General features: G+C 41.4%; 1 long non-coding RNA gene across 1 annotated transcript; it reads right to left on the bottom strand.

Annotated features, from left to right (window-relative positions):
• Positions 1–41,921: 41,921 nt before the first annotated feature.
• Positions 41,922–61,413, bottom strand: LOC119565208. The gene is made up of 3 exons (XR_005223848.1): positions 61,195–61,413; positions 43,147–43,321; positions 41,922–41,965 (listed from the first exon to the last, which is right to left on the bottom strand). It is a non-coding gene; the product is annotated as an uncharacterized LOC119565208 (long non-coding RNA).
• Positions 61,414–72,089: the final 10,676 nt, after the last annotated feature.

Below are 72,089 nucleotides of genomic sequence, written 5' to 3'. Positions count from 1 at the left end.
CCCTGTTGTGCTGGGCACTGTACAAACATGTAAATAAGAAGCCAGTCCTTGCTCTAAAGAGCTCTCAGTCTATATGTCAGACAAAATGCAGCAGGTGGATGAAACAGACAGATGGGTAGGTTAGGAGGATGGGGGAACAATAAAGTGAATAGAATAGTGCAGAAAAGCAGAACTCACATCTCACCGCTTGCCTAACCAATGTTAGATGGCAGTCATTTGTAGGTATTTGTGCAAGAGAAAGGTTTTAAGGAGGGAATTAAAAGTGGCATCTTTATGTGTTGTGACAGGAAGCTTTTCTCCCATAGAGAGAGAGTAGCATGGGAGATAGTACAGAGAGAGAAGTGGACCAATAGCTGGCTGAGGCTGGTATCATTAGCAGGGAGGCAATGGCTTACTAAGCTAATAGATCTGATAGGGTGGGGCTAAGCAGTAAAGTTCTAAAAGATTTTTCTCCTCCTGATATATATATATATATATATATATATATATATATATATATATATATATATATATATATATCAGTATATCATTACTTTTTTAGAGCAACGTGCATACATGAGCATTGATGTAGGATGATTTTGGCCTTAAATGAAGGGGAAAAAACTATTATTGAAATTAAACCCTACTGAGTAAGGTTCAACCAGCACTGATATAAACATATTGACTGACAATGAAAATTATACTAATAGCTACCCATTGTATTGATTAATTAAATGATTGGTGGATGGCGAATGGAGATTAGAGTGCTGTGCTAGACGTCTTTTGGGAATAATCCTGAAATGGCAGGAGGTGAGGTAATAATGCTGAAATGATATACTTACAATTCTGTAAGAATTTGACTTGGTACCACAGATTTTGAAAAAACCCACAAAAAACAGAGAGATATAAAATTAATGTGGCACACATTGACTGGATTAAAAACTGACTAACTGACAGGCCTAAAAATGTAACTGTAAATGGGGAATCGCTATCAGCAGGTGTGTTCCCAGTGTGGTCCAGAAGCAATGGGTTCTTGTCCCTGTTTTACATTTTGATCAATGACCAAGAAGAAAACATAAAATCATCACTGATAACGTTTGTCACAAATTGAAGGAGTGGTAAATAATGAAGAGGACAGGTTACTGATACGGAGTTATCAGGATCATTTAGTAAACTTAGCACAAGCAAGCAATATGTGTTTTAATGAGGCTAAATGTAAATGTATACATCTGGGACAAAGACTGTAGGCAATACTTACAGGATGGGGAACTCTAGCCTGTGAAGCAGTGACTCTGAAAAAGATTTAGGGGATGTGATGAATAATCAACTCAATATGAGATCCCACTATGATGCTGTGAACAAAAGATCTAATGAGATCCTGGGATGCATAAACTGGGGCATCTCGAGTAGGAGTGTTAAGATTGTTTCACCTCTGTATTTGGCACTGGCGTGACCACTTCTGAGATACAGTGTCCAGTTCTGGTGCCCACAATTCAAGAAGGCTGTTGATAAATTGGAGAGGGTTCAGCAAAGAGCCATAAGAATTATTAAAGGACTAGAAAAACATGGCTTATGGTGATAGACTCAAATAGACTCAATCTATTAAACATAACAAAGAGTAGGTTAAAGAGTCACTTGATTGTTGTTTGTAAGTATCTACATGGGGAACACGTATTTAATAATGGGCTCTTCAATCTAGCAGAGGAAGGTATAACATGATCCAATGGCTGGAAGTTGAAGGTAGACAAAATTCAGTCTGGAAATAAGGTATACACTTTTAATGGTGAGAGTTATTAACCATTGGAACAATTTACCAAGTGTCATGGATTGTCCATCACTGACAATTTTTAAATCACTATCGGATGTCTTTTCTAAAAGATCTGGTCTCAGAATTATTCTGGGGATGTTCTATGATCTGTGTTATAGAGGAGGTCAGAGTACATGATCATCGTGTTCCCTTCTGGCCTTGGAATCTATGAATCTGTAAGCACTGGTTAGGATAAATAAGTTCATTGTGACTACTCAGACGCATAAATGTATGCATGTATTTGCAGAATCAGGGGCTTTCATTCTTTTACTAAAATCCCATTCTTCCCTCCAGTATTAACTAAAGATGTGTTGAAAGTTATGAAGCAGATGGAAAGGAACAAAAGGCCAAGTTGCTTGAACTCCACTACCGTGAAAGCTGTGGTTACCGGTTATGAAATAGATGCAGAGGAACAAAAGACTAGGTGCTTGAAGTCACTCAGACAAGAACACGGAAGTACCTGCATAGCTAGATAGAATTCTGGCTATATTTTTAACATTCAGAGTTCTTAAAGGAAAATGGTGCAAAAATGTTAAGTAGACTTAACTATATAAGAATTGTAGGAAAAGCACTAAAGATATGAAACCAATAACTTTATAGAAATAAATGACTGAAATGTGACTGCCTGAAGAGAAAAAAGAAAAGGAGTACTTGTGGTACCTTAGAGACTAACAAATTTATTTCAGCATAAGCTTTCGTGAGCTACAGCTCACTTCATCGGATGTATGCAGTAGAAAATACAGTGGGGAGAATTTATATACACAGAGAACATGAAAGAATGGGTGTTACCATACACACTGTAATGAGAGTGATCAGGTAAGGTGAGCTATTACCAGCAGGAGAGAAAAAAAACCTTTTGTAGTGATAATCAAGGTGGGCCATTTCCAGCAGTTGACAAGAAAGTGTGAGGAACAGTGAGGGGGAGGAGGAATAAACATGGGGAAATAGTTTGACTTTGTGTAATGACACATCCACTCACAGTCTTTATTTAAGCCTAAGTTAATTGTGTCCAGTTTGCAAATTAATTACAATTCAGCAGTCTCTCACTGGAGTCTGTTTTTGAAGTTTTTTTGTTGAAGAGTTGCCACTTTTAGGTCTGTAATCGAGTGACCAAAGAGACTGAAGTGTTCTCCAACTGGTTTTTGAATGTTATAATTCTTGATGTCGGATTTGTGTTCATTTATTTTTTTACGTAGGGACTGTCCAGTTTGACCAATATACATGGCAGAGGGGCATTGCTGGCTCATGATGGCATATATCACATTGGTAGATGTGCAGGTGAACGAGCCTCTGATAGAGTGGCTGATGTGATTACGCCCTGTGATGGTGTCCCCTGAATAGATATGTGGACACAGTTGGCAACGGGCTTTGTTGCAAGGATAGGTTAGTGTTTTTGTTAGGGTTAGTGTTTTTGTTGTGTGGTGTGTGGTTGCTGGGGAGTATTTGCTTCAGGTTGGGGGGGTTGTCTGTAAGCAAGGACTGGCCTGTCTCCAAAGATCTGTGAGAGTGATGGGTCGTCTTTCAGGATAGGTTGTAGATCCTTGATGATGTGTTGGAGAGGTTTTAGTTGGGGACTGAAGGTGATGGCTAGTGGGGTTCTGTTATTTTCTTTGTTGGACCTGTCCTGTAGTAGGTAACTTCTGGGTACTGTTCTGGCTCTGTCAATCTGTTTCTTCACTTCAGCAGGTGGGTATTGTAGTTGTAAGAATGCTTGATAGAGATCTTGTAGGTGTTTGTCTCTGTCTGAGGGGTTGGAGCAAATGTGGTTGTATCATAGAGCTTGGCTGTAGACAATGGATCATGTGGTGTGCTCTGGATGAAAGCTGGAGGCATTTAGGTAAGCATAGCAGTCAGTAGGTTTCTGGTATAGGGTGGTGTTTATGTGACCATCGCTGATTAGCACCATAGTGTCCAGGAAGTGGATCCCTTGTGTGGACTGATCAAGGCTGAGGTTGATGGTGGGATGGAAATTGTTGAAATCATGGTGGAATTCCTCAAGGGCTTCTTTTCCATGGGTCCAGATGATGAAGATGTCATCAGTGTAGCGCAAGTAGAGTAGGGACAGTATTCCCAGTAATGTCACGGCAAACCTGGTGGCTGAACTTTGTGACTTTGTCCTCACCCATAACTATTTCACATTTGGGGACAAAGTATACCTTCAATCAGAGGCACTGCTGTGGGTACCCGCATGGCCCCGCAGTATGCCAACATTTTTATGGCGGACTTAGAACAACGCTTCCTCAGCTCTCGTCCCCTAATGCCCCTACTCTACTTGCACTATATTGATCGCATCTTCATCATCTGGACCCATGGAAAAAAATGCCCCTGTGCCATGTACATTGGCCAAACTGGACAGTCTCTACGTAAAAGAATAAATTGACATAAATCAGACTTCAAGAATTATAACATTCAAAAACCAGTTGGAGAACAGTTCAATCTCTCTGGTCACTCGATTACAGACCTGAAACTGGCAATTCTTCTACAAAAAAAATTCAAAAACAGACTCCAACGAGAGACTGCTGAATTGGAATTAATTTGCAAACGAGACACAATAAACTTAGGCTTGAAACACCCATTGTTTCATGTTCTCTGTGTATATAAAATCTGTGTATTTTCTACTGCATGCATCCGATGAAGTGAGCTGTAGCTCACGAAAGCTTATGCTCAAATAAATTTTTTAGTCTCTAAGGTGCCACAAGTACTCCTTTTCTTTTTGCAGATAGAGACTAACACAGCTGCTACTTTGAAACCTGCCTACAGTGTTTGAGTCATTTCAGAAGATCTTCCTGATTAGCCCACCAGGATGGGGTAACATATCAAGGCCAAAGTCAGTCCTTGTGTAACTCCACATCAAGGCTGAATTTTTTCTTTGGTGAAACAAGCTGACCTTGCAGATGAAAGCTATAGTCTTGTACGATCTGTGCAGAGTCAGACCACTATACATTATCTGATTTCAATAAATGTTACAAACCTAAAAATAAAAAGATGAGATTTTTTTGAAGATACAACATCCGACATGTGGATAGATTTCCCTGACACTGTAGAAGTACTCTTCAAATATTGCTATAGTTTGCAATATTAAAAAAAAAACGTTTATTCCACCACAAGATGACTTAATGTCCAAAAATAATTGTCCAATAAGTAACAAATCTGTTGAAACAGAAGAAATGGACCACCTCACATATGTTTTATTAACCCCCCAGAAAATTCCTTTTTATTTTAATTTTGTATCACAAGCAATACATATTTAACAGCTTTTTGGAAGACATGCCTTTATTCCCATTATTAATTATGTTATAAATATTTCTGTTTGGAAACAATATTAATCCTCATCAATAAGTGTTGGTATCAACTCCACTTCTGAATTAGGACATTCATCCAGATTCCCCATGTAATACTCGGTTTCTACTGTTCAGTTGGTGCCATTTGGGAAGATTTAACATGGAAATGGTGAGTAGAGAATACCCCTTGCAGAGGTCTCATTGAGGTGTAAAGTTGGCATGATGCAAGGTGCTGCAGAGCAGAGCTCCCTTGCACCCATTCTCCACTGGTGGATGGTGACATATAGGGTATGTCTACACACAAAAAATGTATACAGGGGCTAGTCTTCCTGAACTAGTTTGAATCTGGTGAGTGCAGGTAACAATAGCAGAGAAGACAGTGCAGTATGAGCTTCAGGACACGCTCAGGAGCCAAATATATACCTGGGGTCAGTGCTGGGCTTGTACTACCTATGCTGACGCCATGCTGCAGTGTTTTTACTGCTGTCGTTACCCACTCTAGCTTGATTCAGGCAAGCTCAGGTAGGCTAGCTCATGCACATATTTTGCTGTGCAGATGTAAAGATAAATTATAGCAGCTCCATAGCGTCACTAATTCTGGGATCAGACTGGTGCTGAATGAGGGAATCAGGAGACTGTAACCTGAAACCATCCACCTCTATCCTGTGTCAGCTGGATGCAGGGGAGAATTTGAGCCTGTTTGTGTTCAAGGATATTTATTTTTCTAAGGAGGCTCTAATTGTGTGGACCAGACAGAATCCATTAACATAAAGATGTCTCTAATATTAACTATGGATATAACTGCTTTTTAAGATGGAGTAGAATTACTGGGCCAAATACTATAAGAGTGAAGCCAATAATAGTATTTTTTAAAGAAGTTTCCACTTTAGGATATGAGCTGTTAAACCACTGTTTATGGAGAATGATTTAATTATACCCATGCTGTGAAAGTGTGTTGTTTGTAAATTGTATGGGGGAAAAGGAAGTGTTTAATATCTCTCTAATTCATTATTTCTCAAAACATTCAAGATGCTAGTAAGTTACAATGAATCACTGACCTGGGGACATGAGAGGGCTATAGAAAAGACATCCCAGAGGAGCAGCTATTGCAAATGTTTGTCCAATTAACATAAGAACATAAGAATGGCCATACTGGGTCAGACCAAAGGTCCATCCAGCCAAGTGTCCTGTCTCCGACAGTGGCCAATGCCAGGTGCCCCAGAGGGAGTGAACCTAGGTAATGATCAAGTGATCTCCCTCCTGCCATCCATCTTCACAATCTGACAAACAGAGACTAGGGACACCATTTGTTACCCATCCTGGCTAATCGCCATTAATGGACTTAACCTCCAGGAATTTATCCAGTTCTCTTTTAAACCCTGTTATAGTCCTAGCCTTCACAACCTCCTCAGTCAAGGAGTTCCACAGGTTAACTGTGCGCTGAGTGAAGAACAACTTCCTTTTATTTGTTTTAAACCTGCTGCCCATTAATTTCATTTGGTGGCCCCTAGTTCTTATATTATGGGAACAAGTAAATAACTTTTCCTTATATATACCTCTATCATATCTCCCCTTAGTCTCCTCTTTTCCAAGCTGAAAAGTCCTAGCCTCTTTAATCTCTCCTCATATGGGACCCGTTCTGAACCCCTAATCATTTTAATTGCCTTTCTCTGAACCTTTTCTAATGCCAGTATATCTTTTTTGAGATGAGGAGACCACATCCGTACTCAGTATTCAAGATGTGGGCGTACCATGGATTTATATAAGGGAAATAAGATATTATCTGTCTTATTCTCTATCCCTTTTTTAATGATTCCTAACATCCTGTTTGCTTTTTTGACTGCCGCTGCACACTGCGTGGACATCTTCAGAGAACTATCCATGATGACTCCAAGATCTCTTTCCTGATTAATTGTATCTACATTAGCCCCCATCATATTGTATGTATAGTTGGGGTTATTTTTTTCCGATGTGCATTACTTTACAGTTATCCACATTAAATTTCATTTGCCATTTGGTTGCCCAATCACTTAGTTTTGTGAGATCTTTTTGAAGTTCTTCACAGTAAGCAGTTTAGTATCATCTGCAAACTTTGCCACCTCACTGTTTACCCCTTTCTCCAGATCATTTATGAATAAGTTGAATAGGATTGGTCCTAGGACTGACCCTTGGGGAACACCTCTAGTTACCCCTCTCCATTTTGAACATTTACCATTTATGCCTAACCTTTGTTCCCTGTCTTTTAACCAGTTCTCAGTCCTTGAAAGGATCTTCCCTCTTATCCCATGACAACTTAATTTACATACGAGCCTTTGATGAAGGACCTTGCCAAAGACTTTCTGGAAATGTAAGTACACTATGTCCACTGGATCCCCTTTGTCCACACGTTTGACCCCTTCAAAGAACTCTAAAAGATTGTTGGCTTTTGCCCAACAATTTATGTTGTTCTATGTGTCTGACAATTTTATACTTTACTATTGTTTCAACTAATTTGCCCGGTACTGACGTTAGACTTACCAGTGTGTAATTGGTGGGATCACCTCTAGAGCCCTTTTTAAATATTGGTGTTACATTAGCTATCTTCCAGTCATTGGGTACAGAAGCTGATTTAAAGGACCGGTTACAAACCATAGTTAATAGTTCCGCAATTTCACATTTGAGTTCTTTCAGAACACTTGGGTGAATGTCATCTGGTCCCGGTGACTTGTTACTGTTAAGTTTATCAATTAATTCCAAAACATCCTCTAGTGACACTTCAATCCGTGACAATTCCTCAGATTTGTCACCTACAAAAGATGGCTCATGTTTGGGAATCTCCCTAACATCCTCAGCCGTGAAGACTGAAGCAAAGAAATCATTTAGTTTCTCCGCAACAACTTTATCGTCTTTAAGTGCTCCTTTTGTATCTCAATCGTCCAGGGGCCCAATTGGTTGTTTTGCAGGCTTCCTGCTTCTGATGTACTTAAAAACATTTTTTATTACCTATTACATGTATGGACAGGCTTCTTACTCATCCTGATTTAAAACAACATCCACACATTGTATAGAGTTGAAAACTCCCCCCTTCCAGGGGTTTGGCTTTATTAACAAAGAAATTAACCATAACATAACATTCAGCTCAGTCCTTGTCTCCAACTCCAGTGCTTGGCTCCTGCCTCAAGACTGCTTATCTCACACCATAGATATTGCAGAGAGACACTCCCACCTTTTTTATATCTAACTGAGATAATGATCCACTTACTTCAGAGTGTCAGAAGAACATACTTAACACATTCCTAGAATAATCAATACTGCCTCACATAATTTGGTGTTTCAGGCAAACACTACAAGCCTGCAACAATGTGCTAATTCTTAAAAAAAAAATATTGAGAATTTAATTATACAGCTGTAAAACTCCAAGAGCCTTCAGGCTACCACTATTTTTACAGATAACAGATAGTATGTCACAGGAAACCTAAACATAATTGTTAAATGGATTTCAATGTTCTTCTATAGATAAATAATGTTTTCATAATAACGTTTTCAAAATAATGTTCTGTGGGGAACAGTCTGGTCATACAGGGCTAAATCTAACAATGGTATTGACCTCATTAATGTTTGATTGAGCCCATGGTGCACGCTTCTTCTTATTCCAGATGCTAAATTAAATTAGGAGACAGCTTAAAAAAATTAAATAATTACTTAACATTACTTTTCCATGTAATCAAATATAGTAATTGCTACAAATCTGTCACACAACCCCAGTTGGAAGGATATGGTTCATGTGGTTGTGACTAAGAGAGGGGGAACGTGGTTCACAATATGAAAACAGTTGAGATCTGGTGGAATATGACATATCATTTAGTCTGACAAAAGATTTCTAGTATGATCAAAAAGATGCAAATTGTAATCAATGCTATTGTAACACTAACAGCTTTCCATTGATTGATATGACAAAACAAATTATCAACAGAATAATTAGTTCTGTTCATTGTCAGTTATTCATTTTCTTTCTCTCCTTAATTGTACTTTCTTAATTGTACAATAAACTTCATAAAAAAATCCAAACAAACTAATCCAGTTATAGGTTTGAAATAAAATGGAAGCAAATTAATGCATCATCAGCTGACTGCTAATGAAACAATACTAAATGATAAATTTTGCTTTAGAATACTGATTCTGGTGTAGTGTTATGAATATGCTCATCTTAACATACTGGGACTTGACCTGGTAACTTCCACTTGTGCCAGTGGAATTTATCGATGACTGTAGGGAAACTCATCCATGGAAAAACATATTACATCACTGGAAAGGACCCATTCTGAGTTTCTCAGCCAACTAGAACTTCATTTATAGAAGCAAATGGAGAAAGTAAAAGTTGTGAAGGATAATTGGACAATCAGTGGGTGCTATGGACATTTACCAATTACATTTGTTGAAATTTTAAACCTGGTTTACGTAGATTAAACCACCAAGTTCACTGCAGTTACATTCACCTACTCTATTTTGGAATTTGGCCCATAGCTCAGAAACATGATTTGGAGATTATTGCAAGATGTGGTTGAAAATGTATTGTAAAAAAAAATAGTCAAATTGCCATACTTTTACAGTTGAGGAAAACATGTTTTTTGGCCTATGAAGTCAAAGGGATATTGTAGTATGGTGGTGGTTGTCCCTCCCTGTCTGGGTTGGAGGGAGGCCACATCACCTTACTACATCACCAGATTCACTCTCTGGTATCAGGTGAATTAGCTAATTAGGTACTAGTGCCCCAACTCTCTTGGCTGGGCAGAGCACCAGCCAGTTTACAGGCTGAGGCCCTGATGCAAGGCAGAGCTAATGAGCAGTCTATGGGCTCTGGCCCTCAAGCATGGCAGGGTTAGCACCAAACAGCCTGTTGTCCTAGCTCTGGCAGATGGCAGACCAACTTAGGCCTTTTTGGCCTATGGTGGGGTTGGCAGCAAGGGGTAGGGGAAGCTGGGCCCATCCTACTCCACCAAGTCCCAGTCCAGGGCCCGAACTGTTCCAGAATGTTCAGGTCAGAGGGGAACCACCTGAAACACACTGACTTGGTTTCTTGCAACCGCTAGTGTCCCTTGGCTACTTCCTACTACCCATTTGTCTGGTACCTCAGCTCTATGGGTATCCTCCGTCTCCCCCGGGTAGACAGCCAGTGACAATTCCAGTAGTTCCTTCATGGACTCGGTCTCCTCTGGGTTCAGGGCACTGCCTGGTTTGGCAGCAGAGTCAGAGGCCTGCAGTGATCAAGGTTTGTCTGTCTCCTTCCCTAGCTTGGCTCCAACCAAGCTGGAAGGCTCCAACTGAGCCTTTTGTACTTCCTGTCCCATCTCTCAACTTCCAGGTGGGAGGAGCGAGCCCGGCCAGGTTCTGCCCACCCAGGCGCAGAGTGTGGTCCCTCCCCTTCTTGCTTGGAGGGAGGCCACACCACCTCACTACTGTTATATATTGATTTTTTCCCCTCTCAGCATGAATACATGACTCTCAATAGGGGTTACGACTGTGCATGGGTTAGATTTAGGGCTAGATTTTAAAACTCAGATGAGAAGATCAATATATAAGCAAAAAGACTGTATATAACCAACAACAGCATACAAATCCAAACATAAAGTTGAAATTCACAGAAGACAGTTCCTAATGTTTTAAAAGTGTTCTGGTCTCTGTTTTAGAGAACATGGATCAAAACTTAATATTAGAAAATGAGTGTTCTCTAGACTCAGGCTTACAGCTCTAGAAGGTAACTGCCTCCATTTTTCACAAAAAAGCTGCCACATATTGTAAAATCAATATACAGAAGAAAACACTTCAAAACTTCAGTGTGAGATATAGCAGGATGGGAGCGTGGCAGATAATTTTCTTCCCTAGAGATTTATGTATCTTAGAAAACTGTCCCTGCCCATGTAAGATGACAACCGTTACCTCATGGTTGCTTTGTTTCTGCCACTGTACTCTTAGGGCTTATATTGACACCATTATACATGTACTAGTAAAGGCTGGTAAGCTATCATATACTTATAGAATAGTGTATCTTTGCTCACTTAGGGCATGTATATACTATAAGCTTAAGTTGACCTATGTTTGCTTGCCTTACAGCACAGTGGTTCATGTCCATACTGACCTCCTTCTGTTGGTGTGCATCCTCTCCAGGAGCGCTTTCTCTGATTTAAGAGGGGAAAAGTGGGGGGCTAAGAGACTGAGCTCTCAGCTCCATATGCAGCCCCCTGCTGGGACCCAAGCTTCCCCCCAAACTTCCAGCTTTCCACTTCCCTCCGGGAGCATGGCAGCCACTTGGGCTCTTGGTTCCCTGACAGAAGCACAGCTGCCCAGTGGTCTCTTAGCCCTGCACAGCTCCCCAGCCTTCTGGCTCCCCATCCCCCTTTGGGAGTATGGCAGCCCCGTGGGCTCTTGGCTCTGCATTCCCTGCCAGGAGCATGGCAACCACCCAGGCTCTCAGTTTCCCTCTGGGAGCATAGCTGCTCCCTGGGTTCTCAGATCCATGCTGCGCCTTAGGCTCCTAGCTCCCCACCCCCTGTTGGGAACATGGCTGCACCCTGGGCTCTTACTTCCCTGTTCTGTTGAAGCAAAGTTCCTAGGCAGCAGCCCAGCTGGAAGTATGTAACTGAGAGCCTGGAGGCAGCCCACCTGCAACCAGAAAGGACTTTCTTGTCAATTTCATAGCTCCAGCATGACAAGAATGACATCCAGCAGTCAATGTAAATAAAATAGTGTCTACATGGACCCTGTGTTGCCTTAACTACACCGACATAAGCCCTACCCCTCTTGAGGAGGTGGAGTTATTATGTCATTGTAGTAGGGCACTTACATCAGTGGGAGCAAGGCCGTAGTGTGTACACTGACATAATTAGGTTGACGTAAGCTGCCTTACGATGACCTAACTGTGTAGTGTAGACAAGGAATTAGAGCAGGTCTACGCTAGAAGCTCTACAGTGCTTCAAGTCTGGTGAAGATGCCCTATGCTTACAGAGAGTGCTCTCCCATCAGCATAATTACTTTACCTCCACAAGAGGCAAAAGTTATGCAGTGTGGACAGTTCTTAGGTTGCTGTAACTTGCATCACTCATGACAGTGACTTTTTCATAACCCTGAGCGATGTAAATTAGATTGACTTAAGTCTTAAGCGGTAGAATAGACCTGTCCTTAGTGTATTTATATCTGTTAGCACTTTATTTCAGCAAACTGAGATAATGATGTGATTAGTCAACTCTAAGATCAAAGGGCTTGCAGTGCTGCTGAAGAGCAGCAAATTGCTGATGCCTACAAGATAAATGGGGGGCGGGGCATTATTCCTCAGCTAGGAGAGCTAGGAAAGGGAACAGTGGAGAGGCTAACAGAGTTTGCCTGGGAGTTCGCCTGGGGAGAGCCCATTGAGGCTTACATCTTGCAGGCTTCTCTGAGTAGTTACTACAACACCTGAGGAAGCTCTTAGAAGAAAGGTAATATGGATGGTGAGCGTTCAGCTGTTGTTACCTGCACAGGATATGCCATGTTTGTCTTTCTTCCACAGGGCAGAGGCGACTTTGTCTGTAGAAAGTGCAAGCTGGTCTCCATATTGGAAGAGAAGGTACAAGGTCTGGACAAACAACTATCGACCCTGCGTTGCGTAAGAGAAACTGAAGATTTCCTGGACAGACGTCAGCATATGCTTCTACGGGCACAACATTCTGAAGAATCAGAGCAGACTGTGCAGTGGGGACAGAAGGATGGTGAAGAAATTTGGCAGGATGTGACCTCCAGAAGAAGAAAGGGGAGTGTCCATGTACCAGCAATGCAGATACAGGAAAGCAACTGTTTTCATGTTCTCTCCACAGGTGCTAATGCGGAGAGTGGACTAAATGATACATCTGAGGGAAGGGAGCAGAAGGAGATTCCTCCGATTGGAAGGCATGGGATGCACTGTCCTAGGGAAGGGAGTTCCACGACAACTGCTCCCAAGAGAAGGAGGCGGGTGGTGGTGGTCAGGGACTCCCTCTCAGGGGGACTGAGTCATCAATCTGCCGCCCCGACCACGAAAACCAAGAAGTCTGCTGCTTGCCAGGCGCTAGGATTCATGATGTGACGAAGAGACTGCCGAGACTCATCAAGCCCTCGGATCGCTACCTATTCCTACTTCTCCACGTGGGCACCAATGATACTGCCAAGAATGGCCTTGAGCAGATCGCTGCAGATTACATGGCTCTGGGAAGAAGGATAAAGGAATTTGAGGTACAAGTGGTGTTCTCGTCCATCCTCCCTATGTAAGGAAAAGAACCAGATAGAGACTGTCAAATCATGGAAGTCAACAAATGGCTACGCAGGTGGTGTCGGAGAGAATTCTTTGGATTCTTTGACCATGGGATGGTGTTCCAAGAAGGAGGAGTGCTAGGCAGAGAAGGGCTCCACCTAACAAAGAGATGGAAGAGCATCTTCGCAAGCAGGCTGGCTAACCTAGTGAGGAGGGCTTTAAACTAGGTTCACCGGGGGAAGGAGACCAAAGCCCTGAGGTAAGTGGGGAAGTGGGATACCAGGAGGAAGCTCGAGCAGGTGAGCGCAAGAGGGGAGGGCTCCTGCCTCATACTGAGAAAGCAGGATGATCAGTGAGTTGTCTTAAGTGTCTGTACACAATTGCAAGAAGCCTGGAAAACAAGCAGGGAGAACTGAAAGTCCTGGCACAGTCAAGGAATTATGATGTGGTTGTAATAACAGAGACTTGGTGGGATAACTCACATGACTGGAGTACTGTCATGGATGGATATAAACTGTTCAGGAAGGACAGGCAGGGCAGAAAAGGTGGGGGAGTTGCATTGTATGTAACAGAGCAGTATGACTGCTCAGAGCTCTGGTATGAACCTGCAGAAAAACCTGAGAGTCTCTGGATTAAGTTTAGAAGTGTGAGCAACAAGGATGATGTCATGGAGGGAGTCTGCTATAGACCACAAGACCAGAAGGATGAGGTGGAGGAGGCTTTCTTCTGGCAAGTAACAGAAGTTACTTCATCACAGGCCCTGGTTCTCATGGGAGACTTCAGTCACCCTGATATCTGCTGGGAGAGCAATACAGATGTGCACAGACAATCCAAGAAGATTTTGGAAAGTGTAGGGGACAATTTCCTGGTGCAAGTGCTGGAGGAACCAACTAGGGGCAGAGCTCCGCTTGACCTGTTGCTCACAAACCAGGAAGAATTAGTAGGGGAAGCAAAAGTGGATGGGAACCTGGGAGGCAGTGACCATGAGATGGTCTAGTTCAGGATCCTGACACAAGGAAGAAAGGAGAGCAGCAAAATATGGACCCTGGACTTCGGAAAAGCAGACTTTGACTCCCTCAGGGAACTGATGGGCAGGATCCCCTGGGAGAATAACATGAGGGGGAAAGGAGTCCAGGAGAGCTGGCTGTATTTTAAAGAATCCTTTTTGAGGTACAGGAACAAACCATCCCGATGTGTAGAAAAAATAGTAAATATGGCAGGCTTGGCTTGGCTTAACCAAGCTTGGCTTAACAGTGAAATACTTGTTGATCTTAAACACAAAAAAGAAGCTTAGAAGAAGTGGAAGATCGGACAAATGACCAGGGAGGAGTATAAAAATATTCTCAGGAATGCAGGAGTGAAATCAGGAAGGCCAAATCACACTTGGAGTTGAAGATAGTAAGAGATGTTAAGAGAAACAAGAAGGGTTTCTTCAGGTATGCTAGCAACAAGAAGAAAGCCAAGGGAAGTGTGGGCCCCTTACTGAATGAGGGAGGCAATCTAGTGACAGAGGATGTGGAAAAAAAATAATGTACTCAATGCTTTTTTTGCCTCTGTCTTCACGAACAAGGTCAGCTCCCAGATTACTGCACTGGGCAGCACAGCATGGGAAAGTGACCAGCCCTCTGTGGAGAAGGAAGTGGTTCAGAACTATTTAGAAAAGCTGGACGAGCACAAGTCCATGGGGCCGGATGCGTTGCATCTGCGATTGTTGAAGGAGTTGGCGGATGTGATTGCAGAGCCATTGGCCATTATCTTTGAGAACTCATGGCTATTGGGGGAGGTCCCAAGTGACTGGAAAAAGGATAATGTAGTTCCCATCTTTAAAAAAGGGAAGAAGAAGGATCCGGGGAACTACAGGCCAGTCAGCCTCACCTCAGTCCCTGGATTGCCTTCTATGATGAGATAACTGGCTCTATGGATGAGGGGAAAGCAGTGGATGTGTTATTCCTTGACTTTAGCAAAGGTTTTGATACAGCCTCCCGCAGTATTCTTGCCAGCAAGTTAAAGAAGTATGGGCTGGTGAATGGACTATAAGGTGAATAGAAAGCTGGCCAGCTCGTCGGGCTCAACGGGTAGTGATCAATGGTTCCATGTCTAGTTGGCAGCCGGTGTCAAGTGGAGTGCCCCAGGGGTCGGTCCTGGGGCCGGTTTTGTTCAGTATCTTCATTAATGATCTGGAGGATGGCGTGGATTGCACCCTCAGCAAGTTTGCAGATGACACTAAACTGGGAGGAGTGGTAGATATGCTGGAGGGTAGGGATAGGATACAGAGGGACCTAGACATATTAGAGGATTGGGCCAAAAGAAATCTGATGAGGTTCAACAAAGACAAGTACAGAGTCCTGCACATAGGATGGAAGAATCCCATGCATGGGTACAGACTAGAGACTGAGGGGCTAGGCAGCAATTCTGCAGAAAAAGAACTTGGGGTTATGGTGGACGAGAAGCTGGATATGAGTCTACAGTGTGCCCTTGTTGCCAAGAAGGCTAACAGCATTTTGGGCTGTATAAGTAGGGGCATTGCCAGCAGATCAAGGGACATGATCGTTCCCCTCTATTCAACATTGGTGAGGCCTCATCTGGAGTACTGTGTCCAGTTTTGAGCCCCACACTACAAGAAGGATGTGGAAAAACTGAAAAGCGTCCTGCAGAGGGCTACAAAAATGATTAGGGGACTGGAACACATGACTTATGAGGAGAGGCTGAGGGAACTGGGATTGTTTAGTCTGCAGAAGAGAAGAGTGAGGGGGGATTTGATAGCTGCTTTCAACTATCTGAAAGGGGGTTCCAAAGAGGATGGATCTAGACTGTTCTCAGTGGTAGCAAATGACAGAACAAGGAGTAATGGTCTCAAGTTGCAGTGGGGGAGGTTTAGGTTGGATATTAGGAAAAACTTTTTCACTAGGAGGGTGGTGAAGCACTGGAATGCGTTACCTAGGGAGGTAGTGGAATCTCCTTCCTTAGAGGTTTTTAAGGTCAGGCTTGACAAAGCCCTGGCTGGGATGATTTAGTTGGGGATTGGTCCTGCTTTGAGCAGGGGGTTGGACTAGATGACCTCCTGAGGTCCCTTCTAACCCTGATATTCTTTGATTCTAGGCTATCAACTTCACCCTATCCATTCCATCTCCTCACCAAACCAACAGCCTCATCCTAGGGCTTTTCTATACTTGCAATGTTGAAGTGCTGCCATGGCAGCACTGCCGCACCAGTGCTTTAACATGGCTTGAGCAGTCGTGGCACAGCACTGGGAGAGAGCCTACCTAAAAAAACCCACCTCCATGAGGGGCATAGTTACCGGTGCTGGGAGGTGCACTCTTATACTGGCACATTGCAGTGCTGAAACTTGCAGCGCTCAGGGGGGTGTTTTTTCACACCCCTGAGTGAGAAAGTTGCAACGCTGTAAAGTGCCAGTGTAGACAAGCCCTTACATTTCTCCATGAATCCAGTATTGCTCTCCTTTCAGTCATCTTTAATTCATGTCAGGAGAAGTTCATTAGGTTGTTTTTACAAATTCATTGTGAGTGAAGTTATTTGTGGGTGCAAAACTGTGGCCAGAAACATGGAAGCTATCTATGAAAATCCACTCTGGGTTGTGTAGACTATATATTGTTTAGCTATTGCTAATGCATGAGCTATTGCCTTTATAAAGACATTTTGCATATGAAATGCGTTTCCAAATATAGATTAAGATCCCATTTTATGTCCAAAGCCCTGTTGCACAAGGCAAACTACAAATGCATCTTTGAATTATGTGAATGTGTCTGATTCTTATTAACCCATATGTGAAAACAGTGGTGCTTGAGTTCAGTAGTTGTATGCAATGTTATCTTATTAAATCTTGTGGCTTTATGAACTAGGTAATATTGACTGCTCAGGATATCACTCTCAAAATCTTTGTAAATCCAAAAAGAGTATCTCAGAAACTGACCAATAATATGGGCAGTATTTGTTCTTCAAATGTCATACTATGCATAAAAGTAATAATAAGCTGTTTTACCCAAATTCTCACATTTCATAAGGTATATATTTCTCTTCAGGACATATTCTGCTGAGGGAACATGTCTCTGGGCCTAATTTCAGGATATGTCCACAATGAAACTAAAGTGTGTGGTTGCTGCACATTTCAACAGTAACTGAGCTTGCTTTAATCTAGCTAGCATGATTACCAATAGCAGCAAAGCTGTGACAGCATATAAGTCCGCATGGACTGTACATGCCCGCCCGGGACCCTGGGAAATTCTTCAGTTGGGTAACCCATGCTGAAGCCCATGCTGCCACAGTTTCACTGCTCTTGGTATCTGAGCTAGCTAGATTAGACCTAGGTCCATTATGTCTATATGCTCATATCACATCCCTCAATTTCCATTTTCTAAGCTTACCCTGAGAATAATGGCTTAAGAAACCATTACATTACTGAGACGAATGCACTGAATATAATATATTGTTGAATTATCTACAGTGATTGTCATTCCAATTTATCCTTATATTTGTACTTGTTCAGACTCAGTATGGGAATCTTCAATCTTAAGCTGTAATGCATTGTAAAGATTCATACAAGAGAATGTGAGGGGTCATAGAATGTACTTTTGTTGTTCTTAAAATGAGAATCAGATGCTTGCATAAAAGTGGGAGAACAATGCACCTGGAACCTCAAAAAGTATGCCTTGTATCTATGTGTTTTGATACTCCACAGCCTCTGGTTCTGAGAGAAGTTCTACTGGAAGAGGACATCATGGATGATATAGGAGAACTGGCAAGGGTTTTCATAATGATAGTTGGAGAGTACTTCCTTCTTATAAGGGTGTGATCTGGGATTCAGTAAATTCTGAGGCATTGGATAAGATTAATTTAAACTGTGATTATTACCATCTAACAACAAATATTTTCTTGTTAATATTATACTGAGAATTGTCAATAAATATTGACAATTTAAATAAGATAAAATACAAAAAAAAAACCACAAACCCAAAACAACCACCGAACAAACAAACCAACCCCTGAATGGGCTGAGCTGTCAAACTGATGAAAGATAATTTCTTAAAAATACCATTTACCCTTTTAAAGCCTTTTCTTCCCTCCTGCCCCATCAATTCTTAGCACCATCCCCACTTTCGTGCTTTATTTTTCTGTCTCCTGCCCTGTTATTTCCTTTCTCCATCCCTCCACTTTCTCTCACTATAGGAAAACAATGCTCTTGTAGCTCAAATAACTTCAATATGCTGTTTTATATTGTGTTACAAAACTAACATGGGAGAGATCAAGATTCTCCCAATATAAGCAAATATTATAAATACAAATATGGTAGTGATTCTTGAGACTTGAGCCATTCTGTGGAAAGAAGGTGTGAGGTAAAGGGGAAAATGAGGAAAATAGGTCAAAAGTATTTTTTTAAACTTGCCATGTAAACAGTTCCCCTTTCACCTGTTTCTCATCCGCATGGTAATTGCTTTTAAAAAATTATTTTTCATACAGATATACTTCCCCCTTAGTCACAAGCCTGAATAAGGGCCAATGTGGAATTGCACCATTCCAGGGGGGACTTGAGCTCAGATTATTATGGGGTTCTGTCACCACTTGCCCTGTAATCTTGGGGGCTTTCATGCTGTGCATCTGTGGTTCAGTTCTCTGACATCAGGAGTTTTCCTGCAAGCACAAAGTCTCAACCTGGCTTTGGTTACTTTGAAGACATTTTAGTATAAACACCTGGCTTGGGAGCCCCTTCCTGCTTGACTGCTCACTGCCCTGCTGTGAGGTGTACTTGGGGTTGTAATACATATTATGAGCACAGTCTCTATTCTCCCCTTGGGATGTCTGGATCCTGATTGTCACAGTCACTATCACTGAGTACCAAGTGCTGAAGAGAACTGCATATGGTAATCCATAATTTAACTATGGACTCATTTCCTCCACATACCTCCAGGGAAGAAGGGTATACCCAGAAACACCTAGAGGGAACAGTTCCAGAAGGCACTGACTGCAGCTGTGGATGTTCTTTACGTGGGCCTTGCGAGTGGAGGAAGACATGTCTCCTTATGCTCTCCCACAGCAGAGAATAAGTACCAGATACAATGTGGCCCACAATGATTATGCAAATAAAATGCCCAGAAATAGAATTCAGAATTAAAGTTATGGATTAAAACAAACTGTTAAACTTTCCAGCAGTCTGACTGTTCAAGGTAATCCCATTTTAGTGTACCATACTACACACAAAAGCAGTCACATGATGTGTTTCCTTACATAAAATATATTCATTGACTTTTTTACTGTATTATCTTGGGGCCCATTTTAGCACTCCACACTCTATGAAAAATCCATTAACTTTGCTTTGAATTTTGCCTGTGTAGGAAGTCAGTAGGGTATTATGAGTTAACTTCTGATCACAGTGAAGCTAATGTCAAACCTCCTATTGACTTCAATGGAAACAGGAGTTGACGTAAGTGTTTTGTGTAGTTATTGCCTAATTAAAAATATTTTAAAGTGATTCTTAAATTTGGTGGGGGGAAATATTCATTGCATTTTGATTCATTAAAAATGCTTATAATTTCTTAAATGTCTATAGTGGGAACATGTTCTACAGTTATACATCATTAGGGTCCTTTGAGCTCTGTAAATTTCTTATACTGCTTTGCCTCCTCACCTCAGTTTACAATAGGAAATAATGACTAAATAAAGTGATTAAATTAGGTTCTGCGGTTTAGATTTCATTTGCCAGTGATTATATTGTTCATTAGTTTAACCCCATCACCTTGATCCAAAAGCTTTACATCTACATATACAGCACTTAGCATAATGGGGTTTTGGTCCATGTCTGAGGCATTACAGTAATACAAATAATAAAATGAATGCAGGTGCCTAAGATCAAAATTTTCAAAAGTGGCTAGTGATTTTAGACACCTCCAATTTTTGTTGTAAAATGTAGGCAACAAAAATTACTAGTCACTTTTGAAAATCTTGGCTATAAATCTATATAAAGCCAGCTAAATGAAAGTGGCCTGACTAGCCAATGTGCTGAGAACTATTAGCTTCTACAAACTTCAGAAGGTGCTGTGAGTGCTCTGAGTTTCTGAAAAATCAGGTCACTTGGGTATTGACCCTACAAACACACACATGCTTAACTTTAATCAATGCAGTCAATGGCACCCTAACCCTGTGCTTAAATTTAAGCATATGCCAAGTAATTGAGGGACCAAGCCTTATTAGGTGCCTAAATATGTATTTTAGAGCTTAAATTTATGCACCACAGTCTGACATTTTGGCCTCAGAGCACGCGTTTCAGATTCTGAACACTGGCAGCTCATAGTAACATAAGTTTAAATTGTAGATATTGAGCATAATTGAAAATCAGATTCCAGTGGGACACTAAAAGAACTGCAATATCCAAAATTATTAAAATGTGGGCCTATGCCTTAATACTATCTGCTATTACACAATAAGGCTAAGTATAAAGAATAAATTAAAACAGTGATTGGAATCATGGTCAATTGCCTTTTCTAGCTTTTCTGTACCTAATAGGACTGGAAAGTAAATGAATGGACATGTCAATCTCCCTCCCAATTAAAGAATCTACTTGCACTTTCCTGAGCCAATCTGAAGCAGACAAGGGAAAAATACATTGTTGTCAAGGTCTTTTTGGTAGCAAAATGGAACAGAGGCTGACTGAATTCTTTATGAGGACTGAAAAGATAAATAGGGTCAGCAGTAGATTAGTGAGCTGAATGAACCCGAGAAGCCCAAAAGGGCAAATAGTGTACCATTTATCCCTTGATTTGGAATTTATTTGGTGGAATTAAAGGAGATTATGAGATGATCATGTTCCTATCTGTGGTGTTTCCATTATTTTATCTGAAAATAAAACAGTCAGGAAAAGAACAGCTTTTTGAAATGAAAACAAAAAGCTAGCACATACAACTGTTGAAGAGGATTTCTCCATTGATGTTAAGCATTGAAGCATTCCCTATAGAGAGAGATTTAGAGAGTGGTTTTCATTTAAAGAGAGAGAAATAATCAGGCACATTTATTTTTCAAGATCTTACTGTTCTAATAATATACAAATTCCATCAGGTATCTAACCAATTTATATTTTATAAGACAATTCATAATAGCCACCAAATGGTTCTTCACCTTTAATTTTACTTGATACGTATAAAAATAAATAATGTTTGTATCTTTGGGGAAGTTTCTTTGATATTTTTCTTCTTTAAATATTTAAGTTCCACATGTGGCACAAGGGGCTGTTAACACGAATAAAAATAATTAATAATACATTTTATTCTGTTAAATATTACATAACTTCCCGGACACATTTTCAAATGTGTAACACAAGGCCATTGTATTCTTATCTGGCAGCCAACACTAAACTGACAAAACTTCCCCTTATTGTGGAAAGGTAATCAAATCCATAAATGATGGAATTTGACTGAATGAATAATCTTCTAAAAACCAAGAAAGTGATTGGAAGGAAAAGAATTGTATGACTTCTGATACTCTTTGTGGTATGCAATAGTGTTTCTTTAAGATTACTTAAATAGGCTTAACACTTTAATTGGAACTGCTTTTGTCCTCTCTAGCTTAGTATAAATTGACATAAAAGTGTGACATGAGAGAAATATAAAAGGTGAAAGCCATCAGACTTTTAGCCAAGAACCTTTGGGCAAAACATACTTATGACTGTGGTAATCAGCATCATACAAAAGTGATACACTTATTTAGAAATAAAACTTGTAACCGAAAATTGACTTTCTGGGTTCTGTCTATCAGACAACACTAAAAAAATACTTCTTACAAGTGAAGGGATTTGGAAAAAAAAAAAAGAAGAATAATGAACCATCATTGTTACAGGACATGTTATAGTCTTCTCTTCTCTCCTTCCAAAAGAGAATTATGCACAAAACAAAAAGTGGTACATGCGGTCTGTCTCTTAATGTTAGACATTCTGCATTCTTTTTCTTCCTGTTGATAATGGGATAATCATTGCCTCAAAGCTACAAAAGTTTTCCTGATTGAAGGAGCAACCTAAGAAAGCACTAGCCCAATTATGAAATACCATTTCCAAACATCACTGTTTTGACCTAGATTTGACCCCAGAAAGCTAGGCACAGAAGCTAAAGACTAAGCATAGCTAATCAGCAATGCAGCTGCATTTATTTTGTAGTACTGTCTAGGCATCACTGCACTAGAGATGTAGCAGGCTGGAAATGTGAAGATAACATGAAGAAAATCCAAATTAAACAATGCCATCATCAACACATAAGTCACTGTGATCATTTAAGATTCTTCAGCCATGCCATAAGTAATGCACACAGGCTCCTAGAATACCACAATTGTAAGATGCCAGGAACTTCTTTGAGAGCTGACTCAGGTCCCAAGATCTTTTCTATCTAGCCATACATCCATTGGGCTATCTGAGCACAAATCTGCTCATAAAAATCTCACAACATTGAAAAAATACAAATAGTAACATATTTTGGCTTCTATTTTAGCCTTTTAATGTGTTGTGAAGCAGAACAATTGGTGAGGCAATAGGAGAAACACTTGTAGAGTGAAAAGAGGAGAGGAAAAGTTTAAAAAAGGAGAAAGGTTGGGAAACATTTTTAAAAATGAATAAAAGAAAAAATAGATCAACAAATAAATTTCATAGAACCATAGAAATGTGTGTCTGGAAGGGACATCAATAAGTCATCAAATCCAGCCCCCAGCATTCTGGCAGGACAAAGTTAACGTAGACCATCCCTGACAAGAGCTTGTCCAACGTATTTTTAAAAACCTCCAATGATGGGGATTCCACAACCTCCTGTGGAAGCTATTCCACAGTTTAACTACCCTTATAGTTAGAAAGTTTTTGCTAATATCTAACCTAAATCTCCCGTGCTGCAGATTAAACCCATTACTACCTTTCCTACTTTCAGAGGACAGGAGAACAATTGATCGCTGTCCTCTGTTTAACAGCTGTTAAGATATTTGAAGACTGATATAAGGTTCCCCCTCAGTCTTCTTGTGTCAGGACTAAACATGCCCCGTTTTTTTTAACCTTTCCTAACAGGGCAGGTTTTCTAAATCTTTTATCATTTTGGTTGCTGTCCTCTGAACTGTTTCCAATTTGTCCACATCTTTCCTAAAATGTGGAGATCAGAATTAGACACAATACTCCAGCTGAGACCTCACCACTGCTGACTAGAGTGGGGACAGTTACCTCCCATGTCCAATTCATGACACTCCTGTTAATACACCCTATGGTGATATTAGTCTTTTTCACAGCTTGTTTATTTCTCTCATCTGTGGAAGCATAGTAGTCATTTTTGTGGTAGGCCAGAGTCCTGTATTAGATAGGCTAACCTTACTGGTAATAATGCAAGATTTGTAGAAGCGGGGCTGGTGCTAGGCAGCTGGGAAAAATTGTCTAAGATGTTCTTATTTGACCTTGCTTTGATACAATTGGAATGTATACTGTAGCAGAATTGAATTGAGAAAAATAAGATACTAGGTAGGAATATGTATAAACAAACTGCAGCTGTGATCATTATTGTCTGTAGCAAAAAGGTATGAAGGCTTGCCTCAAATGTTTATCTTTGGAGTCCTATTTGCAGTAAGGGAATCCCTGCTCGCGTGTGTAGTTCCCCTCATTGCAATTGCTTGAGAATAAACTGTCTCTGATCTGTTACAACCAAACTGAGAAGGAAGACTCTGTTTTCTTCAACAAGTCTTTGCTTAACTTCATCTTGTTCAATTCAGACCAATTCTCCAATTTGACAAAGTTGTTTTGAATTCTGATCCTGTCCTCCAAAGTGTTTGCAACCACTTCCATCTTGGTGTCATTTGCAGATTTTATAAACATACTCTCCACTCCATTATCCAACTCATGCATGAAAATATTGAATAATACTGGACCCAGAACTGACCCCTGAGAGACCCAACTAGATACTGCCTCCCAGTTTGACAGAGAACCATTGATAACTACTTTTTGAGTGTGGTCTTTCAATTAGTTGTGAACTCACCTTATAGTAAGTTCATCAAGACCAGGGGTCTCAAACACAGGGCCCACGGGCCACATGTAGCCCATGGAGTTATTTCCTGCGGCCTACCATAGGCGCCGACTCCACCAGCAGCCAAGCTCCCCTCACCCCCCGCCTCCCCTCCTCCCCTGTGTGTGCTGTGTCCCCGCTCCTCCACCTACCTTCCAGTGCTTCTTGCCACCAAACAGCTGTTTGGCAGTGCTTAGAACATTCCAGGAGGGAGGGGGGAGGAGTGGGGACGCGGCACACTCAGGGGAGGAGGCGGAGAAAAGGCTGGGCCAGGGCGGGGACTTTGGGGAAGAGATTAGAATGGGGGCAGGGAAGGGGTGGGAAGAGGCAGGACAGGGGGCGGGGCCTCATGGAAGGGGTGGAGTGGGGGCAGGGCTGGGGTCAGAGTTGGGGGCTTTAACCAAAGTAATTCTAAAAGTAAATGCATGTTTTGTCATTTGAGTGAGGTGCATTACTGAGTGTTTATATTTTATTAAAACCCCTCTTCGCATTACAGTTTTTAAAAAGTTAATACATTGACTTTTAATAGCATACTATATTACTCTTCATTTTTTTCATTTTTGACTATGCTTTAGTACCATTGTATGAAAAGGTTTCATTGATGCTGCCCTCGGGCCAATGTACTAGTCCTCATGTGACCCTTGTGATGATTTGAGTTTGAGATCTCTGATCTAGACCATATTTCCCTAATTTACTTATGAGAATATCAGGTGAAACTGTGTCAATAGCCTTACTAATATAAAGATCCGTCATATCTACTGCTTCCCAGCAGCCACTAGGCCAGTAACCCTGTCAAAGAAGGAAATGAGGGTAGTTTGGAGTGATTTGTAGCAATATAATTATGTAATGTAATTTTTTTTTCATTTTGAAAACTCAAATGCAGTGTAATTTTATAGGACTAAAAGTTGTTTATATACAAACTGTATACTTTTAAAAATATTAATAATATTTATCACTTCTCTTCAAGTGCTGGGCAGGCGTTAGCTAATTAAGCCATTTTTTTTTTTTAAATAGCATCTCAAAAAACTAAGGCTCAACTCTAGAAAGGAACTTAGGCACCTAAACCAGATATTTAGGTACCACTGCAACTCACAAACCCCCTACTCAGCTGTCACCTAACCCTGTAGGCACCTAAACTTACTCAGGATCTACATTTTCACTGTAATAGTTCCCTGGGTACCCAAGAGCATACCTGACTCCACACAAAGTGGCCTGGAGGAAGGAAGTGGTGGTAACAATCTCCCTTTTAAGCTTTAGCCCAGAGTTTAATGTACTCCCTTAGGATATGGGAGACTCTGATTCAGTTCTCCTCTCTACCTGATAAGAATGACTGCCCTGCACCTTTAAGCGGGTGGGTATTTGGCTGGCTGGCCGAATGAAGGGAACAGTGCTTTATGGCTGGGGGAGATGAAAACTGCTGCAGGTCAGGAGGACAGCGTGGTTCCTCACTCATCCCCTGGGAATGCAGGGTTTAAGAGGGGCCAGCTATGCGCCTGACACCTTCCTTTTTCAGGGACCAAGGCTGAAGCAAGAGGGCTCCAGGGTGGGGAGGGAGGAGCGGAAACATCCGTCCCCTCACCTCAGTCCCAGAATAGAGAAGCAGGAGCTTGCAGCAAGTCTCAGCATGGCTCCAGGGGGACATAGAACAGTGAGAATGGCGAGGGGAAGGGAGAGGATTAATTCTCCCTTTCCCCCGGTTCAGGACGGGCGAGGCAGGCATAGCAGAGTGAATTCACAAAGGGAAGGGGAGTTGAGTAGCAAGGCGCCTTGGAGCCAGATTCTGTCCCCAGGCATAGAGACAAGGAGAAGAAGGAGAGGGAGTGTGGCCCCCTCTCATAGCAGGTGTGTGGTGCATAGATGTTTAGGGAACAGGGGTTCAGGCTTTTCCTGCTGTGAACAGGAGAAAACGGGAGAATTTTGCTTCTCCCTCCCAGTTAGTGTCTCCGGGACAGGGAGCTGGGGAGGAATCAGACCCTGCACAGGTCAGATGGAGTGCAGTTATTTGGGTCAGGGGTGAGCCAAGGGCAGGATCCTTGCACCAAGGGCAAGGGGCTGGGGAAGCCTGGGATAGTGCCTTTGGTTATCAAAGGTAGTGTATCAAGCTTGGGGAACGGGGGCTCCAGGTGAAGCACTCACCCAGGCAAGTTAGCTGGCTGTGTTTGCTGATGGGACAGTCTGCGGGGATTTGATACAAATAATCAGGGTTATTGTGTCTGAGGTTGTTACCACAGCTTTGCAGGCCGTACAAGGTGTAATGGTTTGCCCAGATCTAGCACATTCCACTCAGTTGATTACAGGAGAAAAGGGGGACACTGAGGGCAGGGATGAGTTAAACCAAAAACAGATAAAGGTTCCTAATTGCAGGGGTGTTTGGATCTGCTTTGGGCAGAGACTCCTGGAAGTGACTCAGGGTCCCATACCAAATGATGTGGCAAAGGTAGGCATTGCGGGCACTCGTGGTTCCTCTGAGGCTTTACAGGGAAAAAACTGGGTTGGGGATATGACAGGGTATCAGATGGGCTGGGCAGAAACTGTCTCAGCTCATCTGGCGGGGGCACACCCCAGTAATCAGATGCATGGTATTGCACAGCCACTAAAGGCTAACTTCAAGTTCTTCCAACGGCCGGGCACATCCATGGGAGAGGTGTCTTGATAAGGCTGGCTTCCTTAGCTACGCTTGTGTTACAGCAGAAGCTTACCTAGAGAGAAGCCCGGCCTTGTTAGATATATAAATATAATCAGGTGGGCATACAATACATTCAAGGGTATGCATTTAATCCTAGCAGTTGTTTTTTGCAGCATCTGTACTTTCAGGCATGCTTGCAAAACACATTTTGGGTCCCATACAGCACATTCCTGCCACAATGGTGTGGGCAGGGGCCAGCAGGATGTGGGCTAGAACAAATGCCACTTGTAGGTAGGCCCTGTATGAACTGGGCATGGATGACAGAATTCAAGCCGGTGCAAGAGGTGAGCTTCAAGCAGTGGAATGGGCTAAGGCCTCCTGTGAGACTACCCCAGCAAAGCTGATGGGTCAAATTTGTGGGCTGGGTTTAATGTGGGTTCTTAACTCCTTTATGTAAAATAATAATTAAAGTCAGGGTGGAGGTTGGCCATGGGGTTAAGACAATAATTCCATGAGGAGGAATTCAGAGCTACAGTGGCAGGGCAAACCAACCAATTGCCTGTGGACACTTGTGCATTTTCCCCCGAGGCTTGGCCCCCAGAAAGGCTCCAGGGAATTTACATTGCTTCATAACCTCTCTGGGGTTTACAATGGCATAGCAGATGCCTTGTATCATTGTCAGGTCCACAGATTTCCGGAGCTGGCACCAGGAGCCAGCTAGGAACCAAGGCAGATGCCACCAGTGCTATGGAACCTTGGTGTAGAATGGTTGTAAGTGTGATGCAGAGATCAGTTGCTCCTTGCAATCACAGAGCTGTGAGAGAAGTTTTCATGATTTCATGCAATTTCAGGATCAGGAAGGCCAGTCAACAATATGGCCCATTACAGAGGAGCAGGTGTTGCGGTACATGCTGTTGCTGGCAACCCATCAACTGGCGTCCTCTACAATCTCGAATCACCTTTCTGCCATTACATTTGTCAGTAGGCTAAATGGTTATCCTGATCCTTGCAGTGTTTTTTTACTTTGAAGGTTTTTGGCCAGGTGGTCGCATACTGGTGGCCCCAGTGTGGATTCCCATCGTCCCATCACAGTTTACATGCTTAGGGATTTTGTCCAGATCCTTGGCACCATATGTCATAATGCAAAGGAGGTGGCCTTGTTCAGTGCAGCAACCATTTTTTGGTGCTTTCAGGATCAGTGAGCCAATACCTGGGTCCGGTAGGGACTCTACAGGAAGGGCTTTGCAATTGCGGGATATACAATGGCATGAACATTCAGTGATATTACACTTGCTAAGGTCAAAGACAGATCAAGTCGGCCGGGGTGAATCTGTTATCCTCTGGGAGGGTGGTGAGCCTGGGGTCTGCCCCATTCAGGCTTTGAAGGCCTACAGGGTGATATGGACGAGGGGGGAAGGGCCCCTTTTTCATCCACAGTGACAGAAGCCCTTCACAGCATATCAATTTGTTACCATGTTGAGAGAGGGGGCTGATGAAGGTGGAGCTGCCAGCCCATGAATTTGGTTCCCTCCCACTGAGAATCGGATCGGGGTGGCAGCAGCAACGGCAGCAGCACAGCTAGGTCTGGGAGCAAAGGCAATCCAGGCAATCGGGCACTGGCATTCAGATGCGTACCGACCGTAAGTAAGACCTCAGGCAGTAAATCAGCATTAAGTTGTTGTAATCTCATTACAGATGTTGGACTTAGGTGCTGTCCTGTTTTTAACTGATATAAAAGATGGCATTAGGAAATGTCTGGGAACCCAACTGGGTTTGGGGAGGAGGCAGCCAAGCTAATTGCTGGCGCCTCCTTGTGGCGGATGTCCAGTGCAGGTACTCCCTAGGAAAGGTGTACAGCGACTGGATAAATGTCTTGGAAAAGGACTTAAAAAGAGATGTTCATTAAAGGAGTGAACGGGAGACGGCTGGGGACTCCTATGATTGGTATTGCAGGGAACCAAACTCCCCCATTCTTCTTTCCCACCTTAACCCTCCTACAAGGATTGCTGGAGGGACCTGGAGGGAAAAAAAGGAGGGGAACTGGTAAAAGCCCCCCCAGTAATTATGGAAAAAAAACATGTGGTTACCTGCACTGTACAGTTTTATCTGCCGGGTAGTCCCAGACATCTAATAATAAAGTTGCGGCCTGATTAAACGCATGTCAAATGTCTCCTGTCCTTCTTTCAGTATAGCCAGACAAGGGATTTGAACAGCAATCTTCCACCAGAATACAGGATAACTCTAATGTGCGGCTCTCTCAGTCTTTCTTGTTGAAGCTGCTCCATCTTGTATTAAGTAATTAGATAATTAAAAATTAATAGGGCTAGAGAAAGTTTAAGAATGACTCTATAGCTAGTGATTACACATCCCCAGGGCATACAGCAACTCAGTGGCAGAACCATCATTAGAATTTAGAATTTGGTGGATCCCATTCCCATGCTTGCCTCACTCAGTCTTTCTATTTAATATATAATGGGACAAATCCTGCCCAGTATACTCCTGCAAGTAGTCCCACTGACCTCCAAGATATTGCTCTTGTGAGTGAGAGCAAACTTTAGCCCAGTATCACAGAGACACTTCAGAGCATGCAATAGTGCTGATTATTATACTACCAAACTCTCAGAATCAAATTGAATTGCTTAATTATATTATACTAGTACGTTTTGCTATTGTTAGTGACACAACTGCTCTTTCATTAGACCCCATTTCAAATTGATAAATTTGATTAAGAAGCCTATACAAATACTCAAAATTCTCATTTACTTAATCTATTTTAAATTAGTGGCACACACTTAAAAACAGGGAGGAGAAAGTGCAAAGTATTCCATCCTGATTATTTTCTCCCTCCTCACTGCTTGGAGCCTGTTGGCTACTCAGCCTGTTTCTCTGAACTATTTTATCCATTACACATCCAAATAATATTCAAATACTGTAGTTTTCCTCATGCTCACTTGAGGCTTGTCATGAGTTACATATCAAAAGCAAAATTATTGCTATAACGAGCAGGCGCACTAGAAAAAGGAGAAGGCACAAAGAATTATTTCCCCTCTTTCACCAATCAGACCTACCTGGAATAAGGGGCAGATAATTTAGTTGTAGACACTGAGGAATAGAGCTGGGAGAATAATGGATTTTTTAGTTTACTGGAAATTCTGAAAAATCATGAAAAAAAAATTGAACAATTTTTTTTTTTGGCAAATTGAACATTGAAAAAAAAATAATTTCTAGTTAAACTGAATATTTTGTTTCCATTTTGACTATTTTAATTTTTGTATTTATTTTTTAAAACAATATAACATTAAAGGAAATTTTGAAACCAAAAGTTATTTCACTGAGTAATCAAAACGTTTCATTTTGAAAATGTCAGAACACAACATTCAGATTTTTTTTCTCAAGTGAAACAGTTCAGCAAAAGCAGCAGGAGTTCACAACGTGCTTTGGTGTCTCTGAATCTGAATTTTTCTCCAAAAAATGTTTCAGTCAAAAAATATTGCTCAGCGCTACTGGGCAGTCCAAGGACACAAGGACGCTGGCAAGGCTGTGAGTCTAGTGTTCTACTACCTGCCAAGGATAACATTGGTGGGAGAACAGGCCGCACATTTTTGCAGCTCCAGCAAGAGATGCCTGTCCTGACACCCAAAATGTCACTGGAATTAGTATTGTCTACACATAACACCTCCTGGTAACACCACTCAGGTGGTACATACCTTCCCTGTCTCCAGTGCACTGCAGCTTCTAAAGATGTAAACTGAAGATGCTCAACCAGTCGAAAGACATTGTAAGAACTTCTTTCGAAACCAAATTATGGACACATGGTAATTGCTGATTTGTGTCCAATACTGTCAATGGGGCAAACTGATCCTATTACTGAATACTTTCTGTTTATTAATGCTTTGGCATTTCATGACATTGGGATTATGAGTATGTTTGGTTTAATCTATTTCACTTTAAAGAAGCGCAGATTAACATTTTCTTCCATCTCTCTTCTAACCCCTTCCCTGATATCAGCCAGCAATCTCTGTCTACCATCTTGTACCAAGTATAGGGCCCAAAGATAGGAACATCTGTAATTTCCATTGATTTCAATTACTGGCCTGAGTAAAATGAGCAGTAATTTAGCCAATAATCTGTGATTTGTAGCAAGACTCTTCTTCCCTAGCCTCCCTCTCACACACCATGTATGACTGTTTTGTAAGCTTCCTTAGGAATGTATGTCTTAAAGTGATGACAAAAATTATGTTTCATAACATTTGAAGTGCCTTTCCCATGCACCTTCTGAGACACACTGTCATAAATATAAAGGGAAGGGTAAACCCCTGTAAAATCCCTCCTGGCCAGAGGAAATCTCCTCTCACCTGTAAAGGGTTAAGAAGCTAAAGGTAACCTCGCTGGCACCTGACCAAAATGACCAATGAGGAGACAAGATAATTTCAAAAGCTGGGAGGAGGGAGAGAAACAAAGGGTATGTGTGTCTGTCTATATTTTGTCTTTGCCGGGGATAGACCAGGAATGAAGCCTTAGAACTTTTAGTAAGTAATCTAGCTAGGTACGTGTTAGATTATGATTTCTTTAAATGGCTGAGAAAAGAATTGTGCTGAATAGAATAACTATTTCTGTCTGTGTATCTTTTTTGTAACTTAAGGTTTTGCCTAGAGGGGTTCTCTATGTTTTGAATCTAATTACCCTGTAAAGTATTTACCATCCTGATTTTACAGGGGGGATTTTTTTTTTATTTCTATTTACTTCTATTTCTATTAAAAGTCTTCTTGTAAGAAAACTGAATGCTTTTTCATTGTTCTCAGATCCAAGGGTTTGGGTCTGTGGTCACCTATGCAAATTGGTGAGGCTTTTTATCCAACATTTCCCTGGAAAGGGGGGGTGCAAGTGTTGGGAGGATTGTTCATTGTTCTTAAGATCCAAGGGTCTGGGTCTGTAGTCACCTAGGCAAATTGGTGAGGCTTTTTACCAAACCTTGTCCAGGAAGTGGGGTGCAAGGTTTTGGGAAGTATTTTGGGGGGAAAGACGTGTCCAAACAGCTCTTCCCCAGTAACCAGTATTTGTTTGGTGGTGGTAGCGGCCAATCCAAGGACAAAGGGTGGAATATTTTGTACCTTGGGGAAGTTTTGACCTAAGCTGGTAAAGATAAGCTTAGGAGGTTTTTTTTTTCATGCAGGTCCCCACATCTGTACCCTAGAGTTCAGAGTGGGGGAGGAACCTTGACATGGTGGCAGAGTGGTGGGATTAACCTGAAATCATTTTGAGATCCAGTTGAGATTTTGTTGAACTAGAAATACAGATTTTTAAAAAGGAAGTCCAGAAGCAGCTGAAACTGAAAGCAGCTTGTTTTTTTTTCTCTGCTTTGTGGCCAAGCAGAGACAAAAGGGGATTATCTTTGTGAATTGCAGGTTTTCTTTGCCTGGAGGCAGGGTACTTAACTCCTGCAGGGAAATTCACAGTCTTCCAACCCAGAGTTTTTTTTTTTCCCTAAAAGTAAATAGAAGGGGGGGTGTTCTACCCATTTGCCTGGAGACAAAAGTGGCAAGGGTTTTTTTTTTTGGATTTTGATTTTTTACAAGGAGCACAAGTTTAAAAAGGAAACTTGGTTTTTCTTTGGGCTGGGTAAACAGGTTTCAAAGTAGCTGGAAGTTTTTGCTTTGATTTGGGCCCAGAGCAGAGACAAGGGAATTGTTTTTTTTTTTTTTTTTTTTGTAGGCTGACAATCACTATCAGAGAATAGGTATTCTATTCCAGCACAGCAAAATTTTACAGCCAAGTTTTTTTTTGTTTATTTCTAAACCTCGGGTGTAAAGTTAGTTAAAAACAGAGAGGTTAGAATGACAATATCTGCGGCTCGACTACGGCTGGAATTAGCCAGATTTCAGGCTGAGGAAAGACAAAGGGAACATGAAAGACAGATAGAACTCATGCGGCTGAAGAAGGAGGAGAAGGAACAAGAAAGGGAGGCAGCGAAAGAGGCAGCGAAAGAGGCAGAACAACACCAAGCGGCTGCTCACAGGAGAGCTATGGAAGCAAGGGACAAAGAGCTGGAGGAGAAGGAAAAAGAGAGGAAGTATGTGGAGGAGATAGAGAAGATAAAGGCTCAGGAGAATATCCCAACAAACCCTAGCTATCCTTCTCCAAGTACCACTTCCCATCCCAGAAAGTTCCCCACCTACAAAGCAGGCGATGATACTGAGGCCTTCCTAGAAAACTTCGAAACGGCCTGCCTTGGGTACAACATCTCTACTGACCAATACATGGTAGAGCTGAGGCCGCAGCTCAGTGGACCCTTAGCTGAGGTGGCAGCTGAAATGCCTAAAGAACACATGAACAAGTATGAACTGTTTAAATCCAAGGCGAGAGTCAGAATGGGGATAACACCCGAGCAGTCTCGTCGGAGGTTCAGAGCCCTAAGGTGGAAACCAGATGTGTCATTTACCCGACATGCCTACCACATTGTGAAGCATTGGGAGGCCTGGATATCCGGAGCAAGTGTTGAATCTCCAGTAAATTTGCCCTTCCTAATGCAAATGGAACAATTCTTAGAGGGTGTTCCTGAGGAAATAGAAAGATACATCCTAGATGGGAAGCCCAAAACTGTAATCGAGGCAGGAGAGATTGGAGCCAGATGGGTGGAGGTGGCAGAGAAGAAGAAAACTGGGCGCAGTTGGAGCGGAGACCAGAAGGGACAACCCCAGACCACACCCTATTACCGGGGGCCGCCCAAAGCCCCACCTACCTCCCAAAGAACCCTCCAGACCCCTTATCGTCCCTCCACCCCGTTCTCCAGCAACCCTCCTCGCCCCAGTGACCAGTCAGCTGGACGATGTTTTAAATGTAACGAGCTGGGGCATGTAAAGGCCAACTGCCCCAAGAACCCCAACAGATTACAGTTCATTGCACCGGAATCGCACCAGAGGTCCACAGGCCCAGATACCTCCCAGATACCCTTGGAGCGGAGGGAAACTGTGAGTGTGGGCGGGAAGAAGGTCACCGCGTGGAGGGACACCGGAGCACAAGTGTCAGCTATCCATGCTTCCTTAGTGGACCCCAATTTAATCAACCCAGAGATCCAAGTGACGATTCAACCCTTCAAGTCCAACTCTTTCGATTTGCCTACAGCCAAGTTGCCTGTCCAGTACAAGGGCTGGTCCGGAACGTGGACTTTTGCAGTCTATGATGATTATCCCATCCCCATGCTGTTGGGGGAAGACTTGGCCAATCATGTGAAGCAGGCCAAGAGGGTGGGAACGGTCACCCGCAGCCAGGCTAACCAAGCCGTGAGGCCTAGCTCTGTTCCGGAAACTTCTATCAGGACCCGGTCAGAGGTGATGGATCCGGACCCCAGACCAATGTCTGCAACAGCAGTAGTGGATCCAGTCCCAGAGACCCAGACGGAACCAGTCCCAGAACCGGAACCAGCCGAACAACCAACACCAGACCCATTGCCAGCACTGAATCCAGTACTTGCAACCTCAACACCAGAGGGCCCCACCGACCCTGAACTGACAGCAGCCGATAACCCGACACAAGAGGCTCAGCCGGAGCCTGAATCCCAACATAGTTCACCAGCGGAGAGCGGTTCACAGTCAACAGAAACAGCCCCATCCCCTATATCGCTTCCAGAGGGACCAAGCCTAGGTCCACAATCCAATAAGGAACTGATGTCTCCAGCATCAAGGGAACAGTTCCAGACCGAACAGGAAGCAGATGAAAGCCTCCAGAGAGCTTGGACGGCGGCACGGAGCCACCCACCGCCTCTCAGCTCTTCTAATCGATCCAGGTTTGTTGTAGAAAGAGGACTTTTATACAAGGAAACTCTTTCTGGTGGACACCAGGAAGACTGGCATCCTCAGAGACAGTTGGTAGTTCCAACTAAATACCGGGCCAAGCTCTTGAGCTTAGCCCATGATCACCCTAGTGGCCATGCTGGGGTGAACAGGACCAAAGACCGTTTGGGGGGGTCATTCCACTGGGAGGGAATGGGCAAGGATGTTTCTACCTATGTCCAGTCTTGTGAGGTGTGCCAAAGAGTGGGAAAGCCCCAAGACCAGGTCAAAGCCCCTCTCCAGCCACTCCCCATCATTGAAGTTCCATTTCAGCGAGTAGCTGTGGATATTCTGGGTCCTTTTCCGAAAAAGACACCCAGAGGAAAGCAGTACATACTGACTTTCATGGATTTTGCCACCCGATGGCCGGAAGCAGTAGCTCTAAGCAACACCAGGGCTAAAAGTGTGTGCCAGGCACTAGCAGACATTTTTGCCAGGGTAGGTTGGCCCTCCGACATCCTCACAGATGCAGGGACTAATTTCCTGGCAGGAACTATGAAAAACCTTTGGGAAGCTCATGGGGTAAATCACTTGGTTGCCACTCCTTACCACCATCAAACAAATGGCATGGTGGAGAAGTTTAATGGAACTTTGGGGGCCATGATACGTAAATTCGTAAATGAGCACTCCAATGATTGGGACCTAGTGTTGCAGCAGTTGCTCTTTGCCTACAGAGCTGTACCACACCCCAGTTTAGGGTTTTCCCCATTTGAACTTGTATATGGCCGTGAGGTTAAGGGGCCATTGCAGTTGGTGAAGCAGCAATGGGAGGGATTTACACCTTCTCCAGGAACTAACATTCTGGACTTTGTAACCAACCTACAAAACACCCTCCGAACCTCTTTAGCCCTTGCTAAAGAAAACTTACAGGATGCTCAAAAAGAGCAAAAAGCCTGGTATGATAAACATGCCAGAGAGCGTTCCTTCAAAGTAGGGGACCAGGTCATGGTCTTAAAGGCGCTCCAGGCCCATAAAATGGAAGCATCGTGGGAAGGGCCATTCACGGTCCAGGAGCGCCTGGGAGCTGTTAATTATCTCATAGCATTCCCCACCTCCAACCGAAAGCCTAAGGTGTACCATATTAATTCTCTAAAGCCCTTTTATTCCAGAGAATTAAAGGTTTGTCAGTTTACAGCCCAGGGAGGAGACGACGCTGAGTGGCCTGAAGGTGTCTACTACGAAGGGAAATGTGCTGGTGGTGTGGAAGAGGTGAACCTCTCCATGACCCTTGGGCGTATGCAGCGACAGCAGATCCAGGAGCTGTGCACTAGCTACGCGCCAACGTTCTCAGCCACCCCAGGACTGACTGAACGGGCATACCACTCCATTGACACAGGTAATGCTCGCCCAATTAGAGTCCAACCTTACCGGGTGTCTCCTCAAGCTAAAACTGCTATAGAACGGGAGATCCGGGATATGTTACAGATGGGTGTAATCCGCCCCTCTGAAAGTGCATGGGCATCTCCAGTGGTTCTAGTTCCCAAACCAGATGGGGAAATACGTTTTTGCGTGGACTACCGTAAGCTAAATGCTGTAACTCGCCCAGACAACTATCCAATGCCACGCACAGATGAACTATTAGAGAAACTGGGACGGGCCCAGTTCATCTCTACCTTGGACTTAACCAAGGGGTACTGGCAGGTACCGCTAGATGAATCTGCCAAGGAAAGGTCAGCCTTCACCACACATCTCGGCCTGTATGAATTTAATGTACTCCCTTTCGGGCTGCGAAATGCACCCGCCACCTTCCAAAGACTTGTAGATGGTCTCCTAGCAGGATTAGGAGAATATGCAGTCGCCTACCTTGACGATGTGGCCATATTTTCGGATTCCTGGGCAGACCACCTGGAACATCTACAAAAAGTCCTTGAGCGCATAAGGGAGGCAGGACTAACTGTTAAGGCTAAGAAGTGTCAAATAGGCCTAAACAGAGTGACTTACCTTGGACACCAGGTGGGTCAAGGAACTATCAGCCCCCTACAGGCCAAAGTGGATGCTATCCAAAAGTGGCCTGTCCCAAAGTCAAAGAAACAGGTTCAATCCTTCTTAGGCTTGGCCGGTTATTACAGACGATTTGTACCGCACTACAGCCAAATCGCCGCTCCACTGACAGACCTAACCAAAAAGAAACAGCCAAATGCGGTTCAGTGGACCGAAAAGTGTCAGAAGGCCTTTAACAAGCTTAAAGCGACACTCATGTCTGACCCTGTACTAAGGGCCCCAGACTTTGACAAACCGTTCCTAGTAACCACAGATGCGTCCGAGCGTGGTGTGGGAGCAGTTTTAATGCAGAAAGGACCTGATCAAGAATTCCACCCTGTAGTGTTTCTCAGCAAAAAACTGTCTGAGAGGGAAAGCCACTGGTCAGTCACTGAAAAAGAATGTTACGCCATTGTCTACGCTCTGGAAAAGCTACGCCCATATGTTTGGGGACGGCGTTTCCACCTGCAAACCGACCATGCTGCACTGAAGTGGCTTCACACGGTCAAAGAAAATAGCAAAAAACTTCTTCGGTGGAGTTTAGCTCTCCAAGATTTTGATTTTGACATCCAACACATCTCAGGAGCTTCTAACAAAGTGGCTGATGCACTCTCCCGTGAAAGTTTCCCAGAATCAACTGGTTAAAATCGTCCTTGAGATGTAGAAAATATTGTTAGTCTTTATGTACTTGGTAGTATATTTAGAGATGCATGTGTCTTATTAACTCTGTTTTTCCTAGAGCTCCAGGAAGAAATCCCAGCCAGTGTTTCACCCTAGCTGAGATTTGGGGGGCGTGTCATAAATATAAAGGGAAGGGTAAACCCCTGTAAAATCCCTCCTGGCCAGAGGAAATCTCCTCTCACCTGTAAAGGGTTAAGAAGCTAAAGGTAACCTCGCTGGCACCTGACCAAAATGACCAATGAGGAGACAAGATAATTTCAAAAGCTGGGAGGAGGGAGAGAAACAAAGGGTATGTGTGTCTGTCTATATTTTGTCTTTGCCGGGGATAGACCAGGAATGAAGCCTTAGAACTTTTAGTAAGTAATCTAGCTAGGTACGTGTTAGATTATGATTTCTTTAAATGGCTGAGAAAAGAATTGTGCTGAATAGAATAACTATTTCTGTCTGTGTATCTTTTTTGTAACTTAAGGTTTTGCCTAGAAGGGTTCTCTATGTTTTGAATCTAATTACCCTGTAAAGTATTTACCATCCTGATTTTACAGGGGGGATTTTTTTTTTATTTCTATTTACTTCTATTTCTATTAAAAGTCTTCTTGTAAGAAAACTGAATGCTTTTTCATTGTTCTCAGATCCAAGGGTTTGGGTCTGTGGTCACCTATGCAAATTGGTGAGGCTTTTTATCCAACATTTCCCTGGAAAGGGGGGGTGCAAGTGTTGGGAGGATTGTTCATTGTTCTTAAGATCCAAGGGTCTGGGTCTGTAGTCACCTAGGCAAATTGGTGAGGCTTTTTACCAAACCTTGTCCAGGAAGTGGGGTGCAAGGTTTTGGGAAGTATTTTGGGGGGAAAGACGTGTCCAAACAGCTCTTCCCCAGTAACCAGTATTTGTTTGGTGGTGGTAGCGGCCAATCCAAGGACAAAGGGTGGAATATTTTGTACCTTGGGGAAGTTTTGACCTAAGCTGGTAAAGATAAGCTTAGGAGGTTTTTTTTTCATGCAGGTCCCCACATCTGTACCCTAGAGTTCAGAGTGGGGGAGGAACCTTGACACACACCCTTCCCACAGACTGTAGGAGGGCCTCAGGAGAGGAGACGAGCAACCATTCAATTTAAGAAGTGTGCAGGAGGTGGGATCTTCTATGTTCTATCATCCTCTGTAATTTTACAAGGCACACAGAAGTGGAGAGAGTGCTCCTGCATGCTTTGTAAGAAAATATGTTTTGTTGGGGGCAGATTTTCCTGTATGTCTTTCAATTATATGATTAGATTGCCTCCCACAAATTGTCACAGTGGAAGCTTCTGTACCTGTCAGGTTAAGATCAGAGAATATGTTGTGATATCTTAGGGAGTAGAGCTTCTTTCCGAAACAAAAGACGAAGAATATGAAGCACCCAAATGCACTAACAGTGCTTTTAGTAAACCAATTATTGATTATTATTTATTATTTGTATTCCAGCGACATCCACAATGATTGGACATTGGCCACATACAGAGGAAGTCACAGTCCCTTTCCCAAGGAACTCACAGTCTATGGAGATAAACATGATAAGAAGGGTAGAAGAAAGGGATACCATCAACATGTGTATATATTGTATTTGTTAATTTATATTAGATAATACATGTCAGTTATACATGGCAGCCTCTCACACAGTCCGTTATAAATTGCCACATTCTTATAGGCATTGCAATCCAAGTGTTTCTTGGGGAGGGATTTGAAGAAAAGTGTTTGCCCATACAGATGAAACCAGGAAAAGTGTGATATGTGTAAAAGGCAATGTGAAAAAATTGAGAGTGGTTGTGTGAGAAGTATAGTCAAGGCTATCATTACTGCCTGAGCAGAGGTGAGCAGGGTGACACGAGATGAGACAAAAGTGATCAGCTGTGGGAGGGCACAGTTGGGTATGGCTTTGGTGGTGAAGTCACATTAGGTTTGAAATTGATGTGATGGAAAAAAGGGAGTTAGTGGAGGGATCTGAGTGGGGGGGATAACATGGTCAGAATCATGAGCAGGGAAGATGATCCCAGCCACTATTTTGAATATATGTCAGGAGTAGGGGAAATAAACAAGAATATCTTGAAATGATGCTAAGTGATGGTGTCAAGGTTCCTTCCCCACTCTGAACTCTAGGGTACAGATGTGGGGACCTGCATGAAAACCTCCTAAGCTTACTTTTACCAGCTTAGGTTAAAACTTCCCCAAAGCACAAACTATTTTACCCTTGGACTTCCACTGCCAAAACCAAACTTTATCTGGGTTCCTGAGAAAATGTAGTTTGGACACGTCTTTCCCCCCAAAGTCCTCCCAACCCTTGTACCCCACTTCCTGGGGAAAGTTTGGTAAAAATCCTCACCAATTTGCATAGGTGACCACAGACCCAAACCCTTGGATCTCAGAACAATGAAAAAGCATTCAGTTTCCTTACAAGAAGACTTTTAATAGAAGAAAAAAAAAGCATCACCTCTGTAAAATCAGGATGGTGAATACCTTACAGGGTAATTAGATTCAAAACATAGAGAATCCCTCTAGGCAAAACCTTAAGTTACAAAAAAGACACCCAGACAGGAATATTCATTCTATTCAGCACAATTCTTTTCTCAGCCATTTAAAGAAATCATAATCTAACACATACCTAGCTAGATTACTTATTAAATTCTAAGACTCCATTCCTGTTCTGTCCCAGGCAAAAGCAGCATACAGACAGACACAGACCCTTTTTTTCTCTCCCTCCTCCCAGCTTTTGAAAGTATCTTGTCTCCTCATTGGTCATTTTGGTCAGGTGTCAGCGAGGTTACCTTTAGCTTCTTAACCCTTTACAGGTGAGAGGATTTTTCCTCTGGCCAGGAGGAATTTTAAAGGGGTTTACCCTTCCCTTTATATTTCTGACACGCCCCCCAAATCTCAGCTAGGGTGAAACGCTGACTGAGATTTCTTCCCGGAGATCTAGGAAAACAGAGTTAATAAGACACATGCACCTCTAAATATACTACCAAGTACATAAAGACTAACAATATTTTCCACATCTCAAGGACGATTTTAACCAGTTGATTCTGGGAAACTTTCATGGGAGAGTGCATCAGCCACTTTGTTAGAAGCTCCTGAGATGTGTTGGATCTCGAAATCAAAATCTTGGAGAGCTAAACTCCACTGAATAAGTTTTTTGTTATTTCCCTTGGCGGTATGAAGCCACTGTAGCGCAGCATGGTCAGTTTGCAGGTGGAAACGCCATCCCCAAACATATGGGCGTAGCTTTTCCAGGGCGTAGACAATGGCGTAACATTCTTTTTCACTGACTGACCAGTTGCTTTCCCTCTCAGACAGTTTTTTGCTGAGAAACACTACAGGGTGGAATTCTTGATCAGGTCCTTTCTGCATTAAAACTGCTCCCACACCATGCTCGGACGCATCTGTGGTTACTAGGAATGGTTTGTCAAAGTCTGGGGCCCTTAGTACAGGGTCAGACATGAGTGTCGCTTTAAGCTGGTTAAAGGCCTTCTGACACTTTTCGGTCCACTGAACGGCATTTGGCTGTTTCTTTTTGGTTAGGTCTGTCAGTGGGGTGGCGATTTGGCTGTATTGCGGTACAAATCGTCTGTAATAACCGGCCAAGCCTAAGAAGGATTGAACCTGCTTCTTTGACTTTGGGACAGGCCACTTTTGGATAGCATCCACTTTGGCCTGTAGGGGGCTGATAGTTCCTTGACCCACCTGGTGTCCAAGGTAAGTCACTCTGTTTAGGCCTATTTGACACTTCTTAGCCTTAACAGTTAGTCCTGCCTTCCTTATGCGCTCAAGGACTTTTTGTAGATGTTCCAGGTGTTCTGCCCAGGAATCTGAAAATATGGCCACATCGTCAAGGTAGGCGACTGCATATTCTCCTAATCCTGCTAGGAGACCATCTACAAGTCTTTGGAAGGTGGCGGGTGCATTTCGCAGCCCGAAAGGGAGTACATTAAATTCATACAGCCCGAGATGTGTGGTGAAGGCTGACCTTTCCTTGGCGGATTCATCTAGCGGTACTTGCCAGTACCCCTTGGTTAAGTCCAAGGTAGAGATGAACTGGGCCCATCCCAGTTTCTCTAATAGTTTATCTGTGCGTGGCATTGGACAGTTGTCTGGGCGAGTTACAGCATTTAGCTTACTGTAGTCCACGCAAAAACATATTTCCCCATCTGGTTTGGGAACTAGAACCACTGGAGATGCCCATGCACTTCCAGAGGGGCGGATTACACCCATCTGTAACGTATCCTGGATCTCCTGTTCTGTAGCAGTTCTAGCTTGAGGAGACACCCGGTAAGGTTGGACTTTAAGTGGGTGAGCATTACCTGTGTCAATGGAGTGGTATGCCCGTTCAGTCAGTCCTGGGGTGGCTGAGAACATCGGCGCGTAGCTAGTGCACAGCTCCTTGATCTATTGTCGCTGCATACGCCCAAGGGTCATGGAGAGGTTCACCTCTTCCACACCACCAGCACTTTTCCCTTCTTAGTAGACGCCTTCAGGCCACTCAGCGTCCTCTTCTCCCTGGGCTGTAAACTGACAAACCTTTAATTCTCTGGAATAAAAGGGCTTTAGAGAATTAATATGGTACACCTTAGGCTTTCGGTTGGAGGTGGGGAATGCTATGAGATAATTAACGGCTCCTAGGCGCTCCTGGACCGTGAATGGCCTTTCCCATGATGCTTCCATTTTATGGGCCTGGAGCGCCTTTAAGACCATGACCTGGTCCCCTACTTTGAAGGAGCGCTCTCTGGCATGTTTATCATACCAGGCTTTTTGCTCTTTTTGAGCATCCTGTAGGTTTTCTTTAGCAAGGGCTAAAGAGGTTCGGAGGGGGTTTTGTAGGTTGGTTACAAAGTCCAGAATGTTAGTTCCTGGAGAAGGTGTAAATCCCTCCCATTGCTGCTTCACCAACTGTAATGGCCCCTTAACCTCACGGCCATATACAAGTTCAAATGGGGAAAACCCTAAACTGTGATGTGGTACAGCTCTGTAGGCAAAGAGCAACTGCTGCAACACTAGGTCCCAATCATTGGAGTACTCATTTACGAATTTATGTATCATGGCCCCCAAAGTTCCATTAAACTTCTCCACCATGCCATTTGTTTGATGGTGGTAAGGAGTGGCAACCAAGTGATTTACCCCATGAGCTTCCCAAAGGTTTTCCATAGTTCCTACCAGGAAATTAGTCCCTGCATCTGTGAGGATGTCGGAGGGCCAACCTACCCTGGCAAAAATGTCTGCTAGTGCCTGGCACACACTTTTAGCCCTGGTGTTGCTTAGAGCTACTGCTTCCGGCCATCGGGTGGCAAAATCCATGGAAGTCAGTATGTACTGCTTTCCTCTGGGTGTCTTTTTCGGAAAAGGGCCCAGAATATCCACAGCTACTCGTTGAAATGGAACTTCAGTGATGGGGAGTTGCTGGAGAGGGGCTTTGACCTGGCCTTGGGGTTTTCCCACTCTTTGGCATACTTCACAAGACCGGACATTGGTAGAAACATCCTTGCCCATTCCCTCCCAGTGGAATGATCCCCCCAAACGATCTTTGGTCCTGTTCACCCCAGCATGGCCACTAGGATTATCGTGGGCTAAGCTCAAGAGCTTGGCTCGGTATTTAGTTGGAACTACCAACTGTCTCTGAGGATGCCAGTCTTCCTGGTGTCCACCAGAAAGAGTTTCATTGTATAAAAGTCCTTTTTCTACAACAAACCTGGATCGATTAGAGGAGCTGAGAGGCGGTGGGTTGCTCCGTGCTGCCGTCCAAGCTCTCTGGAGGCTTTCATCTGCTTCCTGTTTCATTCCTGCTTCCTGGGAATGAAAGAGTCCTGGACCTATTGGTGGGCTACTCCAACGCAAAGGATACTCTCATGTGAGGATACTTTCTACTAGGAGATATCAAAGGTACATTGAATACATTAATTAATTTTGACTTGTTAATGCACCTATCGAAGCTGTAAGTGCCTGCACAAATATTAAAAATACAACAGAAGACCAAATACCCTTAGTACAAAAACGGTCTAATACCCAAAGCTGCTTCATAACATCACTCATCTCTATCACAAATAATCCAGTTAATTTTTTTTTCAAATTCTGTCATAAATGAAGTGCTTCACAGTTTGCCATGCAAAACCCTCTACCCTACCCTCCCAGGAAAGCCCCCACATATAGGTGACCCTTTCAATGCATCCTGAAAGTTAACAAGTTGGGCAACTGAGTTCCACAATCGTGGACTCCTCACAGAGAATATCTTGCCACGAGCCCTCTTTTAAACCATAGGGTTGATATCTTGAGCATATCTGCTGTGCTATAATGTGAGGAGAGAGGCTCCCAGGTAACCAGAGCCCAAACTATTTAGTACCCTGACAGAGGTGGGTGATCTATCTTGCCAGCCAGACATCTGTTAAGGCAGGATAAGAGTCATCCCAGCAAGGAAGAGTCCATTTAACCACCTTCTGAAGAATTTTGAATGCATAAGGCAAGATGAGAGAAGGTCATTGGACCTCCCCGCAGTAAGACACCAGTTGATGGAGGAGCCCAGGGAAAGGGAGGAGGAGAAGGGTAAATAATAGGGTAGAAATAGAGATCCTGTTCTACATAAAAGAACCCTGGAATCATACAAAACCTGTTTCTATTCTGATTTTCAAGTAAGTCAAACATTCTGAAGGTGCGTTTTGTTTGTTTTGTGTTGTTTTTGTTTTGTTTTGTTTTGTTCCATGGCAAATGCTACAGAATTATGATTCATTACAAAAAGTTCACACATACCTATTTTTAATATTTAGCAAGGAGTGTGTAGTACATTTACAGGAGTTCTTCTATAAGTCATTTTGTTCATTAAAATATCTTTGATTTATTTTAGATTTTTCTTGTTGGAAAGCAGATGCACTATTCAACATATTCGTCTTCGAAATTCATTATAATATTTTTAAAGATTATTAAGACTCCAGTTAAATTGACAAAGCTACTAGATGACTAACATTTGGGATCCTAGTATTTCTTCTAAACAAATAGTCTCTAAAATGAGCACAGATATACAGCTGTTCTGCTTAGTCTTATAAGGCCAAATCCTTGGGTTGTAAAGGGTATAATTCAGGAAAGATTTGTGTATTGTCTACTTGGTATTTCATATTTTACCTAATTAAAAGCTATTCCCTCAGATTTTCAAAAATATGAGGCTAAAGTTAGGCTCTTAAATCCATATTTAGGTACCTAAATAAGGGCTAGATTATGATGCTTTTACTCATAGGATTCCACAAGGAGACCATTGCCTTCAGAGGGACTACTTGTAGAGTAAGCTACTATTCAAAATGAGTAAGGGGATCACTATCAGCATTAGTAGACTGATTTTCAAAGGTTCCGAGTAATCAGCCACTTCCATTCACCTCACTGAGGTCTGTTGGATGTTCAGCATTTTTGAAAACCAGGTCTATTATTTAGGTTCCTAAATCTAAATTTAGGAGTCTAACTTAAGAATTTTTATATACCCACCTATTTTTGAATATTTTGGGCATGATCAATAATGTGTTCAGATGGGAAACAGAATAGGTACCAGAAAGTAAGGAATAATTCATCATATTGAGGAGACAATGTCTTTGGATTCTTTGTGTTAAAATGGTACTTTCATTATTATTATTATTATTATTATTATTATTATTATTATTATTATTATTATGACCATCATTTCAAATGTCCCATTTGAGGCCAGGCATCTGCATAAGTTAGAATTAAGTTCTTTGATGAATAATGTATATTTGAGGAACAAAGAAGCAATAAAACAGTCTAACAAAACTTGTACTACTATAAAGTCTACAGTTTTGGCTTCAACGATCCAAAGGCCACTCTTATTAGGCCCAAGGGTATGCCAGTTTCTGACAGAAAATGGCAAAAATGCAGTATATTTTTAGTGCATGTTGTTTTAGCATACCTCCAGTTGCAAAAACAACAACAACAAAACTTTTATCTATGTCTGTACATTCTTTTGTCTAGACAGGAAGAATGAGGATATATTGGATAAACCAAGTGAAGAATGATATAGAACAAAAAGGTTAAAAATGAACAAATCTGTGAAGCTGGTACAAGATAGAAAGTGATGGCTAACCCCATTCAACCCCATTGTTGCTGTAGAGCTGACAAATGAGAATTAAAGATCCATCTCTCTGTAATCTTTGATTCTGATCCATCAGTTCCACATTGGCAATGGAGATGAATGAAATCCTTCCACCACTTTCTATCTTGTACCAGCTTCACAGATTCATTCATCTATAAGCCTTTTTATTTTGTCCCATTCTTCACCATGTCTATCCAGAGCATCTTTGGTCATCCTCTATTTCTAGTTCCTTCCGCTCTGATATAAACTGCTATGTATGGTATCCTTTCTGGGTCCTTTCTTGACATGTGTCTAAACCACTGCAGTGGTCTTTCGTGATTCTTCTGAAACAGTGTTATGTCTTGCCTTATCCATTTTCTTATCTCTTCATTTTCTTTTATTTTCTGCAGTCTTAAAACTCTCAGTATTTCCCACAGCCAGTATATTTTTATAGCCAGAGTCTTTCATGTGTGGGCTTTCCTGATACTCCAGTATTCTGACCCATACATGAGTTTCAGCATGACAGTTGTCTCATATACATTGACTTTTGTTTTTTAATGACATTTCTTTAGCCTTCCAGTTCTTTCAGTGTGTTTTGAATGGAGTAGTGGCTAATCCAATTCTTCTTTTTATGTCCTCTTCACAATTCCCTTTCTTCTATCCTCTGAGGTGCACAACTTGTTTAGTTGTTTGTCTCCAAATTTGATCTTTACCTCTTTCTCTTGTCTTCCAATTGTCATAATATTTGTCTTCTCCATGCTGATTTTCAATCTGAATTCTCTGCTTACTGAGTGTATTTTGTCACTTATTCTCTGTACATCCTCCATGGTCAATGTTGTGGGTTCAATATTTTCTGCAAATCTAAGGTTATGCACTGTCCTACCACATAACATGAATCTTACCATTTCATCTCTCAGTGCTTACAGCCATTACTGCTTCCACTACCAAGCTGAACAAATCTGGTGATAGTGTGCATCCTTGTCTAACTCCTATGGTAGTTCTGAACCATTCCATCAGCTTCTTGTCCAGTCGCACTGCACTCATTGATTTCCTTAGATCTTTTCTACCAACTAGATCAGTTTTTGGAGAATGCCAGACATTGTCATAACTTGCCATAACCTTTTCTGCCAAATGCTAAGAAGAGCCTGTTTGAAATCTATAAAGTTGTAACAGGTTTAATTGTGTTCTATGTACTTCTGTGATATCTGTCTTATCACAAATAACTGACATATTGTATTTCACCCTGGTCTAAATCTGCCCTGTTCATCTGCAAGTGCCACTTCTACTTTCCTCTCCATTCTGCTCTGCAACATTTTCATGAATGTTTTTTTTTTCCCCTGACACTCAATAAGCTAATACCTCTGCAATTCTTGTACTCATTCTTACCTGCCTTTTCATGGATTGGCACCATAGCCATTCACTGGGAATTTGCTTTTGATTCCAAATATTATTGAATAGCTTGTGCATTACCTTTACCATGTATTCCTTGCCTGCTTGCAGCAACTCTGTGGTTATGTTTGTCAGATTCTGGCACCTTTTTCTGTTGAGAAATGTATTTCTTCTTCTTCTAACAATACCGGCATCTGCTCTTCCTCATTTCTGCTGGGAAGCTTCTCCAGGACCATTTTATCTATTGTATTCTTCACATTGAACAGCTCTTCAAAATATTCTTTCCATTGCTTATTCTTTGCTTGTTTGTCCTCAGTTATTTGTCTGTGCTTGTCTTTCCCTGCCATTATTTTCAACTCATATATCCCACTCAGTCCTCTTATCTTACAATACAACCCCTGTGTTGTATTTCATTTTCTCTTCACATTCATACTCTTTCTGCTTCTTTACATTGTTCTCTTATCCATTTTTTCTGTCTGTCTTTACATTCTGTTTTATTTTTCTGATCACCCTGTTGTATTTAGCTCTTAGATTTACATCTTCCTACTTATTCTCCTTCAGCATCTTATGTGTGTTTGTCTCTCAGCTGCAGCACTTCATCAGTTATCCATTTTGGTTTTCTCATTTTGGCCTTTTAGCCCAATACTTGTTCAACTATTCTCATAATCCCATTTTTACACTGTTCCATGTCTCTTCAATCTTCATCTTTTCTTCTACCAGAGACGTTATTTTTTTTTTCTGCACAGCTTCTTTGTATTATTTCCTGAAAACTAGCTCTTTCAATTTGTCCACATTGTAGATATTAGTTACTGGCTCTTTTTACTGGCTCTCAGCATCAACCTCATTGATGCCAGTATTAACTTATGACCTGATCCAATATCAGCCACAAAAGATCTGCACAACACACTTGATTTCTATCTGTGATCCATAAGTTTAAAGTTGATCATGTTCTTAATTTGTCCATCAGATGATATCAGCTTCCTCTGCTGCTTTCTTAGGGTGACCAGATAGAAAGTGTGAAAAATCAGGACGGGGTGTGTGTGTGTGTGTGTGTGTGTGGGATAATAGGTGCTAAAAAAAAGAAAAAGCCCTGAATATCAGGACCATCCCTATAAAATCGGGACATCTGGTCACCCTATGCTTTCTTTGTTGAAATATTGTGTTCATTATCTTTAGGCTGTTGCTTATCCAGAAATTTAGGAGCTTTTCTCTTTTTTCTTTTTCTTTTTTTTTTCATTTTCCTCACTTAGTATTAATCTGCCTTTTGCTCCAGACCATGAATTCCAGTCCTATCCCACTTTCTCATTAAAATCTCCCATCTCCAATAATATGTCTTGTCTTGAAACGTCTAATATTATTTTCCATAGATTATTATAAAATTTGTCAAATTCTTCTTTGGGCACTGCTGAGGTCAGTGATATACTTGTTCTTTGGAATTGCACTGTATTTTATTCTGAATCTCACCTTCAACATATGAGGAGATATTGGGTTAAATTCCATAAGAGCCTGGCTTGCCCTAGTCTGTAACATCAGTGCAACTTCATCCTGGTGTCCACCATCTTCATTTCAAAATGTCAATACCCTATGTTAATTATGATAGAATTCTCCTTTTCTTTCCCATCTTGTTTTGCTTAGACTGTTACCCTCAATTTTTAGACACCAGTTATGTTAGCTACAATAGCGCTTCCAATTAACAAAAGGGTAACAAGGTTGTGGCCCGCCCTAAAGGCATTGCCAGGGTGTTACCCGGGGACTTGTCTCTGATCAGCAGAGGGCTCCACAAAGCAAGATGGTCTTGCTAAACTCTGAAAGGACACAGATACAGCTTTCTGCTCAAGAATTGACAAACACAAGCAGTAATTCTTTGAAAACAGAAGAATTATTTATTTAAAAGAAATAAATTCTGAAAATATATTTAATAAAGTAAGAACGATACATAGAACAAAGATAATAACATTTCATTTAAATTATCTTATAATTAAAGCAGCACAATGAAATAAATATTTAACACATACAAAGAATACAGCAGCTTCAATGTAACATGTATATAAATATCCCGAATACACAATGGTTTTTAGTCAGTGTTACAATCTAATCTCGTACATAATACAATGTAGTTTATGCGGTCTCTAGATACACATGAGAAATCATTATCGCATAACATTCAACATTAAAAAAACCTTACTTAACATTAACACTTAACACTTAACATTTAACGCTTAATATCTAACATCCTGTAAGAGCTGGCCAAGCAATTGCAGGGCAGGTCCAGGATATTTCACTCAAAATGCAGGCATCCAACTTTATTTACAGACAGACCCATATACTTTTAAATACTAGGTAGAAAAGATCAGACTTACACTTATACTCAAATTTCCCTCTGACCCATCTATTGGTCCTTCTGATCTGTCAAGTTGAAGGAGGACAATGTCAGCGCTAGGAGGTGACGGATATTAAGACTGCACTTCTCACAGCTGTTGTCCCAGGCTGCAGGCATTGTGGCAGTTGATTGTTAGCCATTGCTGCTTAGCAGGGACTGCTGCTAGGAGAGTCATTGCCATGGTGACCTTAGATTCTGCTGATGCTGCTGTTTTCCCAGGTAGCTGCTTTTCAAGGTAGCTGCTTTTCAGGATGTTCTGCTCTTCTTTTCAGGCAGTTTCCGTTCTTATGCAAAGCCTCAAACCAACTACTTTCAGCCTGTTAGCTGAAAGCCTCCTACATCTAACACACTACAGTGTCAGCCTGCTGGCTGTCGGCCTTATATACTGGTTGTTCTCTCAAGGTCAGCTCCTCTAAGCCAATCAGCTTCCAGCTTTTCCAGCTCCTCCCCACGATGTCATACCTATTTTTAGGTAGGAAAGCTCCTCCCCTGATGCCATCTTGGTTTCTAGACCTTTCTAAGATCCTCCTTCTGATGCCATCTTGTTTTCTAGAACTTTTCACTACCTAAATTTATCCCTCTCTCTGCCATTTTGGCCAGCCATTTTGGATTTTTAAAATTTAAACTGTCATGGATTTCTACTTAATTAGAGCCCTAATCTTAAAACTAATTACATTTTTATGCAAACCAAAGTGTCCTGATACTGTCACTACTTTAATTATGTCAATTTGTAGAAGTGAATTTTACAGTGTTTTTAAACCCCTTCCTAGGTTTTTCTCTAAGCCTTTTTAAGGTGCTGTAAGGTATTTCAGAAAACTCAAAGCAAAATTCTCTCATTACAAGACCAATGATTTCTACTCATATCTATTCAACTCATACATCATTACCACAAGTACTCCAGTCTGGAATAATGTTCTTACATTCCATATTTCCAATAAATGCATTATTGTTTGAGTCCATTGCCCTGTTCTGGCTGATGTTATGTTTGTGTTTGTTTCAATCACTTACTTTTCACCACTGTCATGGTTTCTGAGATATGAACATAACTCTTGTTTCTCCAGGCAATGACCAAGCCAGCATACTTTTCTTACTCTTTCCATTCTTCATTTGGTTTTTATGATCCAATGTTTTCCAAGAATTTGACCATGACTCCTTAGCTTTGTGATTGACCAGTGTAACACAATCCATCTACAACACTGTTCTAAGCTATTCCCTAGCTTGCTGCAGCATTGTTTCCACCAAAGTTATACTTTGAAAGTTGTTTCACCAGCTTTGCCATAGGAGACTTCATGCACTTGAAGAGCCAGACATGCTCTTTCACTAGCAGTTATCACCACTAGCCATTTTCCCTAGCTTTAACATGCCCATCAAAACACAGCCCTAGGATTTGGTGCTGTGGTGCACATACAATTACTTGGATCCACTGTTGAGAGTTGATTGAGTCATCAGGACCTTGTGGCTGCAGGTGTCTAATATCTTTCCTGAGCCAAAATATTTCTTAGCAAAACAGGCACATTTCTATTTCAGGGTATGATAATTGATAATGGGGAAATAAAGTATCAACACATATGCTTTACAGTAGGTGCAGAAAAGTGTAGAAGAAAATTTGGCAGGGAAAGAAAAGTTCTCTTGGTCGGCTTTTGGGGGTCTTAAACAAAAGTAATACAAATATGTGCAGGAACTAAGAAGAGGTATAAAACAACAACAACGCAAAAGTGATTAGGGCAGCATTTTTTTTTTTTTAAAGGGAGAAATAGCATTTTAAATCCATGTTTATGCTAAGATTTGAAAATGCAATAGGGCTGCTTCAATTAATCATAGTTAATATTTTTTTCTGAATTAACCAATAATTTTTTTTTTTCTGGAATACATTGTCACATTATACAACCAGCTTTCTGTGCGGTCTAGTACTAACTGGCAGATAATGTATTCAGTTAATATTGTTTTTTGTGTATTATGGGAAATGTAGTCTGGCTGAGGAAACCAGGCCATAGGAAGAATGGGAAATATGAGGAACCAAACTAAAACTCTCTCATGAGACACCACAACAGCATTTGCAAATCTAATATTTAGACACTCTTTGTGCAAAACATTAGTTGCAAACTGAATTCTTTACTAAAAAACAATTAATTCCTTCAGAAAATTTTTGACGAGCTCCAGTTGGAGTCATTGCCCTTCTGCTTTTGGATTGGCTAGCATATATAAATTATTAAATACACATATTATTAAGCACTAATATAGCAATCATATAGCCCAGATTGGCCTTTACCTTTGTTATAATCTTATTCACTTATGCTAAGTATCCCATAATACCTTGCATTGACTGAGGCAAGTTTTGGCTTAAGTGGATAGAAAAACTAGCAGTATCAGGACATGTAATTGTTTCCTCAAAGCAACAGAAAAGGAGTTACCCTCACAAACCTATTTATCCTGATACAGGCCTAGGAGGAGTTTTCATGCCCCTTAGTTCCTGGCACGCATTGGTTCAGAACAAAGATAAAGCGAACACTATGGTACCAGAAACAAACAAGGTAGCAAGCGAATTAATTATATCCAGTTTCAGGTATTGTATATAATACCATATACTGTTAAACAAATAGGGTATAAAAAGCTGGCTTTAGGGATGTAACTTCAGGGAATGTGTAAGGTGAATGTAACACCATTGCATAGGACTGCTCTGCAGAGATTGGTATCGTATAGAACCTTTTACCATATTAATAAGCCTGACTGGCATTGGTTATTTGATCTCTTGAACATATTTCATAATGAAACCAAGTATGGTCAAGTGATTGATTATACAATTTATCAATACTATTGTTCACACCGATGCAGAAATCACTCAAAATCAGTCCCTAATAAAACATTTTCCCATTGATACTTAATGTACTCTAGCACACTCAGCTGAGGGAGAGTATATACATCAATGCATATATTCAAAGCAGTAGAATCAAGAACACTTTGGTTCCCTTTATTTTTCTGCTATTTTATCTAAAAATGTGAAGTTACATTCAGACAGAATTCATTGTGTTTGATTTCTTTGTCATTTTTTCCCACTTGTACTGATAACCCTTTCCTGACAGTCTATCACCGATACAGTGTTTCAGTAAGAAAATTATTTGTCATTCCATTGATATTGCTTTATTTTGATTAAAAAAAACAAATGAAAATGAGGTTTCTTAAAGAGAAACTGAAGTGTTTGGAGAGTTGTCGCAAAATTCTGATAAACTTAATATTAAAGATGTGTTACCTTGTAATTTTACAGGATATCACAAACTAAGCAGGGCTGAATTGGGTCAGTACTTATGTAGTTGACTGCCAAAGAACACATAACTGCTACAAAAAGTGGTTTTGCTGAATTAGGTAGTTAGAAGGGAACCTGTAATCCAGCATGATATTAAGGAGCACTGCACTGCCAGAAATCTGAACTTTCAGATGCATATAAAGCTGAAGACATGTCTACTATTCAATTAAAACCCTGTGACTGGCCTGTTCCAGCTGACTTGGGTTCATGGGACTTGGGTTGCAAGGCTGTTTAATTATAGTGTAGCCGTTCAGGCTCAGGCTGCAGCCTGACCTCTGGGACCATCCCACCTTACATGGTCCTATAGCCTGGGTTGCAGCCTGAGCCCAATGATCTATACTGCAGTTAAACACCCCTTAGCTCACGAGCCTGAGTCAGCTGGCACAGGCAAGCCACAGTGCAGACATACCCTGAGAGTCTTATTATGTGATAAGAAAAGGTCCAGTTTTTTACAGAAATGGATGTTGTCCAGATTCCTTACTGGATGATTATTTTCTGCCTAGCTACATCCCCCTTCTGCAGATTTAAATTGTTAGGGTATTCTCAACTTCCTGTCCTAAACTGTGTATAGTGTTGCTCTGCACCATTAAACAGCTGCCCCATTTCAGAAGTGGATTAGGATTCTCTGCTTAGACTGTGTATTACTGTGTTTTTCTTTTTTCTTTTTTTAGATTTTAAAGCACTTGGAATATTCCAGGATGTACATTTCTATGAAAATATAATATATCTGAGATAGAAGTTATCACTTATAATATTTATATACTTCGCAAGGTGCTGTGACCTTAGTTAATGTTTAGAAAACACTATATAGACAAGAGAGTTTAAAAGTTGCTTATTTGATTCACTCTCATATGTAGGTGGAGGGTGTGGGGAGAGAGAGTCACAGATAAGTCCTTTTTGCATTTGTTCTCACAGGGAGAAGTCCATGTACCTTTGCCATTTGGACAAACCCTCATTCTGAATAAAAAATTATGATTTTCTCCTTCCTGTAGCCTCAATTTCTCAGACTTTTTACTGAGATGTATGCTTAATGAAGCACAGGAGATCACAGAACATATACTATTTTGATTTGGTGGTTTTTTTGGTACACTTTCCATTTTATTGCCATGATCACATGCTTTCTTACCCAGGGAGGACATAGGGCATATGAGCCAATTCAATTTTTTCTCCTTTTTCAGTACTACAGACCTAGTATACTGGTGTCAAACAGAAGGGGAAACAATACACATATGAGAGATGGAAAAATCTAGATGGAACGTCAGCAACCTCAGCCTCATAGTGATATTCAGTTCTCATTGCTGTTACATGGAAGGCAGCATGTTCACTGTCAAAGGTGTAGAAACACTAACATTTATGACCCTATATCTGGTGAAGAAGTACATTAAATATTATTTTGCCTGAGCAATCATAAAATGACATGAAGAGAAATATTATAACATTAACTTTATTTACATAGCTCTAGCTCTGACATATTGGTCTACATTGCCAGAATGTACATGTTTTTTTCTTCTATTGTCTTGACATCATCATGTTATCTCCATAGACATATTTTGACATTTTAATGTCATCTCCATCGGCCATCATCTTGACTAATTAAATGTTATCAACACAAATTTGCACTGACATTATTTTGCTTTTTTTATATCAGAACATTGTCACAGAAGAATTATGTTCTCTGTGTCTTGAAAACTTTTTGAGAGAGGAGGAGATGGGCAGAAATTGATACAAAAGAAAGACCACAATTTCTTGCTGTAATACAGATTTGTAGGAAACCTGTGGCTGCTGAATCTAATCCTTGAATTTGATTCTGCACTAAATAAGTTTTGTTTTATCTTTTTGAATTTTGCGGGCCTGGCTGGCTGTGTGTGTGTGTATGTATGCTCAATAGCTCAGTGGTTAGGACACTCACCTGGGATGGGAGAGACCTGTTTTAATAATCCTCACTGTACCTGATTTGGATCAGTGACGTAAGTTAAGGTCTCCCATATGAGTGCTATTCTGGGGTGGGAAGAGGTCTTGGGAGAAAGGTGTTCCACTTTGTTCACATATTCTTTGGGCCAGAGAGAGAAAGGGAGCGATTGACTCGATGGCCTACTGGTTCAGGCACTTTTCTGGGGTGTGGGATGCACACGCTCAGGTCCCTGTTCTAATGGATATTTAATTATTTATACAATGTACAATAGGAAAGCTTCAGTTAGACATACCCTATAGCCTAATTGTTAAGGCTCTTACCTGCATTAGGGGAGACCCAACTTCAAGTCCCTGCTTTAAATCAGGCAAAGGAGGGATTTGAGAAAAGGTCTCCCACGGCTCAGGAGAGTGCTCTGGGCTATTGGTTCTAATGTAGGAGGAGTCTGACTTTCTAGATTTTCTGTAAGAAAGGGTTGACCTGGCATAGGCACTTAGCTCCAGAAGTAAGTTCTTGGATGTGAATCCCAAATGCAGACAGGTGCTTCCTCCCTGGGCCATAGTTAGGCACCTATCTACTTTTGAGGACCTCTCATTAGCATTTCCTATTGGCTATCTTATGTGGCTCCCTGCTCAGATTGCTGGCTTCTGTGAATCCCTTTCTTGGGCACTGGAGTGATGATGGGAGCCAAACAAGATAATGGTGCATGTGTTTATCTGCTACTGTGTCCAGAAATCCACTTGCAGTATGATGAGTACAACTACAGAAAGAGCGACCTAATCTGGTGTTACACCTGGTGCTCAGGAATTAATGCTGATGGCGAGGCTGCTGCTTGACAAGCTCAGGCCTCTCAGCATGTAATCCTGGCTTCTATGCATGCTCAATAAAGATCTCTGTCTGACTGCTCTGCCTGCCTGCCTGCTGTATCTCTTATTGAGAAAACACCCTCCTGCTTTGTGTTTGGTGTTTTGCCTAGTCACTCTGTATGAGCTAATGACCTCACCATGTTGTAACACGATATAACAGGTGGCCAGCTGCCTCAGACAAGCCCTTGTAAAGGTTGTTTGCTTGAATTGGCAAGTTGTAGCTAATTGGATAAAATGTATTATTTGGTCACAAGGGTTTGATGGCAAACTCCCTTTAAAAGGAACTGGCTCCCACCCAGTCCAGACCAGTAAAGAGAGAGTTGTTAGTCTGAGAGAAACTGAGATAAATCTCTCCCAAAGCAGGACAATATCAAAGAAGATGAAAAGAGGACTCCTGGGGAAAATGATGTCCAACCCGACCTTGATATCTTTTGCAGGACCTTTCCTTGCAATGTCAGAATGCCAAGGTCTGAAGAGATAGAAATCAGTTCTGTGTAAAAATGGAGGAAAGCAGGAAGTACAGCAGTAGTATTAAGGTAAATAAATTTAGGAGGGATTTTGCATGTGAAAGATGTTGTTCTCTGAGGGTCTTATTTTCAAATTGTGCATTTTGTGCACTCTGAGAACTCAAAAGGAACTTTGCAGTATGGATAGCACAAACAAGTCACATAGATTTAGAGCATTTGAAATCTGGATCTGTATTTTGCATGCATGGCCCATGTGTATTTTATACACCTATTTTCCACTTGCATGTATGAATCTAGTCTGGAGTATTTTGTCCTATACCTAACCCAGTCAGTCACCCAAAGTCTTTTAACTCCTATGCAGTCTTTGCCATCCAGAAGCAAATATCTCTCATCAAATGAAAGAACATAACTTTTACATTTACGTTTTCATAACACATAACATGTGTTACAACTACAGTGCTTTGATAGATATTCTTAGATATTCTTGTGGACTTTTATTTCTTCTAAAGACTGTATGTCCACTAAAACTAAGAAATAGTGAACATAAAAATGCCATTAGATCTTATACACCAGGTTTTCCTTTTGCAGCATGTTTTACAGATAATTCCCATAATACTAACTGGTTACAGGGCTTTTTTCTTTTCTTTTCTTTTTTTTAATTAATGGGTTTTGTCATGTTATAAGAGAGAAAATGCAGAAAAATGTCCTTAAATGTACTTGATACTCTGAGTGCTAAGGGAATAAGGCATTACAAACCAGAACATCATAGGGCCTAACTTTAAGATGCCCAGAAAATCCACACTTGATCAATAAAGCTGAGTTAGGCACCTTGGCTCCTTGTAGAATGAATGGGAAGAGATAGGCACGTATAAATGTGATCCTAGCCACCTAAGCTAGCCAAGGGGAGATGCTAACCAGAGGGGGTGTGCTAAACCCTGCCTCTCTTTTGGAAGTAGACACCTAAATCCAGGCTGTAGGGCAGTGCCTATCTCTGCTTAGCGAGCCATGAATAGGAAACCTGATGGCTTGAGTCACATGGCTTAGGCACCTAATCTGTTTCTCATGGGAATGTGTTGTTAGGTGCCTGCCCCAATCCACACAAAACAGAAGGTGTCTGAGGGGAGGAGGATGGTGATGATGCACCCCTTATAATGTTTATCCCAGTGATTAGAGCACTCACTTGGGATGTGGGAGATCCAGGTTTAACTCCCCTCTCTCTACCACAAGGGGAGAAAAACACTTGAACAAGGGTCCCCCACATGTCAGGAGAGTTCTCTAACTGCTGAGCAACAAGATATTCTGAATGGGGGTGGGGAAGGCAGGGGGATCCCCGAGTCTCTCTTGTTGAAGCTGTTACACTGTGGGTAAATGATGAAAGAATTATTGGAGCAGGGGATCTGGACCCTGAAGCTCCCATTTCCCAGGTGGGTGCCCTAATGACTGGACTGCAGAGTCACCCTCAATTTCCCTCACTCTCTGGCCCAGTTTATTCATAGTGGAGCAAAAACTGGGATTTACATAAAACAGGGACGTAGGCACCTAAGTACCTTTGTGGATCCTACCCTAAGTAATTAGCTGACCCTCATGACTTCCTTATGAGTTTTGCAGTATCCTTTATTTCCTTTCAAAGAATCTAAGAAGATTAGGGTTGGAAGAGGCCTCAGGAGGTCATCTAGTCCAACACCCTGCTCAAAGCAGGACCAAACCCAGCTAAATCATCCCAGCCAGGGCTTTGTCAAGCTGGGCCTTAAAAACCTCTTAGGGTGTAGATTCCACCACCTCCCTCGGTAACCTATTCCAGTGCTTCACCACCCTCCTAGTGAAATAGTTTTCCCTAATATCCAACCTAGACCTCCCCCACTGCAACTTGAGACCATTACTCCTTGTTGTGTCACCTGCCACCACTGAAAACAGGCGAGCACCATCCTCTTCGGAATCCCCCTTCCAGTAGTTGAAGGCTGCTATCAAATTCCCCCTCACTCTTCTCTTCTGCAGACTAAATAAGCACATTTCTGTCAGCCTCTCCTCATAAGTCAGGTGTCCCAGCCCCCTAATCATTGTTGTTTCTGGAGTGGGGGGCCCAAAACTTTACCTCTGTACTTATTGAATATGGTGTTTTACTACTGTTACCTCCATTTCCACTCTTCCAGGTATTTCAGTTAAACATTAACATTTAACAAGATTGATGACTTCTATAGTTGATATAAATATTGCTCCAAATTAAAAATCATACCCAGCCATCACAAAGATCGTGTGATCAAAGAACCAGATATTAGTTTAGCATTTCCATATTTGTTGTGAGGTATCAAATTATTATCAGGTATAATTCCAGTCTGACCTGTTATGACACTGTTATGGCTCTGAGCCAAAATAATATTAGAGGGTTGGGAAGTAGGATCCGCTGGAGTCCTTATGTCTGCACTGAGGAGGAGCATGCTAAGGAGCAGCTGCTGCTTCATCTGTTCTATGGGTATAATCTGTGCTCTTCACAGTCTGACTGGGCAGCTCTTGCCAAGTGTACAGCAAACTAGAGCAATGGCATTCCTCTTCCCCATTTTGTTCCAACATTTCTGGTAGTGCTAGCCAGCATCATGCATCGCCCTTAGCACTTCCTGCAGTGCTCTCCATCTTCCCTTTAGCTTTTCTAGAACTTTAGCAACCCAGTGATATCTACGAGGGTGTGAGGGGTTCTCTGCTCTCTCTAGCACAAATGTGCAGAGCAGCTCTAATGTACTCTAAAGTGTAAAAAGGAAACGGGTTTTTTTTAGTGAGATTTGGAAATATAAAGAAAATGGCAATGTTTTAGTCAGATGCTACAGAGTGTTTTCAAGATGTTTTCAGTTTATTTAATCCAGATGTTAACATTTTAAATATTTTAGAAGAAATTCCATTAAATGGACATGAAAGAAAACTTTTGGGAGTAACATTTTCACTAGTGAGGATCTGCATAATGTGCCATTGAACGAAGGGATATGCGCCTTCAGTGTTAGAATGGGTGAAAGGTTAGAACGCATGTATGCTGTAGGAATGTATTATTAATGAACCCAGAGGTCATTCAGCCACATTAAGAACATGTCACAACTGTGAAAACACAAAAAAGTTTGTTTTATATATTTTTAATTCAAATACACGTTTTTAATATTTGTATTTGTGTGTCTCTGTGTGTGACTCTGTGTATAAATGCAGGCATGTGTTAAACTTCCTGAAAAGGTTAAATTGGGGGAACAAAATTAGAGGAAACAAGACTGTAGAAAACTTTGGGAAAAACTTCAACTGGACATTGACTTAATCATAATGGTCATAAATTTTGTCCTTTGTTACCACTGACTCACATTACAAGAGAACACCTATAAAATACAGTAAAATAGCCCAGAAGAAAACAGTGGTCTAGGTAATTATCATAGTAACAACTGTGCTTCTGAAATTCATTTTTAAAGATTATGTCCACCTTGAAAAATACTAACAAGAATAATGACTACTTATCTTCCTTCATTCTGCTTATCATTCAGTAGTACAATCTTATGTCATAAGAAATAAATAAGGTAAAGCAAAAGCAGAAAGAATAATTTTATATCTAAAATCTGTTTTTACTGCTACATAGTCATGACTAAAAGGCACAGTTTAAAAATCAGTTCTGGGTCTATTACAAGCATATTGCATAATGCACTAGACCCAGATTTACATCTACTATTTCCAAGAAGACAAAGTTATATTTATATGTTACTATTTCAATTGGAGCCATTGGGTGCAAACAGAATTCTAACTAGAATGAATTGTTAAATAGAAGAAAAGGAGTACTTGCCGCACCTTAGAGACTAACAGATTTATTTGAGCATAAGCTTTCGTGAGCTACAGTTACAGTTGAGCTTATGCTCAAATAAATTTGTTAGTCTCTAAGGCGCCACAAGTACTCCTTTTCTTTTTTGCGGATACAGACTAACATGGCTGCTACTCTGAAACTAGTTAAATAGAGTTGCAGATACTTATATCTTCCACATTCTACAACAAATCCAAACCCAGGAGTAGCATGTATAAGGACTGGTGTAGATGAAGGTCTCAATTTGTATCAACAATCATAATATGGAGGAGCAACAGTCTTTGTATTTTTAATTCATAAGTGCACATAGTGCCTTACAAACTTGTAGAAAGGCTAAGTACTTGCCTTAAGCAGATTGCATTCTAACTCCAGACAAATACAATACATATGAGAAGAGATCAAAATCAAATTAGGAGCTAATTGCATTGGAGTAGAAAGATGCACCAGAGTAGTGAGTTTTAAGGAAGGAATAAATGTCACTTGGAAAAAGGAGCAGTTTGAACATTGTGTGGGACAGAACATGAACAATGGTACAAAATTGAGAATGAGATTAATACAGCAGTTAGGAGACTGGACTGGGAAGAGCATAGGAAGTAGGGACAGAGGAATAGGGGAAAATAGAAGATCCTGAAGGTGAGGAGGGAAAGCATGAAGTTACTGCTGTCAGAAGTGAGTTGATACTGTTGAAGCTGAGGAAGGTGAAGATGACACCCCACAGTGACCTTTTAGATGATTGGAGAGATAGAAGATGATATAAGCATGAAAGGAGATAAATGTTTATGAATTTTCCAAGGTGCCAGTACAATTTTAAAGCTGAAATCTAACAAACTAGATTTGACAGTTTGATAAGTGTTATGGACAATATTACAATGCAATTTAGTAGGATAACACCTTTTCATTAAGTCCAGGGAAAGTTAGCTTACTAATGTTAATGTTGGGTTCTTTTCAGGTCAACGTTTTAACTTGAAAAGTATTACTCAAATCAGAATACTTAATTATTCTTAACCAATCAACAATTTATTAATTCACCCAGAACTACACTAGTTTACAATCAACAGTTCCTTAATCAGGTCCAGACACAACTAATGTTCTAAGTGTGTACTGCACATATAAATACAGTCTTGCAAGCAATTGTCAGAAACTAGGAATGAAGCTCAACAGTTGCACGAAGGAACAATGCGAATCACCAACATTTCTGATTACACATACTTAGGATCATCATATCTCAATTCTTTAGTACCTAAAACATGAATCACAGTTTAAAGGTTGAACTTGTCTTTAAAGCACTTTTTTAAGAGTGTGGTCCCTAATATCTGAATGTTTAGAATATCAAAAGCAATTGCTTAAAGTTATTGTTGTAAATCTCTCTTTGGTCAGTTTGCTTAGATTTATAAAGGAGAGCATGCATTAGTTAAAATCTAAAATGTATTACTTGATGTCTCACTACTGTAGACTTATTCAATAAAGCCTTCATTTATTTATGTTAAAAAACAGAAGGGGAAATACATTCTTTGAAATGAAATCTCACCACTTCTTATCCTCTTACCTCTAGGATGTGGGGAGAGTCCAGGATCAGTGCTGGTCTGGAAATCCATTGCACTGGAGATTCTGCAGCTTTTTTGTGGGTTCAGTCAACTCTGAGGTCTTACATTGTGAAATCATTTTAATGAATATCCTAATTTCAGATTTACTGAAGGGAGCCACCCTCTGATTTCTATTAGGCATGTGTTCTCAAATTTCAGCTCTCTGTTTCTCTGTCGTTTCCATTGGTAACCAGTAAATTGTGATGGTGTATAACAAATTTCTTCAGTCTTTTTCTTATTGGAGGCTTTTTATGTTTGTTTGATTTGTTTTAAGGATTGTATTTCAATATTAGCCCATATTATTAACTAGAATTTCCTCCTTCTTAAGTAATTTCTTTTAATAATGCAAAGTTATATGCTAGTTTATATTTTTCAACATTCCTTCTTTCTTGTGCCATACAATTCCTATTACTTTTGGAGTGCCACAAGCATTTACAATGAAAATCAACACACTCTCAAATAATTTGTTTCAAATTTGATGGGCATACTTCTACAGTATTTTATTATACATAAGTATTTTGTTTCATTTAGGGAATGCAACAGAACAAGAGACACTATCCACATATAGAAAGATGTAGATCTGACTCACATGGCAAGAAAATTTGTAGTTTCTAATTTAGGTGATAGACACATTGACAAGGGGAAACAGTTTTCCCATAGTATATTTGATCTAGTTTGGGCAATTTATTTCTTCCCCGCTATCTCTTGATCCACTCACAATGTGTTTAGGCCACTTTGTATAGGAAAACAGGGTATTACCTTTGTTTGGCAACTGGAGTTCTTTTTAGATATGTTGGGAGGGAGAAAGAGGTTTGTCCACATACAGATTATGAATGATTCTTGCCTACCTGATTAACAATAATCTCATTTACCCATTTTAGTTTCTGTTCTTGGGGAGTGGAACTCCAAACCTTGGCTGATATGTGTGTCATTAGACAAAGTGTCTCACATGATATGAACCATTTTCTTATGGTCTTTACTTCTATTGATCATTCATGGCATATCTGCTCTCTGTAGCCCTTGCAATGAGAAATGTGAAGAATATAAAGAGCTGATGACTAAGGTACAAAATAGGGTTTTAACAGTGGAGACAGAGAAGAAAGAATCGGATTCCCCTGTTAAGATCCCTGTAAAATCCATCCTATCAATGATTAACTCTTTGTGTCTTTATGGATAGGGTAACACACTGAAAAAGAACTGGAGCACATGTTTTCATAGTTTATTGTTATGACTCTATCCTTGAATGCTTTGATAAATATTTATTTTATTATTCTGTGGCATCATGATGGTATCCAAGATTAAACTCCTTAGAATTCTGACAAAAACAGAGTTACATTTGGGAATCATTATTTTAAATAGGACCAGATTAAAGCCTAGGAACTAGGGCTGGATTTTCAAAATCAACAAAACCCAGCACACCTCAGCACCTACATCTGGGGCCAGATTTTCAAAAAATCCATCTCCCCATTAGTCACCAAGATTTTTAACAGATATCTGCACCTGAGGTTTTGAGAACTTCTGAAAATCTGCTCAGAGGTCTCAAAATGGGAGCTGCTGAGTATGGAGAAGATTTGAATATCCGGTTCCAATTGTAGGTTCTGGGCATTTCAAAACCTGGCTCAAACATTGGTTGACAACCTTTCCCTATAGGTGGAGGTCAAAGACCCTAGCTCCTGGAGTCACTGTGATGTTAGTGTCTCAGCTTTCATTTAAAAATGTGTGTGTGTGTGTCTGTGTATGTGTCTGTGTGTAATATAGTTCTCATGGTTGTGAAGAAAAGCTTGAAAATGTAAATGCAATGTAACCACTTCAGTGATGTCTAATTGATTCAGAGAGAGGTGATGTGTCTTATTCATTTCAATAGGTTGCTGATACTGGAACACCCTCCTTTTGGTTGCATACCACAATCACTACTATGTGTGTATAGGGGGCTGGGTGACATGCTGCCTCCCCTGCATCATGGCTGTGTTGGGGCAAAGTTAAAAGGTTCTCAGCTCTGTGGGACTGATTTCTACCACCTCTGTGAAGGACATGAAAGTGGGGAGCAGAAGACCAGGTGGCGGAAAGGTCCTAGCAAGCTGCCCTTGCCTGGGTGGCCCTGCCACTGTGACCTCAAGTAAGGGTGAGGCCAGTGCACTGGGGCAGGGACATAGCACAGGGCATAACAATATGGAGGGCCACATCTGTGTTAATACGGCTTATAGCCCGCGATCACACTATTCTGGCCCTGGTTCTCGATTTTAATGATACCGTCTAAGACTACTAACTAATTTGTTCTCAGGATTGCTCTGGTGTTGTTCATGAATGATTGTCCAGAAGTATGAAATAAATTGTGACATTTCACAAATCAGAATGGATTAGATCAGAGTGAGGGACTCTAAACAACACAGTTTGGTTTATAGACCAAAGAAACAAGAGAGGATTGCAGTTAGTGTTCTCCCCTTGCATTAGTAGACAGGAAAAAGTGCTGATAACTTCATTGTTATTTTTTGTATTTATCCTCTTTTCATCACCACGGTATCTAGGATGACCAGATGTTCCAATTTTATAGGGACAGTCCCGATATTTGGGACTTTGTTTTATATAGGCGCCTATTACCCTCCACCCCATGTCCTGATTTTTCACACTTGCTGTCTGGTCACCCTAATGATATCTGAGGACCTCACAGAGTTTACATAAATCCAGATGGCACATCATAAATCAGAAATTCCCCTTTTCCAAACAGGGGCATCGGATTTGATTTGTTTGTTTTCTGATTTATTTATGGGTAAGATACATTAAACAGATGGATTTGTATTTTGTTCACTGAGCCTGTAAATGTAAATGGATTACAATAAAAGCTGTTTAATGTGTTGCACCTGCCATGTTCTTATATTTTTTCTTGTCTCATAAGACACAATAATAATAAGTGGCATCAGTTTTAGGTGAGAGATTTGATATTTCAGTATAAATTCTTCCGGGGAACTGGGGTATTATACACTAGAAAAATCAAGATCCACTCTTTTCTGAAAGATCGTTTAAGAAAGATGGTGCCTACAAAAAAATCTAACTAAATTAAAATAGTACAAATGGGGCTGGAGAATGGGAAGATATACAGCTCTGCTTTGGAGTCTATATAACTGAATTTTGGATAGTCTTACAACCTGCTTTGAAATGCATCAGGCATTGTGCCAGACTGTCAGCGTAGTCTAAGCAATAAAATGTTATGGTTCTACATAAACAACCTGGAGTCCACATTGATTAGACTTGCTCATTGTTGACCTCCTGAGTTGTGTCCCAACTGATGAAAATATATTAGCAGAGCACTTATCTGTAGACTACAGCTGGTCCACCAAGCACTTATGATCTTCAGAGATCTAGCTTGTCCCATAGTGAGGGCTTTCCTTACTGTTTTCAGTTGCTAAATTTCATTAAAAGTTAACTAAAATGCATTATATACTTTTCTAATTTTATTTTTCCATGTAAGTAACCATTGTACTTGCTACTGGTATGCTATGTAGAGCTGAATAAATAACAGGTTTTTCTATTCACTTGCAATTTAAAATAAAATCAAAATAAAACCCCAAAAATCATTTTGTATCAAAAAGAAAATAACTTTTTTTTTTCATTTTGTGGGAGGGGTGAAAAAATCAAAATGCCTCACCAAAAAGTTTAAACAAATTGAAACATTTTGATAATGTCAAAATGAAATGTTCCATTTTGTTTCAACCTGAAAAAAAATTGGGTTGATTTTTTTCAAGCATTTTGACAAAAACAGAGGAAAGATTCATAGAATGGCCAGAGGAGGAGCCTCTCTTATTAGCTTTAGCACACTGATTAGGACAATAATTTGAGATGTAGGAGGCCCAGGTTCAATTCTCCCCTCTCTGTGATGTGGAAAATGAATGTGAATTTGGTTTTCTTATATTTTAGGAGAGGGATATTCTGGTATGACACTTTCTCAATTTCTCTTCTTGAAGCTGTTCCATTTGCATAAAAAAAAAATTAACTAGTTATTGCAGCAAGGATTTGAACTTCATTCTCCTATGTGAGTGTCCTAACTACCAGACTGTAGTCAGTCTCAGGCAATGTCTACTCTACAAAGTTTGGTTGATACAAGTTACTTCAGCATAAAGCCACCAGAGTTAGTATCTCTCTCATATGTATTCATATCTGGCCCCTTGCACTAGCACTGCATGTACTCTCCAGGAGGACTCATGTTGATGTACCATGTGGTGCACCATGGGTAGATATCCCAGTGTGCCACTCACCAACTTCTCTCACACTGATTTTGGAAGATGTTGGCAATGCATGATAGGACGGAAATGACTTGCACCGCGGATTTGGACCAGCAGGTCAAGTTCCTATTATGCAACTTTCTTCATCCCAAAATGCCATCCATATCCCATAATTTTTGTACCTTTTAAAAAAATCTCACAAACCCATATGGAAGTTTTCATTGTCTGCCACGTCTTACAGAAGCATGGAGCCTAAACAGCTCTGCACTATTGTCATGAACATTTCAATCAATCCTTCAGTACTTTCTGAACCATTGGAAAAACTGCAACATCGAAGGACATGATGATTTCTTGGAGAACAGTTTACTGAGAGACATAGCAAATACCAATTCAAGGTTGTTCACAGAGCAGCTGCAGATGGTGGAGCACTGCTTCTGGTCCTGAGAAACAGGCACTGGCTGGTTTCGGATGAAGAATAGTGACTGTAGATCTTTTGGGTGCAAAAGGCCACATTCATTAATCTATGTGCCTTTCCCCAGCACTCCAGCTCATGGACACCAGAATGAAAACTGTACTGACAGTTGAGAAATGAGAGGCGATCGCACTGTAGAAGCTTCCAGCACATCCCTCGGTCCATGCCACTTCCCGCAGCCCCCATTGGCCTGGAACGGTGAACCACGGCCAGTGAGAGCTGCGATCGGCCGGACCTGTGGACACAGCAGGTAAACAAACCGTCCCAGCCCGCCAATGGATTTCCCGATGGGCCGCTGCCAAAGGTTGCCGATCCCTGACCTATACATTACTCCTTTAAGCGTCACCCTTTCCTCCCTGTTTCAAGTACAAGTTTCCAGTCTCCAAGTGGAATGGAACACAAAAATTACAAAAAATAGAGAAATGTAGTCTATTACAGTGTCTCTGTCATTTTAAAGTTCAATTGAGCCGAAAGATAACTTCTCTAGTTTTTCTTATAATCACAGAATGTGGCAAGAAAATCAATGACAACTCACTCTGCCTTTAACTGCATTAATGACAAAATGTTTCCATATCTATGAAGGTGATTTACTCTACTGAGAGTTGATGATTATGGTCTAGCGATCACTGACTCTGGAGAAACAATTATTTGCAGCAGCACTGAAGCTTAGGAATCATGTGTCTGTGTGTGCATCTCACAGTGCATGGCAGGGGGGGTGGGTGAGAAAACCTGGATTTGTGCTGGAAATGGCCCACCTTGATTATCATACACATTGTAAAGAGAGTGATCACTTTGGATGGGCTATTACCAGCAGGAGAGTGAGTTTGTGTGTGTGTGGGGGGGGGGGGGGGGGCGGAGGGTGAGAAAACCTTGATTTGTGCTGGAAATGGCCCTACTTGATTATCATACACATTGTAAGGAGAGTGATCACTTTAGATAAGCTATTACCAGCAGGAGAGTGGGGTGGGAGGAGGTATTGTTTCATGGTCTCTGTGTATATAATGTCTTCTGCAGTTTCCACAGTATGCATCTGATGAAGTGAGCTGTAGCTCACGAAAGCTTATGCTCAAATAAATTGGTTAGTCTCTAAGGTGCCACAAGTACTCCTTTTCTTTTTGCAAATACAGACTAACACGGCTGTTACTCCGAAACCTAGGTAAAAATAGGTCATCAATATAGTTTGTCAGTGCACAAGGGCTCCATTTATATCAAAATGCTGTTAAGGACATATTTAGAAATTGCCTCAGATGGAGATAGATATGTTCGAAGTATTTGTTCTGCTCTTGACATTTAAACCTGTAAACAGTACTTTGATATATTTGTAAGCTTTTTGTTGCAATTGTCTAATAAATCTTGGCTTATTTAGCTCCATCCCAAAAAGGTGTTTGTAACAATATGGCCAAGTAAGCATAATGTCCAAAGTGTTAATGTTGCTCTGGTTGCTTTGGACTCAAAGTTGTTTTAGCTGAGACAACCAAAGCAGCCTGACCACAGCACTCTCTCTATAACAGCCTATCCATTAGGAAATCTTATTATATTGTAATGGTTATTTAATGGGAATTCAGTATTTACATTTAGTGCGGGTGTCTATAAAGACATTTGAGTTTGTGAAAATCTGTGCGAGTGCTAATTATTTTTATGAAGTGTACATTGATCAATATTTTCAATGTCTGTGCAGCATTTCATCCCCTTGTAGAGAGACCATACAAGACCCTTTCTGCCACAGAAACCCTGAGTGAAGGGCTTGTTTGGAATATCCTTTTGTGGGGTTCCTGTAGGCTCCATGTTGACTCTCAGGAGACTAAGGGACAGGCTGTAGAAGAGATCCAGGTTTTGCAATTTCATGGCTCCGGAGGATAGGAAGCACAGCAAGTGCAAAGTTGCAGCACTCCCACCACCTTAATTCTTTGGACAAAAATCATTTAGTCCAGGCATTTTCTTTGTAAGGGTGAATTTCACACATTATGTGTAATCTCAGTCCATGTTTACATTTTAATACTCATTCAGATCCTCTCAGGCACATTAAGCCTCAATTCTGTAAACACTTTACTACTAGCAGTGACCGCAAAATTAGGGTGACCAGGGAGCAAGTGTGAAAAATTGGGAGATTGGGATAATTGGCACCTAAAGCCCCAAATATCAGGACTGTCCCTATAAAATCAGGACATCTCGTCACCCTACCCAGAATACTAGACCATCCAAGTAGGAACTTTATTCACTGTTATAAAATCTCTGCAGGGAGTCGGAGAAAGCGATACAGGCACTCGATAGCCCTGGATAGACATTCACCAATTTCAACTATTTATTAGTATTATTATTATTCTAGTAGCGTTCAAAGGCTCTAGTCAGAAATAGGGCCCCATTGCGCTCTGTGCTGTCCACAGTAAGAGAGATCCTGTCGCAAGGACTTTACAATCCAATCTTCATAACCCCTCTCCTCCAGGAGATGAGCAAGTATTATTAACCACAGTTTACAAATGGGGGCCCTACATTCTCACACTCTCTATGACCCAGTGACAATTCTACTGTGGATAAATACTTAAGCAGTCACTGGGCGTGAGCAGGGGTGGGAGAGGAGTGTGAGAGGGGATGGAAATGACTCTGTAGTCCAGTGGCTATAGCACCCACCAGGGAGGTGGGAGACTCTGGGTACAGGCCCCCTGCTCCAATACTCTTTCTTTAATTAGCCTGAATAGAACAACAGGAGAGACTTAGAAAACCTTACCTTAGAATGTCCCATTGCTCAACAGTTAGAGAGGTGCCCTGAGAGTTAGGATTTGAACAGGCATCTTCCTTCTCCCCTTCTGGCAGAGAGGGGGGAATTAAACCTTGGTCTCTCACTTCCCCATCAAGTATTCTAACCAACGGTCTAAAAATGTTAAGGTGGGTGCCACTTTCTCCTCTGGCTGTTCTGTGTGGAGTGAGGCAGGTGCTTAACTCATTCTCTCAGAAAATGGCTTAGTCACTGAAGCTGCCTGACTTCAGACAGGCCCCACCCTTAACTGGGGGGAGGGGGAGGGCGGCATAACTGCCTCTCTATGAGAGAGGGACAGGGCTTAGGACAGACCCCTCTCATCAGTACCTCCCAATGGCTAGCTTTGGCAGCTCCGTACCTAGTATGCTGGCTTTGGGGGAAATCAGTTTCTTGCGTGTCTATCCCTCCCCATTCATTGTACAGGGAGCCTTGGAACCAAAGTTGGCTTTGTAGGTCACTGTTCCTGTGACTTTATAGGCACCGTGACACTCAGTGTTGCAACATCTAAGTCCCTTCATGGAGTCAACACTCATGACTTGCCCAACATCATATAAGAATGCTATGTCAGAGCAAGGATTTAAACACAGCTCTCCTGAGCTCCAGACCAGAGCTTTACCCACAAGGTACCCATTCTTCATTCCCTATGAGCTTATTTTCTGTGACTGCACCTTTCTATTTTATAGGACTCTGCTGCTAGCAAAGGTAGCTATTATTATGTAAGGAAGCTTTGCTGTAGCCTGATAGAGAGGAGTCCCACACAAGGTGTAATGGGAGTTTTGCCATTGTCTTTTGTGGGGCCAGGATTTTACCTGTAGTGTTTGCTCATGGTGACTTTGTTTACTTTTGCTCATATATGTTTTGTTGTTTCCTTTACTCTAAAATAAATGGAAATGGAGAGTGAAAATATATAGTCTCACTTTATGGAGGAAAACTTAACAAATGTAAAGTCTTCAGAATATACAATAAATCACAGTCTCATACTTCCTGACTGAAGGAGAAAGAAACCTGGATATTTTTAATCTAGGATCCATGTAGGTAGCCAAATATAATGTGGTTGGGGTTTTTTTGGTGTAATGGCAGAATACTGGAAAATAATTTTAAATGTCCTAAATTTTCTTTGAGTTGATTACTTCCTGCTACCTCTACCTGTATAAAGTGCCCTTTTCCCCAATCCAACTTCTTCCGGAAAGAAAAAAGCCCCAGCGATTTCTTCATGTAGTCCCCTTTTTATGAATATTAATTTATCTACTCAGGGAACAGAAGCAATAACAGATGGCAGATGACCACTTACACAGTGTGAATAGCAAATGATTTGCGATGATCTTAAATTGGAAACTATTTGCACCTTTGATTTGTTGAAGAATTACAAATAGATTACAAATTCATAAAAATCACATCTTGTACTGCTGCCATGTGGCAGGACGATTAAACTTTGTGTTCCTGACCCAATGTCCTGTGTAACACAACATAATTATAATTCATAGACACTTAGCAAAAAACTAAGAGGAACTAAATTTGTTGAATAAATTATGATATCATTGTTTTTATTGTTTGCTTTTGTTTGCTTGCCTGGTTGGTTGTTTTTCCCAGGCTCCAGTCTTTGACATTCTAAGGTTGTTGAACGGGTAGAATGTACCACTTCTTTCTGCACCTCAAAATTTAAATTAGAATGGTTTATGATTGACCAGCATGTAATACACATCCCTGATACAGCCTGTCAATTTGTTCATCAATGTAGCCTATCCTACTCCATAATGTTTTGAGACTAGTAAATAACCTCTTCCAGAAGCCATAATGGGCCACTTTTCTGTGAAGTTTCAGAACTTTTGAGAACTCTCAAATGTATAACAAAAACTTATAAACAAACCTTGCACAACTAGATGGTGTCCATCGAGCATAGATTATTGGGAAGAAATCTTTATATAATATGGAGCAGTGCTATGGTGTCATGACAGGGACATTTATTGCCACATATGCCAATTAATGAGCCCTGTTATGACGGCTTTCTGCACAGTTCCCAGATTATATATGGGAGACACTGTGCAGTGTGTTACAGCAAATGTCATAAGTTTCTCAAGTTAACAGCCAGAAAGATATAAAAATGAACTGAAATACATTCTTTCTCTGCTTTTTTTTTTGGTAATAATAGCATTTTGCTGTGTGATAACTTTTGACGACCCTTTTCAAGAAAAATGAACTTTGAGGTAGGAATAATTTGTGATGATGTGTGTGATGTTCCTCTCTGGTGTTATCTGGACTGGTCACTCCAATCCTTGACTCTGGGAACCAGCCTTACCCTGCTCTGCTGTGAGAACCCCCACTCCTGGGCTGTTCACACACAGCCTCTAGTATGTAAGCTGTTCCTTGGATTGTACAACCGACTGACACTAGTCAATATCTCCAGTCCCAGACAAAACCCTAGGAACCTCCGTCTTGCAGTGTCCAGTTATGCGTGCTGGATGCTGCAACCTTATATGAGTTCATCAATTTAACAACAAAATTGATATGTACCAGGCTTGTGATCCCAAGGGGAGTCTCTGACATGCTTAAAACCAAACACACTGCTTCAGATATCTGGCTGGTGAATCTTGCCCATATGCTCAGGGTTTAGCTGATCGCCATATTTGCGGTCGGGAAGGAATTTTCCTCCAGGGCAGATTGGAAGAGGCCCTGGAGGTTTTTCGCCTTCCTCTGTAGCATGGGGCACGGGTCACTTGCTGGAGGATTCTCTGCTCCTTGAAGTCTTTAAACCACAATTTGAGGACTTCAACAGATCAGACATAGGTGAGGTTTTTCGCAGGAGTGGGTGGGTGAAATTCTGTGGCCTGCGTTGTGCAGGAGGTCAGACTAGGTGATCATAATGGTCCCTTCTGACCTTAGTATCTATGAATCTATGAATAAACAAACAGATTTATTAACTACAAAGATACATTTTAAGTGATTATAAGTCAAAACATCATAAGTCAGATTTGGTCAAATGAAATAAAAGCAAAAAGCTGAATTTTAGTGCCCTTACAAACTTAGATGCTTCTCACCATGGGCTGGCTGGTTGCCCTTCAGCCAGGCTCTCCCCTTTGATCAGCTCTTCAGCCTTCAGTTGGTGGTGATGTCTGTAGATGGAGGTGGAAGAGAAAGGAGGAGCATGGTAAATGCCTCTCCCTTTTATCATGTCCTTTCCTCCCTCTTAGCCTTGCCCCACTGCTTCAGAGTCAGGTGAGCATTACCTCGTCCCAGTGCCAAACTGACCAAAGGAAGGGGGGTGACTCACTCGAGAGTCTAAGGGCTTGGCGACATTTACATTTTATAGCACTCTAACTTGCTGGCTCAGGGGTGTGAAAAATCACCCCCGAGCGCAGCAAGTCTGAGTGCTTTAAAGCACTAGTGTAGACAGGCTCCAAGCGCTGGGAACCGTGC

The sequence above is a fragment of the Chelonia mydas genome, chromosome 1 (genome assembly GCF_015237465.2).
Source record: "Chelonia mydas isolate rCheMyd1 chromosome 1, rCheMyd1.pri.v2, whole genome shotgun sequence".
In the NCBI taxonomy this organism is placed as follows: domain Eukaryota; kingdom Metazoa; phylum Chordata; order Testudines; family Cheloniidae; genus Chelonia; species Chelonia mydas.
The sequence above is the reverse complement of the archived record's forward strand: the minus strand, read 5'-3'. Positions and strand labels throughout refer to the sequence as shown.